We start from the raw sequence: 72,089 nt of genomic DNA, 5'->3' as shown, positions 1-72,089 counted from the left end.
ACGATGAAATTGTTATATGAATGATATGCTTCACAAAATTACCCTTTAATCAATATTTCCTAAAAAATGATTTCTTAAAAATAAGAAGTTTGGAGATCTTAAGGTTTATTTTCAAATAACCTTAAGCAAGATTCGACGACAAGATCCTTTGAAATAATGTTAAATAATGCTTGGATTTATATTCCTACTATCAAACAATTTGTTAATATCAAATCTTTAAATAAATATGACTTTGAATATTTTGCAAAGATTTAAACAATGCTTTAAAAATATTCCTCAAAAATATGTTTCAAGAAGCTCTTAGAATTTCCAATCAAATACTCAAATAACAAATCTTTGAACAAAAAATAGTTTTAAAATATCTCAAAGATTTAGTTATTTCAAAAATAACTTTCTCAACTATTTATTTAATCAATCAATATACAATATCGAAATATTGATTTATGCTCCCAAGAAATATATTAAAATAATGAATGTGAGGAACAAAAAATCGGATTTAAATGCTCAGAATACTCAAACCTCAATACCACCGTTGATTTTAGAATACGTTTGTGGATATCTTTATGATCAACATAGCAAACGCCCAAAACAGATGTGAATCAGTTGGAGTGTAGGCAATAGTTCAGCAGTATATTCAAATCTCTCAATCATGTGCCAAAAGGTGAGGCACTAGGGTTTAGAAGTTGTTTTTATAAGTAATCTCGGCCTTAGGTTAAGTCTTGATCATTGGATCAATTAGATTAAGAAACCAACTCGAGTGTTTTCTCGCTGAAGTTCAGAATTTTAGAATTTTCGTAGGTTCAGATGATTGAGCTCACGGGTTCAAACATCTGATGTTCCTTAAAGCACTAAAAATTATAGTCTGGACACAAGGTCAAACGACTAAACTGTAGGTTCAGTCTTCTGAAGTCCTAGCTCAGATGACTGAATTTGATGGTTCAGATGTCTGAAGGTGTTCTGCCTGTTCTGTGTTTCAAAAATTAATTCTTCAGATGTTTGAACTAATTCTTCAGTCTTATAAGAAAATTCTTCAGACGTTTGAAGTAAAAAATTCAATCGTCTAAGGTTGCATCTTCAGACTTCTGAGGGTGCACCTCAATCGTCTGGGTGGACCAACTTGAGAATTTTTATTTTGAGTTTCAAAATCAATTTTGCTCTCTTGCTTTGATCTCTTAAAAAACATTTTTTGGGGTTCAAAATAAGGTCTCTAAGTCCATGTTTAACCCTAGAAGATTTTCATAAGATGCATGTGTTGGGCATATTTTGAGCTTCTAGCTATATCATATAAAATATGCAAATACAATTAATTCTAAATACCCATTCCCATGACGATCTTGAACTTGACGCCTGCATCTTTAGTTTTCTACTCTTTTAGTTCCATGTATTGTGCCAATTTGTATATGCTTTAATCCTCGTGGCTTCCATGACTTCCTTTCCTTCCGTGCATGCTAAATAATGTTCCTGCTTACAATCTCAATGCACAAATCAAATATCAAGTGATTTGTCATTATCAAAATAGGATTAGACTCATAGCGTCAACAATCTCCCCCCTTTTTTATGATGACAAACACACGAGCAAAAATAGAAAATGAGTTACGCTTAACAAGGCTCCCCCTCAAATAATGCACATTCTAAAGTTCAATAATATGAAATATACTCATACACAATGTAAAAGAGGCAATAGTTTTGCACGTATAACTCATGTACTTATATACTTTTCTCCCCTTGTATTTAAAAAAAAAACATTTGCAAACTATTTTTGCTATAAACTTATATTCTCCCCCCCCCCTCCCCTCTTTTGACATCAGAAAAAAAATGTAGATATAACAATATAGTTTTAACATAACCTGATCGCATCTTTTAACATAAATATATATCTCCCGATGTCACTCACCTTACTACTCTCCTGTTATTTAAAAAAAAACAAGTAAACGCTCACCCTTTCAAAGATATATCTGTATTGTTTAATCAAATTTCAATGAAAACATACACAACATTTTACTTTTTCATAGATATGGATAAGAAAATCAGTCCATTAAAGTCCAAAATTGATGTGAGCATGTATCCATAAAAATTTAACATGCAATAACCATTCTTTAGTTTAATACCAAATGTGAACAAATGAGCTAAATTTGAAAATTCTAACCAATTGTGAATATTAAATGTGAATTATTAATTGATGTTGCTCCCCCTAAGTTATGTAAGCTAATATAATTCTAGGCAACTTCTTGACTATGCATCAGGCCTAATTCACATATAATTTGGATAAACCTATCCTCCGCAAGTGGTTTCGTAAATATTTGCCCATTGTTCATTTGTGCGTACAAAGTCAAGTGTCACATCTCCCTTTTGCACATGGTCACGAAGAAAATGATGTCTAATTTCTATTTGTTTAGTTTGTGAATGTAATATAGGATTCTTTTAGATATTTATTGCACTCATATTGTCGCATCTAATAGGAATTGTGTCATAACTTAATCCAAAATCCATAAGTTGTTGCTTCATGTATAGCATTTGAGCACAACAACTTCCAGCCGCTATGTATTTAGCCTCAGCTGTGGACAAAGCAACTGAATTTTGCTTCTTTAAAAACCAAGATACTAACGAATATCCCAGGAAATGACACGTGTCGCTAGTACTTTTTCTTTCTACTTTACTTCCAGCAAAAGCAACATCTAAATAACTAATAATCTCAAAGGATGTATACTTAGGATACCATAATCCAAGTTTGATTGTTCCAATCAGGTATCTAAGTATTCTTTTGACGGCTAATATATGGGACTCTTTAGGTGCAGCCTGCAATATTGCACATAAGCATACGCTAAACATTATGTCATGCCTGCCGATAGTCAGATGTAGTAAGCTTCCAATCATCCCACGATAAAACTTGACATCTACTGGTATACCTTGTTCGTCTTTGTCTAATTTCAAAGAAGAGCTCATAAGTGTCCTTAGTATTTTTCCATCTTCCATATTAAACCTTTTGAGTAAGTCTTAAATGTACTTCGATTGATTTATTAAAATTCCATGTTTGCTTGTTTGATTAGAAGTCTTAGGAAGAAATTGAGTTCACCCATCATGCCATCTCAAATTCATTTTGCATAGTACTTGCAAACTCATTGTACAATTCTTCATTTGTTGCTCCAAAAATATAACATCTATGTATACTTAAATTAGGAGCATGTTTTCATTCTTTGATTTTATGAATAGTGTTGTGTCTATCTTTCCTCTGATAAATCCATTATCCAGTAGAAAACTGCTTAACCTTTCATACCAAGCTCTAGGAGCTTGTTTTAAACCATACAAGATTTTAGTTAGTCTATAAACGTGTTTTGGATACTTATGATTTTCAAAACCTAGGGGTTGTTCTACATATATATCTTCACTTATGTAACCATTTAAAAATGCTCTTTTGACATCCATTTGATATAGCTTGAACTCTTCAAAAGCAGCATAAACTAACAACACACGAATGGCTTCCATTCTAGCTATGGGTGCAAAGGTTTTCGCAAAGTATATTCCTTCTTCCTGTTTATATCCCTTAAGCTACTAGTCTTGTCTTATTTCTAACAATTATTCCATGTTCATCTTTCTTGTTCTTATATATCTATTTTGTTCCAATAACTGTCTTATCCTCAGGTCTAGGAACTAATGTCCGTACTTTATTTCTCTCAAACTGGTTTGACTCTTTTTGCATAGACATCACCCAAGATTCATCCTCAATTGATTCACTCACATTCTTAGGTTCTTCTTAAGATAGGAATGCACAATGACTAATCATATTTCTAAGTGAGGATTGTGTGGCTACTCTATGTGATGGTTCACCTATTATTTGATCAATGGGATAATTCTTTATGTACTTCCATTCTCTAGGTAGTTCAATGACCTCATTTTCAATCTAATTATTTTCAGCAGATGGTTCCTTAATTTCATTTCTCTTATCTAAATCATTTTCAATAGAAAATTTTTCTAATTCCTTATTAATCTGAATTTCATCCTCATCAATCTTTTAATCAAATGGATTGGATTCATTAAATGCAACGTGAATGGATTCTACAATTGTTAATGTTCGTTTATTATATAACCTGTAGGCTTTACTATCTAAGGCATATCCTAGAAAAATATCTTCATTTGATTTCACATCAAACTTTCCTAAGTGTTCATTTTCTCTTAGCACAAAGCATTTACAGCCAAAGACATGGAAATATGAGATGTTTGGTTTATGACCATTCCACAATTCGTAAGGAGTCTTATTTAGACATGGCCTAATCAAAACTCTATTTAGAATATAGCAAGTGGTATTCACTGCCTCAACCCAGAAGTACTTAGGTAACTTATGTTTATTAAGCATAATTCTAACCATTTCTTGCATAGACCAATTCTTTCTTTCAACTACTCCATTCTGTTGAGGTGTTCTAGGAGCTGAAAAGTTATGAGATATTCCTAATAAATCACAATATTCTTCCATATCTTGATATTTAAATTATCTATCCCTATCACTTCAGATATTTTTGATTGTATATCCTTTTGCATTTTGAATTTTCTTACATAGTTTAATAAATTGTTCACACGCTTCATCTTTGTGACTTAAAAATAGCACCCATGTATATCTAGAATAATCATCAACTATAACGAATGCGTATGATTTTCCTCCTAAACTCTGATTTTCCTAGTTGACATGTATCACAAATTTTATCTTTTACTAATTTTGCCTTAGGCAGTCCCTTAACTAAGTCTCTCTTAACTAGTTTAGATATTAAGTCCATGTTTGCATGTCCTAGTCTCCTATGCCAAATCCAACTAATCTCATTCATAGTAGAAAAACAAGTTACGTGTTGAGAAACAATATTGTCAAAACTAGTGGTGTGGACATTTTCATGATGATCAATAGTAAAAAATATTTTGTTTTCAGATTTTTTCTCTACAGTGCATTTGTCATGTTCAAATAAGACTTTATAACCTTTATCACACAGTTGACTTATACTCAATAAATTGTGCTTTAATCCATCAACTAATAACACGTTATCAAAAACAAAAGAAGGTTCCTTACCAACCTTATCAACTCCAATGATTTTACCTTTTGAGTTATCCCCAAATGTAACAAATCCTCCATCTTTGGATATGATAGGTGCGAATTTAACTTTATCTCCTGTCATATGTCACGAGCATCCGCTATCCATATACCACTTGTCCTTTGAAGTGGACAATCTCAAACACATTTGCAAAGCATAATCAGATAACTACTTTTGGAACCCAGATTTTCTTAGGTCCATGGGGGTTACTGCTAGACTCTCCTTTGACTCTCCAAACCTTTTTAATTTTAACATCTTTGTTCTTAAAAGGACAGTCAAATTTTATGTGACCTGACCTCTTACATTTAAAACATGTAATATATCTATAAGAATCTTCTGTTGGAACGTAAGATTTTGACTCTTTTACAAAATATCTCATGTAAAGATGTCTCTATTTTAGGTTATCCTTTCCATTAAAACCAATACCTTCCTTTTCTAGGGAGTTTCCTTGAGCTCCAAGGAGTTTTTCAAAATTAGTTGACCTTCTGTAAATTTACAAATAATCTTAGAGTTATCTTTCAAATTCTTTTCTAACTCCTCAATTTTCAAATCTTTGTCTCTCATTAAGGATGCATGAGATTCATTTTGACTTTCTACTAACTTTGAAAGTTCCTTCAATTTTAACTTCAAATCAGAATTTTTCATATTCATTTTCTCGAGCATTTTAAATGTATACAAATATTCCTATTGCAGTTCATCATTAGAGAGCATGCTATTTTTATTTTCTGAATCATTGGAATAATAAGATGAAGTAGAACAAAAAGATTGTATCTCGTGGTCTTCATGAGCCATTAGACACAGATTTGCAATCTTGTCATCACTAGATTCAGATTCTAAACTACTGGTACTGTGAGTATCTCAACCAACCTTTAGTGTTTTCTTCTTCTTCTTAGATGCTTTCTTCAACTGGGGACAATTTGGCTTGATATGCCCAACCTTCTTTACAGTTATAGCAGGTAGGAAGATCATCATTTTGCTTCCTTCTGCTTGACTCTCCCTTTTCTGTTTTTGAGCTCTTGAATTTTCTGGTGTAATTCTTGTTCTTTCTCATGAACTTTCCAAATTTTTTAGTGAGAAGAGCCATGTTATCATCCGATTCTAAATCACTTCCTTCACTTGAGCTATTAGTTGATGCCTTAAGTGCTGTAACTTTCTTTGCTTTATTTTGCTTAGTCTTTCTTTCATTTATTGCTAGTTCATAAGTAATGAGTGATCCAATCAGTTCATAAATCGACATCTCTTTTAGATTCCTTCCTTCTGCTATTGCAGTAGCCTTAGCTTCCCAAACTGGTGGTAGACCACTAAGTATTTTCCTGATCAACTCATAAGTAGGGTAAGATTTACCAAAAGTATTTAAAGAATTCGTGATGTATGTGAATCTAGTGTACATGGATTGAATAGATTCATTAGCGGTCATTTTAAATGCCTCATATTCACCAGTAAGCATGTCTATCCTACTATATTTTACTTCCTTAGTACCTTCATATGTGACTTCTAATTTTTCCCAAATCTCTTTAGAAGTGTTACAGGCCATCACCCTATTAAACTCATTTACATCTAGTGCATAGAATAGTAAGTTCATTGCAATAACATTTATTTGCACAGATTTCTAGTCTTCCTCTGTATACTCATCATCAGTCTTAGGAACATTTACTCTGTCAACTACTTTCATAAAGACATGATTTCCTTTAGATGCAATTTTCCACACTTTCCAATCAACATTTAAAAGATATATACTCATTTTTATTTTCCAATAGGTGTAATTTACACCGCAGAAAATAGGTGGTCTAGTGGACGAGTGTCCCTCACCGAATGGGGTTACACCGACTTGTGCCATGTGATCTTTTTACAAAAATGATGGTTAAGTCTATGTAACCTCTCTTTGATACCAAATTTGAATTATGGTGTTATCCCAAGAGGGGGGGGGGGTGAATTGGGTATTTCAAAATTATTTAAGTTTATTTTACTACTTAATCCATATTTCAATGTTTAACAAAATAATCACAGAGGTCGGAAATTAATTCAAATAATTTTCTTAATAAACTCAATTATACCCAATTAATTATCAAGTGCATGTATTATTAATCAACATACAAACATGCAAAAACTGATAATGAAATGCAGATGAAAATTTAAAAGTTAAGGGAAGAGAGAAGGCAAACACAATTTTATGAGGTTCAGCGAACTCGGCCTACATTCTCGCCTTGAGCAACCCACTCAAGGATTCCACTAAATCTATGCTCCTTTAACCGGGATAGAGATTCCCTAACAATCTTCTATTTACAAAAGGTACAACTTCATCCTACTCTGCTGCTTACAAGAGATACAACTTTCTCCCCAAACTCGGTTCACAAAGCGAACCGCGATTACAATATAGAAGTTACAATTATGCAAAACTCAATACTGCTTGTAACCAAGCTAGTGAGTACAATAGAAAATCCTAACACATATTTATATGATAAAACTTGAAGCTCAGTATGAATGTAACAATGAAATCGTTATATGAATGATATGCTTCACAAAATTACCCTTTAATCAATATTTCCCAAAACTTGATTTCTTAAAAATAAGAACTTTGAAGATCTTAGGGTTTATTTTCAAATAACTTTAAGCAAGATTCGACAACAAGATCCTTTGAAATAATGTTAAATAATGCTCGTATTTATATTCTTGTTATCAAACAATTTGTTAATATCGAATCTTTAAATAAATATGACTTTGAATATTTTGCAAAGATTTAAACAATACTTAAAAAATATTCTTCAAAAATATGATTCAAGAAGCTCTTAGAATTTCCAATCAAATACCCAAATAACAAATCTTTGAACAAAAAATAGTTTTAAAATATCTCAAAGATTTAGTTATTTAAAAAATAACTTTCTCAACTATTTATTCAATCAATCAATATACAATGCCAAAATATTAATTTATGCTCCCAAGAAATATATTAAAATAATGAATGTGGGAAACAAAAAATTGGATTTAAATGCTCAAAATACTCAAACCTCAATACCACCGTTGATTTCAGAATACATGTGTGAATATTGTTATGATCAACGTAGCAAACGCCCAAAAATAGATGTGAATCAGTTAGAGTGCACGCAATAGTTCAGCAGTATGTTCAAATCTCTCAATCTTGTGCCAAAAAAGTGAGGCACTAGGGTTTAGAGGTTGTTTTAATAAGTAATCTCGGCCTTAGGTTAAGTCTTGACCGTTGGATCAATTAGATTAAGAAACCATCCCGCGTGTTTTCTCGCTAAAGTTTAGAATTTTAAAATTTCCGTAGGTTTAGATGACTGAACTCACAGGTTCAAACGTCTGATGTTCCTTAAAGCACTAAAAATTATAGGCTAGATACAGGGTCAAATAGCTAAACTATAGGTTCAGCCTTCTAAAGTCCCAGCTTAGACGGCTGAACGTGATGGTTCGGACGTCTGAAGGTGTTCTACCTGTTTTGTGTTTCAAAAATTAATTCTTCAGATGACTGAACTAATTCTTTAGTCTATTGAGGAAATTCTTCAGACGTTTGAAGTAAAAGCTTCAGTCATCTGAGGTTGCATCTTCAAACTTATGAGGATACACCTCAGTCGTCTGGGCATACCAACTTCAGAATTTTTATTTTCAGTTTCAAAATAAATTTTGCTCTCTTGCTTTGATCTCTTATAAAACATTTTTTGGGGTTCAAAATAAGGTCTCTAAGTCCATGTTTAACCCTAGAAGATTTTCATGAAATGCATATGTAGGGCATATTTTGAGCTTCTAGCTATATTATATAAAATATGCAAATACAGTCAATTCTAAATACCCATTCTCATGACGATCTTGAACTTTATGCTTACATCTTCATTCTTCTACTCTTTTAGTTCCATGTAGTGTGCTAGGTTATATATGCTTTAATTCTCGTAGCTTCCATGACTTCCTCATCTTCCGTGCATGCTAAATAATGTTCTTAGTTACAATCTCAATGCACAGATCAAATACCAAGTGATTTTTCAATATCAAAATAGGACTCATAGAGTCAACGAAGACTTCATCACCATTAGATCTAAATCCCCATATAGACATTAACTTTCCTGCCACCACGAACTTCACTTTTGGTGAAGTGATGAAGACACAAGTCTTGCCATATGTATCCATGGTCTTCCTGACAGGCAACTGTATGAAGGAGATATAGCCATAACCTGAAACGTAACGATGAAAATTGCGGGTACAATATGGATTGGTATCTCAATAATTCCCACTGACTCCCTACAAGTCCCATCAAAGGCTCTGACTATCAAATTACTCTACTGCATATGCGAAATCTCAATTGGCCATTTTTGTAGTGTAGACATTGGCATCACATTCAAAGATGAACCATTATCAATCAGAACCTTTGCAACTATATGATCTTCACATCTGGTAGAAATGTGAAGTGCTTTGATGTGCCCTCATCCCTCTGGTGGAATGTCCTCATTACTGAAGGTCAAAAAATTAGTTCTTGTGAGACCTCCAATTATATATTAGAATTTTTCCACATTAATATCATGTGGGACATACATCTGATTAATAACTTTCATGAGAGCCTCCCTTTGTGCTTCTTAAGAAAGCACAGAGATGTGAGTGGGAAGCTTATTAAGCTGCTCGATGATGCTGTACTCACTTTGTTTTATGATCTTCAAGAACTCAATGGCATCCTGATGGGAAACTAACTCCTTTATCTTTCTTCCTAACTCATCACTTGCCAATTCTATTGGTTGCTTCTCTTTCTGAACTTCTTCCCTCATTTCATTTTTTTTCCTTTTGGAAACCTTCCAAATATTCCGAAGTATAAACCCTTCCATTCCGGATAATCCTGCTAATGCTACCATTAATTCCTTTTGCATCCTTCTTGCTCTTTCCACTGACCTACCAATTATACCTCAATGACACTGATTTATTGCTCAAATACGGAAAAGGACCCGGAACTGATATTGTTAGCTTAGCAGGTGTCCTGACACCTATTCTATATTTGGAGTACTTCTTCAAGTGCTTGTAAGAACAAAAGGCTTTTTGGTGTACAACGAGTGTATCGCCTTGTAATCCTCATTTCCTAGAGTATACACTGCTGCACCTTCCTCCTCAGCATAAGAATCTACCAGACCAGAGTTTGTTAAGCTTTGAAGAAACTATCGGAATGTTTAACAATCTTGGATAGAAGGACCTGCCTCCTTCCAACAACTGCACGCTGCTCTTGTAGCACAAAGTGCTTTCTCCTTTAGTACTCCAACCTGGCATAATTCCATATGGATTTCATCCAATGGAATTTGAATATGCTCTATCCCTTTTTCTTTTTTTATTCTATCATCTTCCTCCCCAATGACACCTACTACTATCCCTCTATGACTGGCCAATGCGTTTCCATGCACGTTAGGCTCCTTCGTATCAAACACCAGCCATCCTGCATCTCTCAAGGCTTGAACCTTGTACTTAAAATACCAACATCTTTCTATTGATTGTCTAGGGGCATTAGCATGATATTCACACCGGGAATCTGGATCGTACCATCTTGGGAAAGGAGGATCTATTCCTTTCAACCAATTGTAGAAACAATTCCATATAAGTCATCGAAATTGGTTGGATTTCAACTCTCCTCATTCTTCTTTCTAGCATCTGTGGGTTTTGTTGTCCCTGGGCTGGTGAAGGACTAGAGGAAATCAAATGCGGCTGTGCACCCTATTGTGCTATATTACTGACCGTTGGCTCGAACATGCTATCCTTATTCACCCATAGCGCTTCCTTCCTGATATGGGTGACTTTGTATCATCAAGGCCTCTCCTTCTTTCTTTTTGTTGAATTTTTGAGTCTAATCCCTGTTGTGATAATGACAAACGACAGTGTCTCATCTGTGTACCAAGTGTATGAATAGGTTCATTTTTCTAAGCGCAAATGATAGATGAGAAATAGAAGCCGTAAATGTACCTAAAGCTCACAACAATCAGCGTATTCCATGGGAAATAAGGAGTAGAAGACTTGAAGATTTTATTCATTTTTCAAGTTGTAATAGTAATTAGGTTTCTATGTGCATGCATATCATATGATTAAATTGAAGCTCACAAAATGACCTTAAATTGACCATAAGAACCCCAACCTTTATAAAAACCTTTCATTTATAAATTTAAAATTATATTAAAAGGTTTAAATTTGTTTTTTAAGTTAAAAGAAGGTAAAAACCAATTTTTACGAAGGGGTCGATCGACTAGCCAGTCGACCGAACAGTAGAGATGAGAGTTTTTCTCAATCCATAATTTCTTATCTTAAGTAGTGTTCAACATAAAAGTTGTGGTATTTTCTCTTAGCTTTCTGATGATATCAAGAACGTCTAATTTGAAGTCGTATATAAAATGTTATGGCTGAAACACTGAAAGGTGTTAGTAGCAGAAAAACTCCCTTTATGTTTATTCCATCTCATTGATGGGCATTTTTCTCAATCCATAACTTCTTATCTTAAACAATGTTCAACATGAAAGTTGTGAGATTTTCCCTTATGTTTCTTCTGAGACCAAGAAAGTTCAAATTGAAGTTGTATAGAAAACGTTATGGCCAAAATACATAAGGGTGTCCATATAGAAAACCTTAGCCCAGCCGACCGAGCTTCACTACGATCGACAAAGCTCGCGGCTTTCAAGTCTTAGTCGACCAAAGCTTGGCCTCAATCGACCGACCCTCTCGGGAAAGCGTCCCAACAGCAAAAAAATGGCTAGTTTTAAAAATAAAAATATATTTTAAGGTCCCAACGGTTATATAACAGTCACAAGAGGTTTTTGCCTATAAATACAAGCCTTATACACCTTGAAAATGTTAAAGAATCAATTGGCAAGTTTAGTTAAATTTTTGTGTGATCCTCTCTCATCTTTCCACCCCATATTTATGCTTTAAATCTCTTCTTTCCCATACTCTTCTTGAAAATATTTTTGGAAAAATCTTTTTGGGGTTTTATTTGAAAATGCTTAAGCATGTATCATCTCTCATATATATATATATATATATATATATATTGCTTAATTGCCTTGTTTTTTCAAATGTGTTTGAAAGATCAAATTCCTCCCTTTCTTTTGTTTGAAAAATATTTTTGGAGGAAAATCTTTTGAGTTATATTTGAACGTCTTGGGCACATATTCATTCATATATATGGTTCCAAAGACTTCTTACCCTTGTGCTTATTCAAAGCTAAAATTTCTCCTTCATTCATCTTGACAATATTTCTTTGAAGAAAAATTGTTTTTAAGGGGTTTATTTTAAAGAGGCTTGAGTTGATATTTCATTCATAAATATTTTTCTTGAAGGCCTTTTACTATTGTGTTTTTCAAAGATTAATTTCTCCTACACTCACTTCTTGAAAATCTTTTTGGAGAAAAATATTTTGGGGTTTTGTTTTAAAAGGCTTGAGCATAAATATTCAAGTATATATATATATATATATATTACTTGATAGCCTTTGTATGTTTTTCAAAGACAATATTTCTCCCGTACACTTCTTTGTAAAAATTATTTTTGGGGAAATATTTTATTTATCCAAGTAAGACTTGAGCATATATTTAAATCTCATATATATATTTTGCTCTTAAGTCTTCTTATTTTTTAAGGTCAATCATTTAGAAAGAAAACCCAAGTTCTTTTATTTTTATTTGAAAATATTTTTGAAGAAGAACTTCTTGCGTTATTCATGAACTTTGAGCATATATTTAATTGATATATATTGTTTGAAAGGTTCTTGAGAAAAGCCTCAAGCATGTATTTAATCATATACATATTTACTCAAAAGGCTTGTTGATTATTTTTTAAGGTCATTTCAAAAGAGAAAATCATTCTCCATACTCTCATGTTTTTATTTGAAAAATATTTTTAAGAGAAAAATCTATACTCTATTGAACTTCATTTTAAATCATATGAGAGTGCATTTAGATTTCAATGTGTACAACTCAACTTCTTCAGAAGCATTTTTTTTTTGTGAAAAAATTATTTTATGTACCGGTATGGCTCAGCCTGGTAATTGAGCTGGGGAGACTCCGGTCCCGTAAGGAGGAACCAGTTTGACTCAGCCTGGTAATTCAGTTGAAGAAACTCTGCCCCGTAAGGAGGAACCAGTTTGGCTCAGTCTGGTAATTGAGTTAGGGAGACTCCGTCCCATAAGGAGAAGTGTAAAAGGCTTCTGCTCCACTTGTTTCAGTGAGTAGGTTAGTGGAATTCTTAAGGGTTTGCCCAAGATGGGGACGTAGCCAGGATTGGACGAACCTTGATAAGAAATTTTGTGTCTCTCTCTTTCTATCTCATTTAATTTCTACACTTTAAATTTCGTATGTGTATGCTTGTTCATTTAATGTCATAATTATTTTGCATACACACGTTTAATTTAAATGAGATATGCTTCACACGTGTATGTTTGTACTTATTACTTAAATTATTTTACATACACACTTATATTTTTGAACGGGATATGATTTGACTAATGGTAAATATAATTTAGGCAAAAAGTTTTAAAACCCAATTCACTCCCCCTCCTGGGATCACACTATAACTGTCAATTGGTATCAGAGTCCGGTTGTAATAAGCTTAACTATTTTTGTATAAAGATTGTAAGGGCTCATTTTCGGTGTATCCTTTTTTTGAGGGTCAAACCTTTACAAATCCTCTACTGCTTTTATTGTGTAAATTTTACTGCTTGGAAATTGAAAATGTGTTTGTAAAATCAAATTGATTGGAGGTTTTGAAAAGTGTTTTGCAAAAGTAATTATATCCCAATGAAAATGGTTTTAAAATGCATAGTTTCCCAAATTGAAAATGAATTGAATGAGCATGACATTGATTTTAATGCATATCATTTGAGTGTCATGGATTATTTATTGAGTCTTAGTTACTAATGCTTTTACAAAGTTTATAACTTGTTCATAACACTAAGGATTTTATTTGGGAACCATAAGATGAATAAAAAGACCAAGAGAGAGGAGGACACCACTCCAAGGACTTAGTTTAAACGATTAAAAAAAATTACAATGAAAAGGTTTATCTTTATCCTTCTACTTTATTAATTACTTCGTGCCATGATTCATGTAATACACAGTGTTAAATCTTTTATTGAATCATGTGTTAAGCATGCTTCTTATGAGGTGCTTATAAAGAAATTTTTATATACTCATAGGATTTTAGGATACAATATATAAGGGGTTATAATGCTTTAAATGTTTAAATAGTGTCTTGTGCTTAAAATTCCAAAAAGTTACATTGATATGCCCAATCTATATATATCATTTTAAGTGGGTACTATAAGATAATATTGGAATCCCCTTCAAATGGACAAATGAGTATTTATTTGTTAAAAGACTTTTAATGTTATATGTGCTTTAGTATAAATATCTTAATATAGCATATTGTTTTGTCCATCACATTGAATTCAGTTTTAGGAAATTAAATTTATAATGTATATCATATTTTCCTAAACTCAGCATAAAAAGCCAAATGTAAATGAGTCAAAAATATAAATTTTTTGGCTTAACGATTAATGCATACAAAAGACCAAAAATTATGCAAAATAGGCTTAATTCATCTAAAGAGATATTCGTTGTGACTTGTTGGTCCTCTAAGCCTAAGCATTCAAAGCCAAAGTTATGTCATTGAAAATTAAGTAATCTTGGCTAAAATTTTGAAGAATGAATAGATAAAAAAAATAAAATAATAAGAAGGCATAAGATGGTTAAGTGCATAAATGAGGGGGAGCATTTTTCTTTCATAGCTATATAAAGTAAATGCTCTCATGATCATACTCTATTTATGTCCATATGCTTTTATGAGAATAACATTGCTCTGAACTCATAACTATCCACTGTTGTTTATTGTTCATATTATCTTGATGGATGTGTTTTTTTGAACTATTATTTATGCTACTGAATTACATGCTTAAATTGGAATGCCAACTGCATGGCTGATGCAGTATAGTGAACTGCATGCTAGTAGTTGATTTTAGGAGTGCATGCTAATTGAATTGAACACCACCTGCATGGTCGATGTAGTGAATTGTGAATTGCATGCTGGTAGTCATTTTTAGGTTGTTGCATACTTAATATGAATTACTTGTTGAAAACAACCAGGTTTTGGTGCATGTTTATATGGTAAAATGTTCAATTTACAAACGGCATTCTGCCAAAATTTCATTAAAATGTTCCCAAAAATAATCAAAGTCCATAAACCTTATGCCAAAATAGTTATAATATGTTGCATGTTGGAACTCATTTTAATGGATGATTGTTTATTAAATGAATATCTAATCTTCATCCTTATCTAAAATTGCATGCATGAGAACATATATAAGAGAGATGAGCTTCATTCTCAGAGAAAGAGCATAAAGGACTCATATGCATCATATGTGTTTAGCTTTTTGAATATTGAGGCTCTTATGAAAAAACCTTGAACATCATATCCAGCTTTTAAAGCTTTATGATTAGATATGGAGTGTTCTAAGATTCATGAGCTTTATAGAATGCCTTAATATATACTTTCAAATGCATTTGTATTCTATAGAGAAGACTATATTGGTCAAATAATAAATTTGCCTTGATAGATATCCAATGTAATTGCTTTAAAAAGAGTGCTTATACTGTTTGGTATACCTAGTGGAATTAATCCTTAATTGGTATAAGAAACTTATTTCTCTTTCCAAGGATGCTAAATAATTGAATAGGTTAGTACATGTTAAATCCAAAATGCCATATAAATTGAAAAAATGTTCACATTTTATTGTCTTAAGAGAGACTAGTTCATGAGTACCATTTGGTCCAAATCTTTGGGTTATGTATTTTCACTTAGGACCCAAATGGTAAAGCATCATCTCTTTAAATAAACGTCCTATGTCTTGATGATGGTCCATAAACTAGGACAAGTGCATGACATTGGGGTAGTTTTCATATTGAACCCCGATTGCATAAATTTTGAGTATAGCCATGATTGGCTATCGTGTATTAAATTGAAATGCAATATGTCATGCTATGTGATGAATAACTAATATTTGCTACATGCTAAAATCTTTTAAGGATAAATATATAGTGCGTGCTAAATGAACACCATCCTTGGACTTAATACAAGTATGTATGTATGCAAATATACAGAGGGAGCTTAAGCCTCATCCTTAAGAAAAAGGATTAAATTCACCTACCCCATTGACTCATTTGCTTCATAATGGCTATTGTTTTTGTTTTTGAGTCCGAACGCTTTTCTAAATACCTTGAACATCATATCCTATCTCTACTGAATCAATATTTGATATGGATTGTTTATGGTATGGATGAACACCTTGCATGACTTAGTGTTAATTTTATAAAGCATGTGTGTTCTATAGAAAAGACCCCACTGGTTGGTTAAAATGCTTGATCTATAACCAATAGAATTATTTTAATGATCTAAAATGTTTGCTTATACTGTTATAATGAATTTTTCACAATTAGTCAGCATACGTAGTTAATTGCATCTAAGCTAGGTTTTGAATCGATAGGGGGTGTAAAGGCCCGGTGAATTATAAAAGAAAGTAAAGGAAAAGGAAATTTTAAAGGAGGTCATAGCAGGTCTTCATCGATGAACGCTATTTGAGGGTCTGAAATTCGTCGATGAAGGTTATGAGTTCGTCAATAAACCCTTTTCTTGGCCTCGTCGACAAAGTCAATGGTATAAATGACTCAAACTCGAGTTTTCAGCGAGAAAACCTGCATGCAAACCCTCATCTTTCCCTTTCTTCATCCTCCACCCCTTCTCTCTAAGTTTTTGGCCGATTTTTCACGGGTTCAACGATCCGAAGTTGCCATGCTACTCTTAGGAAGATTCTCTCCATATCTAGTGGAGTGGATCGTTGATTAGGCCTACTTGGGAACCACCCAAAATTTGGATAAATTAGTTAATTTCAATTTTATTAGGTTTTTGGTGTTTCTGGACTGAGAAGAAAATGTTAGGGAAGTTAATACTGAAATTGTGTTGGGAAAAATATCAATTTTAAGGTTTTGAGTTGGGGAACACAGTGATTTTGGGTATTTTGTGGGCTTCCTAGAAAGTCAGGTAAGGGGATAAACTAAGTCAGGTTTCTTATGAAAATGTATTTACTATTTTTACAACATTTAATTTTAGGTAAATATGTATATTGTACAATTATGTTGGGAATAATGTTGTTGATCAGAAATATGATTTTAAAACAGATTTTATGTTTTGAATAATACCCCTTTTGTGTGGCATGAGTAACGATTACTTTGAAAATTATGATGATGAAATATTATGTTTACAAAATAAGCATGTTATTACTGCTTTCAGGAAAATATTAAAATGATACAGGGATTTTCAAACTAAGGGTTTTATATGATATGCCGATGTAAGGGTCAAGGATTTTATATGATATGCTATGTTGGCGTAAGGCCCGTGAGTTTTATATGATATGTTATGCAAGGTTTCATGAGAATATTAGCATGACATATATTATTATGAAACAACCATGTATCATTATTTGGAAAAATACTATATGTTATCAGAACCTAGTTGGTTTGGTTTAATCTTTCACAAAACACGGTACTATAACTATATGATTACGATCATTTATATGTTAGTGCTACCACTAGCCGTAAGGGGCGGTAGAAGATCGGCAGTTGATGTGGTTTTATGGTAGTGCAGACGTCCTTCTGGTGTCCGGACCAAGAAGGGCAGACCCATCGTACTTATAGACTTATGTTGATCTAACGTGGTCGGCCAGTCATTGTTAGGTCCCCCCTTCGAGCCGCACAACCTAGTCATGTGGGGGTAAGACATGACACCAGTCAGCTATCCATCTAGGGTGTTTTTTATGTACTGTTATATGAGATGATTTATATGTATAGAAATTCAGTATGTTATACCATGTTATGATAAATTATGTGTTTCCCAAATATGTTACACACAATTTTATCAAAATGATTATTATACTGTTATATGTAAAACACTAAATTACTCATGTTGTCACACACTAATATTAGTTTATTTCCCATACTAAGAGGTGTCTCACCTTAACTATATATAAACATTTAAGAGAATCTAGGTAAAGGAGTAGATAGAGCTCCACAGCAGTAGAGTCCAACTGAGCTACCTTGTCTAAAGGGTGAGTTGTTGAGCTAGGGTCAGGTTATTTTTGGGTTATGACCCTAGGGTACATTTGGCCTTTTTGGTGGATGATTGTATATACAACAGGTTTAATAGAACTCTGGTATTGTGATTGATTGGATGATATGTATGTGATTACGTTTCCTGCTACTTAGGTATCGGAGTTGTATTTTTGGGTATATTCCTGTTACCCCTGGGTCCAGGTTGATTACATTATACAGTTATACAGGATTATTATATTGAATGTTATCATGAAAAAAAAAAAGTAAATTAGGCAGGTCATTACAATTCGATATTAGAGTCTAGGTTGCTAGGCTCTGTAGACTCTAGAGTGCAGCGGAAATAGTACCAGAGTATGGGAAGAGGATTTGAGATTTTGTTTTGCTGTTTAGAGGCAAGACTTCTGTGGTGGTTTCTGTGTTTTTCCTCGGGTGACGATTTTGGGAAAGTCATAGTAAACTATTGCAGGGTTGTGTTTATAGAGTGTAGGACTGGATCTTGAAATAAAATAAGGATGTTAAGATGGGGGATTTTGGTTAGATGCGTAAGTCATAAGGATAGGACCCCTAAGTCATGTTTATTGTCTTTTCAAGATGGACCCTGGAGGAGGTAGCGCTCATGTGAGCGGTAGTGACGATGCAGGGCCCTCGAGTGTAGGCGGGGTTGATTAAGATGCAGTACTACGCAGTGTAGCTCAGCGGGTTATGGCTGAGATCGCTAGGAGCTTCAAAGAGCAGGGAAGCCCGTCTGCAGGCCATGGATGCATGATAGAGAAGTTTACCAAGATGAATCCTCCAGCATTTTCAAGAGAAGTTGATCTTACAGCTGCCGATAACTGGATGCAGGAGATTGAGAAAGTCTTGGCAGTATTGCAGTATACAAAAAAGCAAAGGGTCCTTTTCGCCACCTATAAACTGACAGGGGAGGCTAAGAGGTGGTAGACTACTATGAAACTTTTAGAGCAGCAGAGGATGACACTGATAGTTATGACATGGGACCGATTTAAAGAATTATTCTTCGAAAGATATTTCCCAGCCCCTGTTAGGGAAGCCAAAGTGGAAGAGTTCCTGAATCTGAAGCAAGGACAGCAATCGGTCCAGCAGTACGCGGCGAGGTTTATAAAGCTTGTTGACCTGATAAGTCACACCCAGTTTTGATTATGACAAACACTTTTGGTACTGATAGTTGTACTAAGGTTTGCATGCAGGTTTACCTTGCGCACATACTCGAACATAAAGACATATCATGATGGCGTGTTCGTGCTAATGAATGAAGAAGTTTTGTGTTGTATTTGTATTTTCTATTCATCTTCTTCATTCTGGGATGTAATATTATTATGGACTTTACACTCCTATGGCTTGTAATAATTTGCATCATGCATGATAGGTAGGTATGCTCAAATCGACCCTATTTGGACTTTAGGTACCTATACAGACCTTAAAAAGACTTTAGGGTCGACCAATGCCGGATTTTTTTGGTAGGATAGAAAGTCTTTACGTCCCTAAACAAATGCACAAAAAGTCCTCAACATCACTTATTATATCAGGGGAATCAATTCAGGAAAAAATGGACTTAAATTGAAAATCTTAAAAGAGTTCGGTGCCATGTAAAACGATTCGGGTGACCAAACAAGTCAATATGTTGACTTTGTGTTCATACACCTGAACTTGATTTAAGCGTATCTTTCTCAGGCACCTGAACCTGTGTCAGGTTCCTTTTTAACTACTCGAGCGCCCGAACGATCACGTTCAAGATGGGCTCAAGCGACCTAATTGGTCAGTTCGATTAACTGAACTTGGAACCGGGCACCCGAACCTACGAACAAATGCTACTGATTTTTGTTCAGCCAACCGTCCCTTACTTCGGGCACCCGAACCATTAAAAACAGATTTTCTGAGTGAGTCTGTTTGGGCACCCGAACCTCAAGCCTGGCACCCAAACCTCTCGGTTTAAAATACTTTTTACTGATTTTTAAATGGAGTAAACTGGATTAATTTTCTCAATGGCTTTTAAAACAAATTTAATTATCCCCATTGAGTCCCCAATGGTAAAAAATTTCTCCTTGCCTATAAATACCTGTTCATTTTTCATAATTAGAGGATTAGCATTTTGATTAAAGGCAAAATTCTCTCAATTTTAAAAATCTTCTTTTAGCCTATACTACTCCCAAACACTCATACACTCCATTATTCTTGATCCTTCAAGTGTTTTGAGTATTTCTAAAGTGCTTGTGTCTAATCTAGCCTACTCATACTCTCATTAGATTATATTGATTGTTTGATTTTATTGAGAGAAGAAGCATCAAGTTCTTCCACTAATTTAACTTGATAAATCTTGTGTAGAAAGACTTGAAAGGTTGTGGTTCTTGCATTGTCATTGCAAGACACCTAAACCTGTATATTTGTGTGCAAAATCATTTTCAAAAACTTGTATTCAAACACTCCTTATGCGTAGTTCATTGAGAATATCTTGCTGAGTTTGTTTGAATCAACTAGTTAGCATATTTGAAACTTTGATATGATATTGTGATATTCAAATATAGTGTTTCAAATCTTGCTTAGATACACACTTTAGATCTTGATTGATTATCATACTTGATTGAGTGTTTCACACATTAGAGCATTGAGCATATTTACATATCATAGGTGCTTGCATTATTGCTTGAGCTATACTGGTGTACATATTTGCTTGTGTTAGAAGCGTATTTTTGTGTACAAATTTTATACACATTGGTTGTATTCTAGGCGCAGGCTTGAAGAAGGAGACTAACCTTATTGAATAGTCCCGAATTGGCTTAGACTTGGTTAGGAAAGTTAGGTGCGCCATCCTGGTAAGGCGTATTGGTTGAGGTCAACCTCTTGAATTGACATGGTTGTAATCGGTGCCACTCCACCCATTAAGTGAGCAGTAGTGGAATCCTTGTGCTGGTATAGCCAAGGCAGGGACGTAGGCAATTTGCCCGAACCCCGATAACATATTGCATGTATTGTTTACTTTTACGCACCTTACTTTTCTGCACGTGTATGCTTTATTTCTAAATTGCATATATTGACCCTAGGCTGTGTTATATTGTTGTTAAAACCAGTAGACCTAGGCAATAAATTTTAAATACCCAATTCACCCCCCCTCTTGGGGTTACACCAAAACTAACAGCTTTTCTGATTCGCTCCGTGTATTGTTCCTGATGAAGTAAAGAAGACAAGATAATTTAAAAGAGGGTTAAGGTGTAGAATATACAAGCTGGTGGTAGTGTTGAAGATACAGGATTTTTTTGAGTTAGTTGACAGAGTAGCTTTGGACGAGGTTAGTAAGCGCATGAATGTAGAAAAGTATGGACAGAAGAAGAGATCTATGCCTTCAGGTTTCTAGCAAGGAGCTAGGTAGAACTAGTGAAGGAGAGGAAACTATGACAGAGGACAGAGGCAGGAGGCTAGAGGTCGTGAGTTGCAGGCGGTGCAGAATTTTTCTATTTGTCAGACTTGTGGGAAGAGGCACTTGGGAGAGTGTTGTGTGGGGATAGCCGTCTTCTATCGCTGCGGTAGGCAGGGACATCTGGTGTGAGATTGCCCCGCACCACCTGATATCGCTCCTGCTCCAAAATCGTACTAAGGAGGCTATCAGGCACCCCGTGGAGGCCAGTAGAGGAATGTAGCTCCGGCAAGGGTCTATGCTTTGATGCCTGGAAATGCTGAGACAGACGGTGATGTGGTGACAGGTATGATTAACATGCTTTCATTTAAAGTTATTGTATTTTTTGATTCAGGGGCCATATACTCATTCATGTTTATGGGGTATATTAGATTATGTATGGCAGAAATATAGTTGTTAGATATCGAACTATTAGTAACTACACGGACAGGGTCAATAGTGGAGTGTAGTATAGTGCTCCGAGGCTGTCCAGCTAATATTCAAGGTAAAGTCTTGCCAGCTGATTTGATAGTATTGGATATGCATGTGTTCGATGTAATTTTTGGTATGGACTGGTTGGCAGCTAATTACGCCAGTATAGACTGTCGTTTGAAAGAAGTAATATTTAAACCTCTGAGAAGACTAGAATTCAGGTTTATAAGATCGTGTGTGCAATCCCCGCCACAGTTAGTATCAGTCATAAAGGCGAGGAGATTACTCTTGGATGATTGTCGGGGGTTTATGGTTTTTGTGAAGGAGATGTCAGAAAATGAATTGAAGCTATGCAATAAACCAGTGGTTAAGGAATTTTCAGACATTTTTCCATAACATCTACTTGGGTTACCTCCTGACCGTAAGGTAGATTTCCCTATTGATCTACTTCCTGGGACGGTATCGATCTCTAAAGCTCCTCATAGAATGGCTCCAACAGAATTGGGAGAGCTAAAGGATCAGTTGCAAGATTTGCTGGATAAGGGTTTTATTCGGCCTAGTGTATCACCGTGGGGAGCTCCAGTATTATTTGTAAAGAAAAAAGACGGATCTATGAGAATGTGTATAGATTACAGGAAAATTAATAAGATGACAATCAAGAACAGGTATCCTCTACCCCATATAGACGATTTATTTGATCAGTTTCAGGATACGCGGGTCTATTCCAAGATTGACCTCATATCAGATTATCATCAGGTGAAAGTAAAGGCAGAAGACGTCTCGAAAACAACTTTCAAGACCAGGAATGGGCATTATGAATTTCTAGTTATGTCATTTGGACTGACAAATGCTCCTACTGTGTTCATAGACTTGATGAATATAATCTTTCACCAGTATTTGGACCAGTTCGTTATAGTTTTCATTGATGATATATTGGTTTACTTAAAGAGTTTTGAGGAGCATGAGATGCACCTACGATTGGTACTTCAGAAGCTCAGGGAAAAAAAGTCGTATGCCAAGTTTAGTACACGTGAATTTTGGCTAGAAAAAGTGTCGTTTTTGGGGCATGTTATTTCAGGAGATGGTATTTCAGTGGATCCCAATAAGATTGAGATAGTATTGAATTTGGAAAGGTCGAAGAACGTTCAGGAAATTAGGAGTTCTTAGGACTGGCGGATTATTATCGTAGGTTTGTAGAGGGATTTTCAGCTTTATCAGGACCTCTCAAGCGTCTAAACAGGAAGAATGTCAGGTTTGAATGGGATAAAGATCGCGAGTGGAGCTTCCAGGAACTAAAACAAAGGATTGTCACTGCGCCAGTATTGATCATTCTGTTAGAGGGTGATGGTTACGTAATTTATAGTGTCGCGTCTTTAAAAGAACTCGGCTGTGTATTGATGCAGTATGGTAGGATTGTAACTTATGCCTCCCGACAGTTGAAAAAGTATTAAAAGAAATACCCTATCCACGATCTGGAATTTGTTGCAGTGGTGCACGCATTAAAGATTTGGCAGCATTATTTATACAGTGAGAGATGAGAGATATTCTCCAATCACAAAAGTTTGAAACACTTCTTCACTCAAAAGGAGCTAAACATAAGATAGATGAGGTGGTTGAAACTTATTAAAGATTATAACTGCACTATTGATAGTGGAGATTTCAATTGGATTAGGTCCAGTAATTTTTCTTCCTCGCATTGGGGAAATTTTCCACGTAAAAAAATTGCTTGTATTCTTGTAACTTGGCATGATTGATTATTTTTCTTATTATTTTCAGCACGTATGAAAGCAGAGATACACTATATTTGCTTAAGGAAAAGATTTATTCCGCTACTCCCAACAACTCTTTATTATTATAATAGTTTAAATTCCAAGTCCCGACAATCTATTTATTATTTTAATTCTTATTTTGAGTGATGTTCAATGTCCTGTACCGTCCTCATCATGTTCTTTCAAGCCAGCCTTGCTGCTCTCTCTCTCTCTCTCTCTCTCTCTCTCTCATTTTATAGTGAATCGTAAAGCTAGTTGCTGCGAGCCAATATTGGTAGCTGAGCACAATGACCCAAGGATTGGGACTCAACTAGTTAAATCTTTTGTATCAACAGTGTAATTAAATCTAACAAATTAATCAACAATAATGGAAATTCTTTTCCTATTTTTTTTTTTTCATATTTCATGCCTATTTATCATTCATCATCATTAATATGTTCATCGTTATTATAGCAAAAGACATTAACCTCCGCTAAAGTTTGGTAAAAAGATGTAAAATTCTCTTTCACTATATTTGGAGAGGTCTTGGATTTGAAGTTGGATTGAATTTAAACAAGATGTTACATAAATTTGTATTAAAACTTGTCCAAATTTACCAAAAGTCAAATTCAAGGTCTGAAATTTATGCGTCCTAACACTACTTTACTATTTTAAAAATTCCACGAACTTCTCTTGTGCTTTGGCAAAAAGAAGTACACCTCTACTGGGATTTCAAAAATTCAACAAATCTCCCATAATATTTGATTTTTGAGAAACTTGTGCCCCTCTCTAGGCTGGATTTTTACAAAAGACCAAAAAAGATCTTTGCCAAACTTTTATGAAGGTTTATGCAATTTTTGAAAATCTCTGGGGAGATTTGTAAAATTTGTGAACCCTTGAAAGAGATCATGTGTCAATTCATCAAACCAATGGAGGGGTCAATGCTTTTCCTGCTTTTTTTACTTTTTTAAAAAAAAAAATTTGAATGAAGTCCCAAAGAGAAGGTCTCCATCTCCAAGGAGGTTGCCATTGTCAATGGCTAATATGGTATTTTATACTCTTTTTAACAAATGTGATTGCCATGATCTATTGGAAACTAATCATTTTTTCCTATAGATGATGACAATATTGATGCTAAAAATTGGTATCCCAATTCTTAGATTATCAAATGCTCAAAACAACCATTATATTTTACCTGCAAATATAGAAAAAATGGTTATTTTAACGGTGAAGACCTCTTTGATGTCTAATATGTACAAAATCGGAGGTAGTGCATGAACTTTATCCTAAGATGAGCATACCTTGGGTTTATCTAGGTTTGTGACCTTGTGCACTGCGAAAATGACCATATAAATTAAATTGTATTCAATTGTGCTTAGGTGTCTATTACTACTGATTTATGTATGATAATGCTTCTTTGCTCCCTAATTGGGTAATTTAACCATATTAAATTCTGGAAGGGTTTTATTTTATTTTTTCTGTAATCACCCTTTTTCTTATCTTATAACCACGGTATTCCTCCGCCAAAAGTGAGGGTTTATTAATAAATAAATGGAGTTGCCGCCCTCTTTTAGTAAAAAAAATTGTCTTATCATGTGCCAAAACATACATCTATAGAAATTTTCTAGACCTCATTAAATACTTTACGGATTTCATAATAAATTATTGAAAATGAACAAGAAGAAATTATAACAACCATGTACTTAAACATTCACATTGTGCAGTAAATACTCTTACCAAATAATATAGGTTTATAGTATTTCCTTGACAACCATGACCATTATTTAAATTGCATATATTTAGCGCATTTAAGTAATTCAACTAAACTAAATAAACACTATTTTATACATCAAATTACTGCATCTCTACACATTGTTTGGCACTAGCTTAGCTACAAACAAACAAAAAAAACTTTGCAAGCACTAAAATGATGGATTCAAACAGTGACAGGAAAATTCAGAATCTTTTTTCGAAGATCAAATAAGGAAAAAAGAAAAAATGCTTTGGATATCTCATTACTATAACCAGTGCACCGAAGATGACTGTCCCAAGCAGGAAAAAGGGAAATACAGAGCTGTGTAATAGTAGAAAAATGATGTGTGATTCCTCATAGAAGACCGACTATTGGTTACAATAATTTATACTTCTACCAGTGAAACTAATGATAAATGTAAACCATGGAAGATAATACTATCATAGGCAAAATGTAGTTAGATTATCCTAAGTAAACCATGGAAGATCATATTATCATCAACAAAATGTTGTTAAAAGTTGAGGATGTCAAAATCTTATTGTCACAACATCTTTGTATCATCAAAAGACGAGTTCTTTTGAACTCTAAATCGTGAAAAATGGTCTTTAATTATAACCAAAGGACACTGTGTGCACAGTTTAAAAGCCAAGTGAGGCATGCCTAAACCAAAGAACAAATCTTATTGGCCACAATGAATGCACCTATTTTATTATTTTTCTCATGCGTGCATTTATCTTCTAATGATTGATGAGACATAATTAGAACCTTTATTGAACATTATAAACCAAATTTGATTGATTACACTCCTTAATCCTATGTTTGGGAGCATAGAATTGAGATTTTAAATTTGTGTGAAGTTAAATAAAAGAGTACAAAATTATATTTAATTTCTTTCAAATTCATAAAAATTTAAATCCCTAGTGCCAAATCCTACCTAAAAATAATTTTAAAATAAGAGGAATGTTAGAAAATAAATAGTGAAGTTTAAGATGGGTTTCAAAAGTGAAGCATATTGGCAAATACATCAGTGGATCATCACGACAGTTTGCATGCGCAGTACTTTTGTTAGGTTTATGTGGTCATTCTCAACCCAACCCACGCATTCTTCACATGAAAACACAGAACCACACTTCGAATTTTTGTGCATAACTAATCCATTCAATAAGGCAACTGTCATATCTTGAAGGCAATGTATGCTTTGCCGTGCCAGAGGACTCAAATTTGAATAAAGAAGGCAAGGAACCTAACTAACTCCACTAGCTTTTAGGAGACATTCCCTCAAATTGAAGGAGAATCTCATGCTTATAGCAAAAATTTTACCCGCACCTAAACCGCAAACATGGTTGGGATGTCTCCTAAGGGGGAAATTATACAGGGGATTTAAAAGTGTTCTCAAAACACAGGAATCTCAACAAGAATTTGGAAATATTGAAGGCAACAAGTTTAACATATATGGATGAGCATTAAGGAGTCTCGGACAAATTTGAGCCACCAGTACAACTTCTTCAAAAACTTCACCTTAAACTCAGTTATTAGAACTAACAAGGATTTCTTTTTTTTATTTTTTTCTTTTTTTCTTTTGGGTTAGTAGCTCTTCCTTATTGGTGAACTCCGCTCCACAAAATCCATTCAAAATAACAAGCTGTCAAGGAAAAAGATTGAATGGCTAGGAGAAGAAATTGCAAAGTTGCAAAGACAACTAGGTATCACATATTTAAAAAGACTTCATAATTCATTTTTCATGCGAGTCCAGAAAATTGTAAAAGGTAAATGACTGAGATACAGAAATTTTGGTTTATCCAGACAATTTTCTAACACAGCACATCGGATAAACTAAACAGCTAGCATCATACATATTTATTGAGGCCCCGTCAGACCTACTTCCATAACAACCTGAGCAAATAGTATTTATATGATACGGTTCTACAGAAAACACTATGCATGAGGACCAATTAAAGCTTTTATTAGATCCAGTTGATCAATACCTGTCACTGTAGGGGGTTCCATACACAATCAAGTAAGGTACTGTCCGCACAACTGTGTCTATTGGTATTGCAAAGTTGACACCAGAGGATGCTCCAGTACCTGCATTACAGAGGAAAATCAAAAGCATTTAGAATTTTCAACTGAAACTGCAAGAATTGTCTTTCTATATCCATTCTCTGTGGACATTTAATTAGTTAAAAGTAGGAATTTTCATTTTATTATTGATGTTCTCAAGTTTGAATAAATAAATATGTAAATGCAGTCTATAAGATTGGCTCCGAACACCTATAGTAGCGCCAATGCATCTTATTTTCTTGGACAAACTTAGGACAAATATTCAACCTTGTTCTCAACAAATATATAATTTAACCAAGTGAAGGAAATTTGAATGCATCATGTATAAAGTTGATGAAACTACTGTTTCATTGCTGCTAAATGGTTTGAAATTTTCTTCTTTTGATATAGCTTTGGAAAGAAAAGGGCAAATTTTCTAGGAATGCAAATTTATAACTTCATTTTTTCTTTTTCTTTTTTTTTCTTTTTTTTCCTTTTTTTTTAAAAAAAAAAAGAAAGAGAAATGCATAATGCACTATCAAGTCAGTAAAACAAGTGACACCTATTAATTTTAACTGCACAGTCCTCAGGATACATAACCTCATACCCCATGCAATGAAAAATTAATGGATTTTGCAGTTTTTTCTCCTGCTGCAGCGTCTCGATATGACAAATGAAAGGGGTTCAAGAATCAGTGTAAGGGCCAAAACCACTTATTCTGGCATTTTGACCACAATTGTTGCATGGATTGCAAAATTTCTAATGAGCAAGAAAATGGGTGTGATGAAACACAATGGTGTGCACATGCAGCTCAATATGTTGCTCTTTGCAATGGTGGTTGGTCATAGATAAGAGCTCAAAAGCCGCCTTTCACCAAGGATGATACTGTTAGGACCGGAGGAACCCATGGGTGGGCTTGATACACATGGGTGAACACCAATTTGACCCAAAAGCTCAAGCTAATTGGGTCTTGGGTCCATCCATGTATATAAGCACCCATTATCCACTTTAATTTTCCAATGTGGGACAAGCTCACAAGTAGAATTCTCAACAATCTCCCCCTCACTTGTGAGTTCCTACTCCCCCTTGAACGGAAACCATCTCCCTTTTGGGACAATTCTCCAACAGTTGCTCAAGTGAGCCTTACCACTGGCGTCTTACGTGCCTCAGATTGCATTCCACGTGCCTCCAAACCAATCCTACCTCCCACGTCTAGACCCTATTCGGATCCATCCGCAGCCTAATGATCCTTATTGGCCTTAGCCACACACTTGGTCCTCCAACTGTTAGCACGTCAGGAGAATTAACTTCCCGTCTCGACTTTTACGATGTCGCTCACCCAGAGTTACGAACTGTCGGCTTTAATACCACTTGTTAGGACCGGAGGAGCCCATGGGTGGGCTTGATACACATGGGTGAACACCAATTTGACCAAAAAGCTCAAGTTAATTGGGTCTTGGGTCCATCCATGTATATAAACACCCATTATCCACTTTAATTTTTCAATGTGGGACAAGCTCACAAGTGGAATTCTCAACAGATACTTGTCGTATTTCTAGGGAATAAATTAGGAAATTCTATTTTTTAAAATCTGAAATTACTATTTCAGTTTCTAGTAGTTTCAGTTCCCTATTTTATAGCCTAGAGATCTGCTAATTTGATTTGCTGATTTTGTGGTGATTTGATTTGCTGATTTTGTGGCCTTCCTAATTTGGTGGTCTTCCTCTACTATTTATCTTGTAATCGTGTCTCATGAAATTCAATAACAATGGTTATTCTTCTTCTAAAAAATCCTTCATGGTATCAAAGCCTCATGCTCTTTTCTTCTGATGATGTTGTATAAGTCGGCAATGACCGGTGCCCAAAAAATTCCTACCAGCTCTTCCAGTACTTCCAAAACTATTCCTCCCAAGTCTGTATCAGCTGATTACTATTTCCAGAATTCAGCCCTTTATCTCATGGTTACAAAACTCAATGAGCGTAAGAAACCATGGTTTGAGCATTGCAAAAAACTGTGGCATACAAAGGAGACGTGTTGGAAGCTTCATGGTAAACCAGCAAATTAGAAGCCAAAATCCAAACGTGACAGTCATGCCTACCAAGCCACTGCTGAAGAGACTCGGGAGCTTTCTACCAACTCGGATGCAGTCCCTTTTACCAAGGATCAATTAGAGCACCTGTACAAATTATTTCAATCTCCAAAACTGTCTTTAACTTGGTCTTATTCTTTGGTACAGAAGGGTAACTCTCTTGCTACTGCGTTTTTAGGTGTTATTTATAATTTTGTTCATTCTTGGATAATTGATTCTGGCACAACTGATCATATGACTGGTTGCTCCAAATTGTTCTCATCCTATAGTCCGTGTGCAGGCAATAAAGAAGTTAAAATTGCAGATGGTTTACTCTCGGTAATTTCCGGGATAGGAGCTATCAAACTCACTTCGTTGTTAACTCTCCATGATGTGCTACACATTCCAAATTTGACTTGCAATTTGTTGTCCATTAGTAAAATTACCTCTGATCATCAATGTCAAGTTAATTTCTACTCTTCTTGTTGTGAGTTTCAAGAATTAACCACGGGGAGGATGATTGGCAGTGCTAAAGAAAAACTCAATTATTTTTACGATGGACCTAACTCGAGTAGACAATGTCAAAGTACTTGCTTAAATTCTATTTCTGTTTTCAAAGATAATGATATCATGTTATGGCATTATAGGTTAGGCCATCCTAGTTTTCAATATTTAAAATACTTGTTCCCCAATTTATTTTGGAATAAAAGTCCATCTTCTTTTCAAAGTGAAGTTTGTCAGTTTGCTAAACATCATTGTGCATCCTTTTCCACCCAACCCTACAAACCAACTACACCATTTATTGTGATTCATAGTGATGTCTAGGGCCCATGTAGAACATCTACGCATTCCGGAAAAAATAGTTTGTGACCTTTATTGATGATCACACGAGATTAAGTTGGGTTTATCTAAAGGGTGAAGCTGTTCTTACTGCTACATATCTCATAAATAGAATACCTAATAAGGTTCTAAGCTTTGAAACACCTTTTGATGTTTTTCATAAGTTTTATCCAACAAATCGATTGTCTTCTTCTTTACCATTATAGATATTTGGTTGCACCGCTTTTGTTCATATTCATAATCATAATCGAGGAAAACTTGAACCCTGAGCCACAAAATGTGCGTTTGTTGGTTATGCTCCCACTCAAAAGGGGTATAAATGTTTTGAACCCATTTCCAAAAAAAATTTGTTACCATGGATGTTACATTCTTTGAATTACATCCCTATTTTACGCCTCATCTTCAGGGGGGGCGGGGACCAAAACAAAGATTCGGCTATGTTTCATGATTTTTTCCAAAATGAAGGCTCACAAAATGATCCTTCGCCAACTTTGATTATTCAACCTGAAAACCCAAGCTTTATTATACCAAGAGAAAGTGAGTTGAGTTTTTTAGATACTGAAAAGGCAGGTCTTCCTACAGTGCCATCTCATAATGTTCATGATCCTAACAAAGGAGAAACAAAAAAAAAAACACCACAGCGTTGGTACCATTTGACATTGTCTACTTGCGACAGAGGACAACTCAAAAGAAAGAGTCTTCTAATCCTTTACACTGTCCAAAATCTGTAAACCCTCCAGGTAATGTCCTCATCGAGCCTTTACCTCATGTTCCGTCCATTTCATCTTCAAGTTCTGAGTCCTCTAGTCCTGAATCTGAGTTTGGTTTCAATAATGATTTCGATGATTATGAACTTCCCATTGCTGTCCGAAAGGGTGTGAGGTCTTGCACCCAACATCCATTGTCTAGTTATGTGTCATATGAATATCTCTCACATGTTTTTCGTGCTTTTACCTCACAATTGTCTTGTATGGAGATTCCTAATACTGTGCAGGATGCTCTAAAAGTTCTTGAGTGGAAGGAGGGTGTCTTCAAGGAAATGAAAGCTCTTGAAAAAAATGGCATGTGGGAGTTAGTTGATCTACCAAAAGGAAAGACAACTGTAGGGTGCAAATGGGTGTTTACAGTCAAGTATAAATCTAATGGTTTTCTAGAATGGTATAAAGCTCGATTGGTCACCAAGGGATTCACTCAGACCTATGGCATTGATTACTTGGAGACATTCACAGAATGGGAAGATAGCGATACTGATTGTGTACGTAGACAATATAATTCTCACTGAAGATGATGTACTTGAGATGAACTGATTGAACGCTTCCCTCTCATCAACATTTGAGATCAAGGACTTAGGATCTCTAAAGTATTTCCTTGGAATGGAGGTTGCTCGATCAAAGAAAGGGATTGTTGTCTCCCAACGGAAGTATGTCCTTGACCTCCTTAAGGAGACTAGGATGAGCGGTTGTAGGCTAGCAGACACTCCAATAGATCCCAATCAGAAACTTGGAGATGACAAGGAAGGTGATCTAGTGAATACAACTCGGTATCAAAAGTTGGAGGGAAAGTTAATTTACTTATCACATACACGGCCCAATATTGCTTTTGCTGCGAGGTTGGTAAGGTAGTTTATGCATTCACCCTACAAGAAACATCTTGAAACAGTTTATTGGATTCTTAGATACCAGGCAAGGATTTACTCTTCTAGAAGACCACACAGCAGAACAAAGAGGCATACACAGATGCAGATTGGGCAGGCTTAGTTATTGACAAGAGATCCACATCAGGATCCTTTACTTATGTCTGGAGAAATATGGTCACATGGCAAAGCAAGAAAGAGAATGTGGTTGCAAGGGGCAGTGCTGAGGCAAAATATAGGGCTATGACTAACGGAGTTTGTGAGATGCTATGGCTTAAGAGAATTCTTGAAGAGCTGCAGATGCCGGTGAACATGCCAATGAAGTTGTATTGTGACAACAAAGCTGCCATAAGTATTAGTCAAAATCCAGTACAACATGATCGCGCGAAGCATGTAGAGATTGACACACTTCATAAAAGAGAAGATTGTTAGTGGAGCTGTTTGCATGCCTTTTGTTCCTACTACTCAACAAATAGCTAATATCTTCACCAAAGGACTTTTCAGACCTAGTTTTGAGCTCTTTGTAAGCAAGTTGGGCATGATAGGTATCTACGCTCCAACTTGAGGGGGCGTGTCAGATTTCTAGGGAATAAATTAGGAAATTCTATTTTTTTAAATCTGAAATTACTACTTCAGTTTCTAGTAGTTCCAGTTCCTTATTTTTTAGCCTAGAGATATGTTAATTTGATTTGCTGATTTTGTGGCCTTCCTCTACTATTTATCTTGTAATCGTGTCTCTTGAAATTCAATAAGAATGGTTATTCTTCTTCTAAAAAATCCTTCAATACTCTTAACTATAAAAAACATATTTTGATATAGAGCTTTGGAAGGAAAAGAGAAAATTTTCTAGTAATCCAAATTTACAACTTCATTTTTTTTTTTTTAAAAAAAAAAATAGAGATAGAAGTGCATAATGCACTATCAAGTCAGTAAAACAAGCTACACCTATTAATTTTAACTGTGTAGTCTTCAGAATACATAACCCCATACCCCGTGCAATGAAAAATTAATGGATTTTGCAGTTTTTTCTCCTGCTGCATGTCTTGATATGACATGAAAGGGGTTCGAGAATCAGTCTATAAGGGCCAAAACCACTTAATCTGGAATTTTGACCACAATTGTTGCATGGATTGCAAAAGTTCTAATGAGCAAGAAAATGGATGTGATGAAACACAATGGTGTCCACATGCATCTCAATATGTTGCTCTTTGCAATGGTGGTCATAGATTAGAGCTCAAAAGCCGTCTTTCACCAAGGATGATACTCAACCATTAAAAACATATTTATACTATGCAAACATTTATTCCTTAAACTGGTCGCTCTGAAGCTGCAAATAGGAAAACAAATGAATGAATAAACATCTCTTCACCTTTGCGAGTAAAGGTGGCTGTATTAACTCCAATAACATGACCATATGAATCAATCAATGGGCCACCTGAATTTCCTGTCAAGATTTCTGTACATCAAGTCCTGAACAGAACATAGCATCTACAGGTATATTTTAGATGGTGATATAACTAAACTGAAGATCACAAGAAAATAATCAAATTTAAACAGATAATTATCTTTTCTTTTTCCTACAATAATAAAAATCCATTACTACTAAATACTGAGGCCTAAATTGTTAGTAAGCTGACTCATGTACTCTGTATTCCTAGACATCAGCCAACTAAAAACAAAGGGTCATGTTTCTCCAACTGTTATGAGAAATCAAAGTTTTAAAAGGCTCAATTGAGGCTCACCTCAAGTTGAAGCATGCTTAAAACACCTTGAGGCTCAGTCAAAATACCAAATCCCAGAAAGACCAGAGCATTAGACACTGAGGCTTATGCATTTGTTTTAAAAGACACACCTTTTGCAACATTTCAGCTAAGGCTTATGCATTTTGGCTGTGTGAATTTCAATTTGGTAGAAAATTTTAACTATATGTATATACAAAAGGAATGTCATAATGAGTTGTTTTCTAAAACTGTTAAACCTCAACCTTTCCAAAATGAATGAGACTTGCGCCTTAGATCTTTAAAATAATTTGACACTTGTAATGTTTTGGCATGATTTAATTAATTTAAGCTAGTATTTCTTGAATGACCAACAAGTAGTTTACAAATTTTATATATATATATATATATATATATATATATACATTTTATTGTATTTTTATTAATTTTTTCCTTTATTGAAAATATATGTAATTTCTTTACATATTTTTGTCTAAAAATTTTTTTAAAAAAATCTCAAAAGGCTTACACCCCTCGCCTTATGCCCTTGCCTTTTTAAATGTTGTGAAGAAGAGTTGATGGCATAACTGGTTTTGAGATCATTTTTATTGTGTTAGAATTTCAATGAATGATATGGAATGATGTCAGGAGCATTGGTTCTCCACCCTGATTGCAGCAGGGATAATTTGCCAGATCTATGATGCCAAGATTTATTTCTTGGAATGTTAGGGGACTCAATGATAAATCTAAAAGGCCTGTATAGAGTTCTTTCAGAAAGAGTGGAATGGGGATGTGATCTTCCTGCAGGGAAACAAAGATGAAAACTTTCAATAAGAACCTCCTTACCATCTTTGGGTATACAATAACAGCAAATGGATTTACCTTGGTGCTGTGGGGGTACTGGACAGCTGTTGTTCATCTTGAAGGAAAATGTAGTAAAATTAGTAGAGCACATAACTCTTTCTCTATGTCCTGCCTCTTCATAAATATGGATGAAAACTTGACCTTTAACTGATGTTTTAAGGACAGGTGAAAGACTTACCAGACATTGTGGATTAAACTTTTTGAAACTGGAACAAAATGGGATGCTCCCTGGGTCATTGGAGGGGATTTCAATATGGTGCACTTTCCTGGGGAAATATGGAGTATGCAAACATGAAAGAATTTCTGGATTTCCTTAATGTGAATGCTCTTATTGACCTCCCCTCAATGGGGGACCTTTGACTTGGTCCAACTCAAGGGCAATCCATTCTTTCTCAAGAGTTGACAAGTTTTGATTTCATAGGATGGGAGGAACAAGTTCTCCAAGTCACACAAAAGCTACTCTCTAGACCTATCTCCAACCATCTCCCATTTTGCTGGACTTATGGCTCAACCAAGAAGACTTGAGGAGCTTATCAAAGAGTGATGTTTTTCTTTTTTTTTTTTCTTTTTTTGATAGAAAAAGAAATTTATTAGATAAAGAAAGAATGTACAATCAGGTGAGAAGACATCTCCTTAACAAAATCTGGGAATCCCTATAAAAACAAAACGTAAAAAAGAAAACACAAAATAAAATACAGCAAACTCAAATCAGCACACCCTTAGAAGAGACTTCCAATCCCACTGAACATCTGTCAAAAAAATACCCTTCAAATTTCCATTGCCCACACACCACAAAGAAGCCACAAAAAGCACTTTCTTTCACACCAACCAATATGGAATCTTCTTCCCTGAAAAAATACGTAAGTTACATTCCTTCCACAAGCCCCATAACACTGCAAATAAAGCACAATTCCATAAAGCAATAGCATTAACGAGTGATATTATACTCTCAATTTTGAAATCTTTGCAAGTTTTCTGCTTGCTTCCAAGCTGAATGGGATTAAATAAAAGCATAAATAATGGTATGAAAGCAACTTCAAAAATATCCATGTGAAGGATGCCATCTTAAGGAAAATTCAGGAGTTTGACATTAAAGAAATTTCTCAAGGCCTCAATGATAAAGACAAAGCAAGAAGGATCTTTTCGAGAAAAGACATATCGAGATCACAAATATGAAAGAAATTGGTTGGAGAAAAAACAAAAGCCTTATAGCTTAAGGATGGGGACCGCAACACCAAATTCTTCCGCCAAAGTGCCAATGCTCATACGAGATTCAACACTTAGAACAACATAGAGACTAATGAGGAAACTTTAAAAAAAGGAGACATAAAGGAAGACATTTGCATATTCCATGAAACCCTTTGCTCAAAGCAATCTACATGATGACCACAGGTTGAGGGATCAATTTCAGCAGGATCAGATCTCTACAGCATTGTGGCTTGAAAATCCTTTTAGTGAATGAAATCCTTCATTTTCTGAAATAGGAATAAAGCTCCAGGGTGCCAGACGGCTTTACCACAACTTTTTTCCCAAGCAAATTGGGATGTTCTTACTTCTTAGAGCTGATATTATCAAGGTAATTGATGAGTTTCATGTTTTAGATAGATATGTGGACAGCACGAATAGTTGAAGGGAGGCAAGTCATGAATGCTTTCCTCAGTGCTTCGGAATAGTCACCCTCATGCTGGAAAGGGAAGTACCATTTTCAAACTCAACATGGAAAAATCTTTTCAACTGCATTTGCTTGGACTTTCTTTTGTACAGCCTCAAAAAAAATGGACTCAATGGATTGGGAAATGTATCATCATACTATCCTTCTCACTTCTTGTCATGGATGCCTTTAGGACTTCTTCCACTCCAGCAGAGATTTGGGACAAGACTATTCCCTATCTCCCTCACTTTTCATGGAAGTGTTCAGCACTCAGCTGCAAAATGTTACAAGAACGAGACTTCTCTTGAAATGTTATATGATGATACATATAATGAAAATACTAATTTGTTTGTTCATCAATGTGACAAGTTTGAAATGGAGACAAAGGACAAGGAAGGAGCTGAAACGTAAACTCATTGCCTCATAGTCATTGAAGATAAAGAAGAAGGAAATGAGAATATAGAGGTAAATTCCTTACAAGATGAGCAATTCTCCTGTGATGATTTATACAATAATTGAAATGCATAATGATTTTGAAAGCATATTTTTTAAAAAATACAAAGAGCTCAAGAAGAAATTAAATTTTTTGGCAAACGAAAATGAACTCTTGAAAAAAAGAGAATGAAAATTTTGAAAGTCAAGATTATGTCTAATTCTCCTTAAAATGTATTGACATTGGAAAATGAATTTTTGAAAAAGAATCTCAACCATGTTCTTTTAAAAATTGTTCGATTTAAGAAGAAATTTGATAAAGTGTTAGCTAATCAAAATGTCATTTTTAACAAGCCTAGAAAGAGGCATTACCCATACGAAAAAAAATTCTTATGTTAAGAAAATATGGGTAACAAAAGGGTTTAGGTTAATTTCACATGATAATACCATTAAATTTGGGACATAATTGAAAATGGTTTTCTTTGAAAAAGGAAACCATTTGGGCTTTTACGAACCATAACATTTTTCAAAACAAATTGTTTTTACCCAAGGTTATCTAAAATAAGGGATTAAATTTGTTTTTAAACTTGAGTTTCCCTCAAAATGTTTGACTACGTGCAAATATTTTTCTATTTTTGAGACACAATGAAAAAATTGTGAAATGATGATTTGCTTTTATTTTTGTGGATAAATGAAGAGTTTAATGATGAGTATGTTGATTGAAAATCTTCTATGCTGCAAAAATCTTCTATGTTGACTGAAATGTTGATTGAAATATTTTTTGTTAAACCTTGCTAGATTTTTTGAATGCAATATTTTAGGGAGAGCATGCTTAAATGAATATTGTGATACGAATACTTTAATCTAAAACGGAATATCTTCTTATTAAAATTGAGCATATGATTGATCTTATTGAATATTTTGTTGGTGATATTGAAATGATGATCATTTTGGAATTTGAGCTTGAGTGAATATCATATATTGATTGAGCATATTGGATTGGTGTATATTGAGCTTATTGGAATATGTCTCATTATAGAAATTGAATTTGTTATGATTATTGAGCTTGAATGAGCATCTTGTGGTTAAAAAAAATTTGAGCACATTAAATATTTTGTTCAGATTATTGAACTTATGGAATATTGAATACCTTTGTGCACATTGTTGATCATACTGCGTATATTGATAATGTGAAAAATGAGCTTGAATGAATATTTTGTTGTGGTTAATAAGCTTATTGGTAATTAAGCATCTTATTGTCGAACTTGAGTTGGATTGAATATCATGATGAATTTGACCATATTGAGAGAGTGATACAAATTTCTCTTTATGCTATAAACTGCTTATTTTTTAGAGAATCTCTAGAAAGCTCTTGAGCCTACAATTGATTATTCTTTGAGAATTTCTTTTGTAAGCTTGAATTGTAGATCTTCCTTGTGAGGAATCTTCTTTTGTAAGGTTTGTTGTATTGGTTCCTTGGTCTCTGAAAAACAAAAATAGTGTTTTGGTTGCCTTTTCTCCGTTAAACAAGGGGTTGTAATTGATTTCTTGGTCTCGTTCAGTTTGCATAATAGATCCAAGTATAAAAAACCTACTAATTCTCATCATTTTAAAAAAAAAGTCAAAATAAAAATTGACATCAACTTTGAAATTTCCATCAAAATTTCTGTACTTTAGAAGATTTTAAATTTTAGTGGTGAAAACTTAAAACCTTGTAGATATATTTGTTATGTTTTTAGGGTTTGGATAGTTTTCTTTTCTGTGTGACCTTATCTGTATCTAGGTAAGTTTGAGTGCTTTTGATCTTTACTGCACCTATGTCTCTTTTATAGTGGAAATTCTCTCCTCACTTGAGGACACATGCTTTCAAAGCCGAACCACGTAAATCTTGATATTTTCTATGCAGCATTTTTCATCCTGCTCATTTATCTGCTTACTATTTCATTGATTTGAGGTTTAATCATAACATAAGGCATAAATTAATCAAGATAGATCATTCTTCAATAGCAATATACCTGAAAATATAATAACAAAAAAGGTAAAGAATTCCAGAGACAGGTTCAAAACGTATAAATGTACCATTCAGGAATATCAATTTGGGGCTGAATTTAAATTTGTGTGACCTCAAAGAATTTTTAATACAAAATTGTATAGGTTTTTATGCAAATTCACACGATTTCAAATTCATGGCCCCAAATACAAGTTCCCAAAAGCAACAAACGAGAATTTAAAATTTACCAGCATTAATTGCAGCATCTGTTTGTATAGCTCCTCGAATGGCTCTTCCATTTGGTGAGGGTATTTCCCTACCTAATCCACTGACCACCTGCACTGTTCAGATTATCCATTAACCAATTACTACCTGTTAAACTGCTTCCTTTTACTCGTTAAGGAACCTGTCTTCCTGTAACTCCATAACAGCAATCAACCTTAAAAGCAGTGAAGTTTAGAGGAAAAAAATATAAGAGGGAAAAATGATGTCAACATATTGTCAATATACTCTAAACCATTTGAACAAACAAAAATGATAGAAAAAATATTCCAAAGGCGTTCGTAGAAAGCCTAGTAGTGGCCACAGGCACTTGCAAACAATGTTCTACGAATGGCCAAAGTAACTTGTAATTGGATTAAGGGCTTTCTCCTAAATAAAACTTAAAAGTGATGATATGAAAGGTTACCCCAGTTGTTAAAGTGTTTTCAAAACCGTAAGGGTTTCCAATGGCAAAGCAGCTCTGACCTACACGTATATCATGAGAAGTGCCAAGAATAACTGGCTTTAATTCATCCCCTTCAACATCAATCTGCAGAAAACATTAGATTAGGCATTTCCAATGCATTTATAAATTGCAAATTACAATATGTTGCAAATGATGTCATATGGAAATTAATTTCCAGATCACTTCTAAGTGGCAAAATAATTATATGGATGCAAAATTTTACAAAGAAATTAACAGAGTGTAACATATCGACATGTATATTAGTATATTATTATTAATTTATTATCATCGTCGTTATTATCACCATCTAACTTACACTGTTTATTTATTTATTAACTTTCTTTTACCTTATTCCATTAACAAATTTTTTCAAAAATTTTAAATGAATATTTTAAGAATAACTAAAAACAGAAAATTTTAAAAAAAAAAAATTTTTTTAAATCATATTAAAAAACATAGAACTCTTTTATTTCTTTCTTGTACGTGGAACAACACACATAAACAACATTAACTGTTCTTTAAAAAATCTAATTTCCTTCATAATGCCAATTACCTTCCTCTACGCACAAATGAATTCGCAAACCCACTATTTTCAGGGACTTTAGGATTTTTCTTTATTTTTCCCCTTTTCTTCACAAAAAAATAGTGGTGACTCCATTTTTACTTAGCTTTACCAATTTTTGAACTTTCTCTAGTTTTTTCCTTGTTTAGAATTACCAAGACACCCTCACTGGCACCCTAGAGAAAATTCAGCATCAACAACTTTCTCAATCTTTCTAGCCGCACCACTGGAACTCTGAAAATAGACAAGAAATAGATATACTAGCAAAACAACATGAATAAGGGTAATATGCCCACCTAGAGAAAATAAACCACCCTTCCACCCATCCAACCTCTTGCATACCTTCTTTGCCACAGGGTACCAAAACCCAATTGCCCTAGGATTACCACCAAAAAACACACCTAAATAAATCCAAGGTCAATCTAGAATAGCACACCAAACCAAAGAGGATGACTCCGAAGATCTAGAAACACTTGAATAAATACAAGCTAACCCACTCTTCCCCAAATCAAATTTTAAACTAGAGACCCTTTCAAACAATTGCATAATAGTAAGAACATTTAAAGACTCCATATGATCCCTCTATTAAGAAAATAGTATATGTAAAGTAACTAAAGAAGAAAGACCACAATCCCCTCACTCCCCACCCCAACCCCACTTGCAAAACCCCTATCTAAGCTTTGAAATGTGACCACAGATAACAAACAAAAAAGGAGAAAGTGGATCCCTTTGCCTGATTCCCTTCCAAACCCTAAACCAAGATATAGGCACTCCATTGAGAATGACAAAGGAAGAGTCGAACACCCCTCATCCCAAGCCCGCCACGCATCACCAAAACCCTTCCTCAAATTTACATTAAAAGTAACCCCCTTTTCTCTCCTTCTACGAACATGAACAACCACTTATTTGCTTATTTGTAAAGATATGGTAATGCAGTTGAAAATGGCGTCCACAATCTGCCTATTTTCCCCACAAACGCACTTTTAGCCTCTATAATAGTGTCTCCTGTCAAATAACTCATCCTATGAGTTAAAACCCTTGCAATAATCTTATACACACTAGTCAATAAGCCAATTATCTGCAACTTTAATTCCTCTTAGGCATCAAAGTGATGAAAGTTAACATATTTCCCAAAATCCTATTAAAATAGAACTTCATTGAAACCTTAACTAAGTCCCCCTTAACCACATCCCAATAATATTAAAAGAAACCCATACTAAACTAATGTAGGACAGAAAAGGGTGACCTAGTCCTACTGATTCAACCCTCACAAGCAAGCATACACACTCAAAACACTTTAAATTAAGAATTCAGTCATCCAAACATAAAACACAATAAATAATGCTATAGTTCACATGTTTAAGGATTTTGAAAAGGTGTATGATGTTGTTCAGAGATAAGTCCCAAGAGTTCTTTCACAAAAGAATCAAGTTAAATGCGGAAAAGATGCTATTTCAATACTTCAAGAATAAAGTTCTATGTTAGCACAATAATATTCTACAATTGATTTACACTAGCAAGTAGTAATATTGAAAGTCTAAGGATTCAGATATGCTATTCAAGTTTAGGAATTCAGAATTTCAAGCAAAGGGTTTATCAAATACGAAAGTGCAGAATTTGAATCTAAGGTTTAGTAATAGCGGGGGCTGTAAGATATAATAGGGGTTCAAACAGAAACTGAAGTTACCACGAGAATCTATGGATGCTTGACGTTGTTCAACACAAGTCTTAGATCACGCCAAAAAATTCCTAGGAAGAAGCTTTGAAACACCGAGCCGAACGCAGCAATGTAATGGAGGGGAAGTGGCTGTGTTGGGGGGGGGGGGGTATTTTGGTGTGCCCGTGTGGATGCGTTGGAGAACAATTAGAACTCATCTGAAGTTCTTCGTGCACACTTTGAAATATGGATATGTATGCAGCAAATGAAATGATGGATTGGTGGCCTTGGAATGTAACTTGGTGATGGCCGTGTGGGTGATGGAGGGAAGTCGTGAAGGTGGGATAGGGATGGAGTCACTGGATAGAAATAGTGGTCTCTCACCACCTAATCTCTGAGGAGAACGACGTAGCCTCTCACTACACAATTACAAGGATTGGACAAAGCTTAACAAGCTTCAACAAAGGAATTTCCTTTCAATATCAATACTTTTCTCTCTACATAGTTCTTACAATGAAGGGGTATATATATAGCTAGCATGGGGGGACAAAGCATTAACAAGCTTAGCTAGCATGGGGGGACAAAGACATTAAACAACTAACAATTCCATACAAGCATGGGAGACACAAATAATAACGGCACCAACTTACTAGACACATTAATTACTCTTACAAGTTACTAACAAAAAAAATGCTCCAACTTTCTAGACATAATAAATACTAACACAACTTACAACACACACAACTTGCTAAGACATGCACATGCAAGCAAGCAAGTTGTCTTGCAAGATTACAAATTAAATATAAAACAAAAGTCAAAGGGAGGCCCAATTCATGTAGGGCCCAATGGAGCCATGTGTGGGACCCACAAGACCGTGTGGGGCCCACATGGATCGTGATTTAGAACTTGCTTCGGCATCTCTACTTGGGTCTTTCTTACACTGAAAAGTCTTCAAGCATCTACAAAGTAATTATGAGCTGATGTGGACATTTGGGGGTCGTCTATGTGTCAGCATATCATCAAAGGAAATGTGGACATCTGAACGTCGTCCACATGTCACAATGTCTGAAAATGACATAGGTAGGGCATGCTGATCCCCATCATCTTTCCCGAGCCCAAAAGAATTCTTCTCCGAAGAATTAAAAGTGGTGTAGTGGGAGTAAAATTACAGGTTAAGATGAAGGAGGTCTTCCTTAAGATTTTAGCTCCTCTCGGGAAGTGGCTTATCTCTCCAATTGACCAAGAACTTCCGGTATGATCCTGCTTGTGTGAACTTTGTCTTGTCATCCAAGATTACATCAAGGTTCTTGGGCATAGGTAACGGTAGAGACAAAGGCAATTTCGGGTTCTCAAGTTCAAGAGGAGTGGGAAATGGATTGGGGTCACTTGCAGGGTTAGAATTTGAAGGCTCCACAAAAGAAAATGCTACAAGAAATGGGGTTAGATTTTCAACATTGAAAACATTGCTTATGCTAAAATCAATAGGAATATTAAGCATGTAAGCATTAGAACTAATTTGCTTTAAAATTTTGAAATGATCCATCTTGTTAGCATGTAACTTCCTCACCTTTCCTACAGAAATTTTCTCAAGACAAATACGAACTATAACCATATCACCTTTTGAAAATTCTCTCAACATGCAATGTATATCAACACAAGATTTATAATGTTCAAAATTCAAATTAACCTTCATTCTTATTTCAAAGTGTAGATTGTGTATATGCTTTGCAAAAGCATTAGTCGGCTCACTCACTCTAGACAAAAGTAAAACCAAAAAAAAAAAAAAAAAACAAAAGGAAAAGGAAAAGGAAAAAAATAATAACAATAAAATAAGAAAAAAAAAAAACTTCTACGATCAGCCAGGAAAATTCTCTTTCATCCCTTCCCATCATAGTTCGCCAAACATTTCAAATTAGCTAATTTTTTCTTACCCTTCTTCACCTTCGATTTGCCACCGTTAAGCCTAACTTCATTTCCTCCTTGATCAAACAACATGAGGCCACTAAGTCATCCAACAAACTCTGAGTTTCAAGGTTCTTCTCAGAAATATATAGAACTAAAGTTGGCAGAATTCCATCCTTTAACTTCTTTTCATCTATATGAACATCATCTTCAAACATATTAATTCCATCTAAAGCTTCTAAAGGAGGAGGCAGCACATAAAGAGCCTCCCACTCCTTACACCTACCTTCCCAAAATTCTTGAATCACCCCCATCTACCTTCTCAAGTTTAGTTTCTTGAATAAAACCAATATCGAGATAACCTCTATTTAAAATTTCCTCAATAAGCCCCCCCTTCCTCACATCCTCTAGACCCCTAACATTTCAACTAGTGATCTTAATAATTCAACCGCTTTAAACACCACACACCCCCCCCCCCCCCAACCACCTCTAGCCTTACCCCTATATATAATTCACAAAAGTGGCTTACATATTCAATTCAATTTGTGCCCTTCTTATTTTCCTCTCATATGTCTTAGAGGAAACTGCCATTTTCAAATCTTTACCTAAAGGACTCACCAACTTAATTCCCATCCCCTCAAGGAGTTTTTGCAGCTCCTAGTCATCTCTTTCATCCCCCAACAAATTAATGGCAATAACCCCTCCCTAAAACAAAGTTTCCTTTTGGCACAAGGAATTAAAAATAGAATTTGACAGCATACGAATGGAAAATATACCTTTTCGGGATGCAGAACCTATGCTGAAGCAGACTAATAATTTCAATGGGAAGACACTCACTTGAAGGAACAATAGTCAAAGCCTCCTCTTCCATCACATATCTATTTCATTACCATGCATAATTTTAAAAATCGGTGTGAAACAGCCATAAAGGCCCTTCCTAACAGTACTGACCATTGCAGGATGATATCTCAAAGGTCCTCTTAACTCACAACCATGTGGTTACACTATGTAATGACCATTACGAATCGTACAATATGAGACTTGCTATGAATGTCTAAAATAAGGTTCAGTGACTCCTTTGCATTTTTCCCCCTCTTCCATTTATTGAACCTTAGAAACTCAATTCAAGTTGACTTATTTTAGTTAGTAATTTTTTTATAAAAAAATAATTTTTGGGACTATTTTCTTTGAAATTTAGTATGTATTTTTTAACAACTAGCATTCAAATAGACCTAACTTTTTCTCTCATTAAAATTACATATTTCCATAGTTGTCGCCACATGACCTGGAGGTCACGAGTTCGAGGCGTGGGAACAGCCTTTTGCAAAAATGCAAGGTAAGGCTATGTACTATAGACCCATTATGGTCCACCCCTTCCCTAGACCCTGCATAAGCAAAAGCTTTGTGCACCAAGTTGCCCGTTTTTAAGTTCAGTTTTTTTTTTTTTTCCATGTTTTTCTTATAGCCAATCTAGAGTCAAAAATATGTTCTATTGCTATCCATTTTCATTCTTTTTATTTATAAGAACATTCTATATTTTATTTTTCAAATAACAAAAATTCCATTGAATACAAACAGTACAATAGTTGGCATTCCATATTTCTATATTTTATATTTATTTATTTATATATGAGATTTCTTCTTTTAAACTTCACTTATTTCAATGAAGTAGTGAAAAGAAGCATGCATGCTTACTCTCCCAATAGCAGCTAAAGCAACCAAGATGGCATCCAATAATTGTAGTATATGCTATATTTAAATTGATTAAAATTTACTAAAAATCATTTTAAGCATTAGTATGTAGGATTCTAGGTTCTAAGCTCAAAACATGTGAATTTATATGTTTTTAACAAGTTTGCCAATGCAAAAGATGAACTCACCGACTGGTGTCTTACCCATTACTTAACGTCAGCAATGGCCGCAATAATTACACCACGGCTGTCATAGTTACGTGGACCATTACCATTTTCTAAAACCATGATTCATTTTCTTCGAGTGAACACTAACTTGTGCTTCTTCATAGGACCTTATGGAAACTTCATGCCCTGCCACAAGCTGCCCATATAAGAAAAATTCACTTAGATCCCTTATTCCCTTGGCATATCAAATAAGGCCTCACGCCATGGCCTAGGGGTATTCTCCAGAAAACCTTCCACTATCCTTCATCTAACCTGTTAGATTACCACTTAACCTAAAAGCTTAAGCTGTTAGGTTGTGGGCCAACAATGTAGATCAAGCCTTAACACTCCCCCGCACATGCAGCCTGATTGCACGTGGAGAGATAACACCCAATGAATGACAAACATATTGGGAACAAGATAATTTTTTCAAACAAAATTACATAAAACAAGGGCAACAAGTCTAGAACCCAAGACCTCCTGGTAACCAGGCTCTGATACCATGTTAGATTGCCACTTCACCTAAAGTAAAAGTTGTTAGGTTGTGGGCCAACAATGTACATCAAGCCTTAACATAACCCTTGTCCCGCCATCAATTGATACAGAAATACGCCCATTCGCCCAGATTCAACTTAGAACAATAACTCAGCCCCTTATATAAAATTTACTAGGACCATAAGCATTAGGCTCGTAACAATAAGGCCCAACTCTTCAATCGCCCACGCATTTAAACTAGAATCCCCAACTAAATCCCAATACTCCCTCCCCTTCCCACCATTTCACCATACAGTTGAAGATCTTCCACAATTCTTTGCAGGAGGGTTTGACCAGCCCCTTACCTGTGACTATAGCGTCCCCCAAAGCAAATTAAAAAACATCAGCATAATAATTAAATGACCTTCCCATACAACTTCCCTCAAAGATTTGTCGCCACAGCAAAATCAACCCCCCAGCCCTCAAAGAGCTCTCTTCTCTGCCAACAAACTCCTTCAAAATAATGAGGAGCTTCCACTACCCACCAGCTTCAAACCCTTCTGGGCAACACACACAGCTGATTCAACCTCCCTCTTTGTACCTATCCAAGCTCAGAAATCTTCCCCACAAGTTTGCAAGTAATTTCAAATGCAGATAACCTCTATCCTCTCTGAAAAGCAAATCCCCACCACAACTATCTAATCCACAAATCCCTACCCAAAATGCCATAACATGAATCAAGACCCACTGAACTTCTTCATTTCTCAGCACCATAGAGGGCATTCAGCTAAGTACATACTTAGTAATGCAAATCGAGTAATTCTCCAATCTATCAAAGTATAAGACCCTTCTTCTGCCTTGAAAAAATAGTGATATCCTGAGACCATCAGCTTATGGAAATAGGTTATCAGGTTAAGAAAATGGGAAGTTGGAAATTGGTTGAAAAGGTTAAAATGAGAAGAGAATTGGGTAAAAGACAAGGAAAAAGCAAGAGTTACAGCCAGAAGTTTCAGAAAATTTTGGGTGCATAAAAAATCGATGGCACTCATTTGTTTGCATGGCAATGAACTTCATCATGGTAACTCAGAGATGAGTAGAAGTAATCAGAATCCATTAGAGTCCATCAGAAGAGACAATCAGAGACATTTTGTCATGCCATGGAGCTTATGTTAGACCAGAGGAACTTTCCAAATGTTCTTCACAAAGCATTTAATTGTTTCGCTATCAGCTTTTGCAGAAAATTTTATATGGTGCAGTTCATTACCTAAATATGATCATCTTTTACCCATGTAACCTCCTCTCCTAAGCAATAATATTTTTGCAAATCGCCAACTTTCTACAGCTTTCATGTATTTCCATGATCATGATAATTGGGTAATAAATTTTTTATTTCATAAAACCTAATGAGGCAAGTTGCTTGGACTGTAAGACCATATTCCAGCTAAGGACAACTCCTTAAAATTGAGAGTTTTCACAACTAAAAAGCAGTTATGGGAAGCAGGAGTCCATTTGAAATTCTATTCCCTTACCGATAACTGGATAGAAGGCCGTGAATCATATTTTGTTCAGGTTTTGACAAGACTTCTCGGCTTTAAAAGTGGCCAAATGAAAATGATACAGAAAATGTGTTTGGCAAAGCATATTTTCCTGCTAATGAATTCTACAAATAGGGGGATTTGCAGCTACCTCTATTAAAATTCAAATACTGAGATCTAAGACAATCCCTACCATATTGCTCATAGCCCTCAACCTAAGATCCTAGGATCAATCCATCATTTGCTAATTAGTTGGTATCCTTTTGCATGCAAGTACATCCAGCATGGACTAAAATAGAGCTAAAACAAGGGTAAGTAATTTCAATGGAAGAAACAATTTGAGTACCTTCAGAACAGCCAGATCATACGCTGGATCAAAACCGATAAGCTTGCCTTCCCTGGAAAAACTGTTTCTGCTTGCATCTACTACAAATACCTGAGAAAGATGAACACCAATTGTACATTGCTACTCCCCAATAAATTGCAACTCTGAACAAAGAGTGACCATTTGCACTCCAGTTCATTAACCTAAAACAAATATAAGACAAAAGGTAATGAAATATGTAATACTAATAAAAATGGAACAAAACCTTACAACGTTGTAATCCACTTCTATCTGTCGCCAATTTTGCGATGACATGATAATTAGTAACCTGTTAAATGAAAATTTTAGTTTCAATGATAGTGAAATGCACAGCTATACTTAAATAAAAGACTAAAAAATTTTCTTCAAGTGATATTGAAATTCATAGTCATTACTTAAATAGAAAAGACATTTATTTTGAAGTGACACCAAATCACCACCTTACATGTAAAACTTGAACCTACTGCAACACACAAATAAAGTACTCAAAAATGGACATGTATTCCATCTTTTGGAGATTTAGACACAAGCAGTGTGGGTATCATACCTAAGTAAAGGTCACTAAAATATTTTTTGAAAGGAGTTTGGCGAGACATTAACTACAGTCTGGGAGAAAAATTATGAACAATACTGAAGTGGAGAAAAAATAATGATCTGCATTTTCTATAAGTGTATGAAAATGTTAAGGGTGCAAAACATTATGTTCAACAAAAATATCTCTTCAATGTTTTTACAAAAATAACCTTACACGGGCCTTGGATAAATGGTATGGTTTCTCCTTTGTGACTAATTGGTCATGGGTTTGAGTCCAAGGAAACAGTCTCTCTGCATAAAAGCAGGGGCAAGGCTGTATACACTGGGATGACCTTGCCCATCCTCTCCCAAAGCAAGGAGCCTTGTGATCCGAGGACACCTTTTAACCTTACACAGGCCTTTCTATTTGATCAAAATGTCCTTATTTTATGAATTTTTTTATACTAAAATTTCTTTATATTATCTATCCTAAATATAATATTTTATTCGACAAAAATTTTTTGATAAGCAAATAACTGCATTAAGGAAGAAAGGAGTACAATCAAGAAAACAGAAAAAGAAAAAAGAAGAAACCACGGAGAACAAGATATCCTCCCATTACAATAGGAAAGCAACTAAACAAAAATGTAAATAACAGACAGATCAAGAAAGTGACACCCACCAATCCCCCCGCTTGATTTCCAAAGAAACATGCCAGAAGAATCCATTTTCCGAACACTTTGATTCGACAAATATCCTTAGTTTTTGTTTTTTATTTTTACTTAAACTGAGATTATCTCATTTACCATTTAATTTTCTCATGTCCAATGCATGTGGATGTATTACATATTTTCTCTCTTCAATAGGTTATGTTACACATCAATGCAAGAGGATTCAGTGGAGTATGAAGGGAAAAAATATAGTAAAATTTGAAGATAAAATGATAAAGAGGGTGATTGGACAATAGTAGATAAAGTAGATGCGAAAACTCTGTGGAATAGAATGGCTAACTCTATTAAAAAGATAGCGAAAGAGATTTTAGGCGAATCCAAAAAAAGAGTCTCGGACAACAAAGAAAGCTGGTGGTGGGATCAACATGTCCAAAGAGCAATAAAGACAAAAGGAATTTGGTCTAAAACATGGAGAAAGTGTAGAAACACAGAAACCTTTGAAAAGTATAAAGGCATAAGAAAATAGGCAAAAAAAAAAAAAAAGGCTATTTATCTTGGCATAAAGCTTATGATAATTTATATGCTAAACTAGATACAAAAGAAGGGGAAAGAGACATATATAAATTAGAAAGGGCTAGAGAAAGAAAGTGCAAAGATTTAGGGAATGTAAAATGCATAAAAGATGATTATGATGATGTCTTGGTGAAGAAGAAGACGTAAAGAGAGATGCGAAGATACTTTAATAAATTGTTTAATGAAAACCAAATTGAAAGCTTAAACCTAGAAGTATCAAATAAGGAAAAGACAAAAAAAAATTTGAGATTTATTTGTAAAATTAGAGTCACTGAAGTTAAGCTGACTTTAAAAAAGATGAAAAGAGGGAAATATATAAGACCAGATAACATCCCAATTGGAGTTTGGAAATGCCTAGGGAATAAAGGAAGTATATGGTTAACTAATCTATTCAACACTATTTTAAAAACCAAGAAAATGCCAGAGGAATGGAGGAGAAGTATGTTAATACCTATTTACAAAAAAAAATGTGATATTCAAAATTGTAATAACTATCACGGAATTAAACTTAAGAGTCATACGATGAAATTGTGGGAAATGGTATTGAACAAAAAATAAGAATAGAAATGGGGATCTCAGAGAATCAATTTGGCTTTATGCCTAGGAGATCAACAACAAAAGTTAATTACCAACTAAGAAGATTAATGGAAAATTTCAAAGGAAAAAAAGGGACTTGCATATTGTTTTTACCTAGAGAAGTTTTGTGGTGGGTTTTAGAAAAGGGAGTATGGAGCAGATATACTAATGTCATTAAGGATATGTATTACAGAGTAATGACAAGTGATAGCGCTAGAGAAGAAGAGTAAATAATTCCCAATCACAATAGTGTACATCAAAGTTCTACATTAAGCCCTTATCTGTTTGCTTTAGTGATTAATGACCTTACTAGGAATATCCAAAACAAGATCCCATGGGGTTATGCTATTTGCAAATGATTTTGTTCTTATTGATAAAAGTAAGTGGGTAGAATCTAAGCTAAAACTTTGGAGAGTAATGTTAGAGTCTAGAGGTTTTAGGATGAGTGGAAATAAGATTGAATATATGAAATGTAGTTTCAGTAATGTGAGGAGGAATATTGAAGAAAAGATTAAACTTGAAAATCAAGAAATCAACAACACTAATAGATTTCGATTTCTGGATCTATAATGCAAGTTGAGGGAGAACTTGAAGAGAATGTGGTACATAAGTCAAAGAAAATTAGGTAAAAGAAAAAACGGAGGGATGCGTCGGGTGTGTTATGAGATCTTAGAATGCCATTTAAAATAAAAAGAAAATTCTATAAGATGACTGTAAGAGCAGCCATGCTTACTGGATTAGAATGTTGGGCAACTAAGAAACAACACATTCAAAAAGTAAAAGTGGCCAACGTGCGCATATTAAGGCGGATGAGTGATATAACATTAAAGGATAAAATGAGGAATGAAATATTCACAATAAGTTAGACATAGCACCGATAGAAGATAAGGTAAGGGAGGGACAGCTTAAATGGTTTGGGCATTTGAAATGTAGGCCAATTAGTGCACCAATGAGGAGCAAGCTAGTTATTGTAAATGGTACTAGAAGAGGAAGGGGTAGACCTAAAATAACTTGAAATGAGGTAGTGAGGAAGGATTTAATAGATCTTAAGTTAGTCGGAAAAAAACGCCCTCGATTGAGGGAATTGGCAGGTGAGGATTCATATAGCTGACCCCATAGTGGAACTTAAGGCTAGTTATTGTTGTTGTTGTAATAAGTTATGTTACACATTAATACCACTGACATTTTAAAAACACTATATCATAGCACATCACATAACATATTATTCTATGCATGTCTATCAAAACATTGCATCTATAAATCTATTAGCATAGCTCACTATTATTTATACATGTATCTCACACAATAGTCTAATCACAACTTACATTTTTTATATTTGCAATTAATTTAATCATAATTTAACATTTTTCATACCAATAAGACCCGTCTCCATGGCCTCAATTTTCCATACATAGAAAAAGAAAGATAATATTATATAAAGAAAGAATGCAAAATCAGAAGGATAAGAAATCCTCCAGCAATACACGAAAAAATAAAAGAAAAGGAAGTACAATCAAGCTAATAAGGCCCTCCAATCCAATTTACCTCCAAGAAACACATCCCCTTAAAACACCCAATTACAAAAACCCATTGTACTATATCATGTCCCAAGCAAAGAAATATTCAACCCCTTCCATATAAATATGTGCATTCCAATCCAACCAAATCCCCCACAAAATAGCAAACTCCTCACAACCCCAAATCGGATCCACATCTTACTTCTACCAAAACCTCTAAAAGAAATAGACAAAAGATCTTACACAATCTTTGAACAAGCCTAAACCGACCAACAACCTGCTCCATATGCCCCAAAGTAAAAGAACAGTGCAAGAAGATATGACAATTGTCTCGGATCTATTAAAGCACAATACATCTTGTAACAGATTGTTGGTGTTAACTATATTAAGAGTCACCAACAAAATGAAAGCTTTAAGGTCCTAAGAGGAACTTTGGCCTTCCAAATTTGATGATGGAGAGAAAATAACAATTTAGATTTAATAAGATGATGAGGGAAAGATTTTCAAGAGAAAAAACTAGAAAAATCCAAACCTCAAACTCAAACATCCTGCCTATTAGAAGGGAAACAATCGTCCAACAATGAAAGCAAAGAAGAGAGCTCCTCTACCTCCCCATCAATTAGATTTCTTCAACAATGAAAATCCAAGTACATGCATTACCCCTAGAGATGTAAAAAGAAAAATGACAGCAGCATGAAGCATGAAACAGAGTATAAAGACGAGGAAAAATAATAGATGAAGCATAATTCCCACCAAACTAGATATATCCCTGAAAAGAAAAAATGAGACCCCTCATCCAATTTATATTTAGTGTATAGAATGAATAAATCGTAAACTTGTGAAATAAGCCTTCAAGGGCTATCAAAAGAACATCTAATACAAAAGTTAGCATCCTAATCCATTCACCTGCATGCCACAACTTTCCAAGACCACAAGACCCCCTCCTCCTTAGACCAACAAACCACATTCCAACAAAACCAAATGAGCCAAGACCCAACCAAGAAAATCCCTCATAATTTTTTCCATCTTGTTAACCATTCTAGCAGGAATTTTACATGGATAAATAGAACAAAGGGATACTAGATAGACACGCATGAATGAAGGGGATACAACCCCCTAAATAAAAAGAATAAAGCACTTTTACACCCATCCAAGCGCATTGCCACTTTAGTCAACACAAGATCCCAAAAGCCTCAAGACCAAGGATGAACATTCACAGAAACTCCTAAATAAGTTAAAGGTCACTCTAAGACTTAGCATCCAACTAAGAAAGATAAATCTAAAACCCTATCAGAACTAAAACCTTGTTTGGTTTGCAAAATTATGGCTGGAATGGATCCAAATTTTGACCTTGATTCCCATTCCAATGTTTGGTTTGCATAAATGAGGGCAGAGTCACATTCTGGCCAAAATGCTAATCACCTTATTTAATGGAATGGTGATTCCTTGTAGGAATTACAATTTCATTCCTGACTCTTTTTTTGAAAGATAAATCTAACCCTCGCTAAATAATAAATTCCCCATCTCTGAGTTGTGCCACCACAGATAATGTAAGCAGAAAAAGCGCCTCTCTACGGCCTCCAAAACCCCAATCCTGAATTCTTGTAATTTTAAATATAAAATAAAACTAGAAGAACGAATCAAGACAGTTTTTAACAATTAAATAAATAAAGTAACATGTTTATTACAATGCCCCACACAATTCAAAAAATGCATTTTTTGCACTCATTTCTCATACATCTTGGAGTCATTTTTTATTATAATAGCACACAGTATTTAAGATACATATCTATTAAGCTCTCAGGAGGAAGATGAAGAAAAACAGGAGCAAGAAAACTGGAGCAGAAATGAGCATCTGGTGCAGGTGGAGTTAGAGACTCGGGGCTGTTGGCCTAATAAGGCTTACAATTCTTATTTTGATGATAACAAATCAAATGATATGTTTAATATATTTCAAGCAAAAGTTTTCAGGAAAATAGTAAAGCTCAAGTGCAAAAAGAAGTTTATGAATTACAAAGAATCCTTGAAGAATACAAAGTAAAGCTTATGGGTTATAAAGAGCATGAAGAACAAAGGTATACTGTGAAAAGCTCAAAGGAAAGATTGTAACCACAAAGCTGATGGAAGAACAAGTTTGAAGATTAAAAAAATTATATTCTTAAGGGTATTCTAAATGTAAGTACTTCAAAGTTAATCTCAAGTATAAAGTGATTTGAAGCTCATAGAAATTCAAAAATATGTTTTTATGTATATACTCTAAAGAACATTTTTTAAATAAATGAAAAGAAAGGGTTTAAGAAAAGAAAACTTTTTGAAATGATGAAGGGCCAAGCGACTGCCATGTAGAGGCAGGCGACTACCACATTAAGAAAATGTTTTTTCAAAAGGTCAGTAGCTAGACAGGCGACTGCCTAACCAGCCAGGCAACTGCCTTGGTTCTGGCAGGCGACTGCCAGCATACTGTGTTGAGAGTTGCTCTGTGACAGGCGACTGCCACTGGAACGTTAGCAATAAATCTCTCAACGGGAAGATTTTTTAAACCACGTTTTTAGACATATTTATTTCAAAATACCTGGAAATGATTTTTAGGAATCTTTGGGAGTAATGGATGGCTTCTAAAGCCTCTATAAATAGTTCTTATCTCCAAAGTTTTTTTTAAGAGAGGACATTGGTGAAATATTCAAAGGGTTTTGAAATTGAACAATCTTCTAAAGTTTTTCAGATCTAGCAATCTTCAAAAGTTTTCAGATCCAACAACACTCAAAGGTTTTTAGATCAACCGATCTTCAAGTATTCAAAATTCTCAAAGGATCTAAAACTCTTTCGAGCTTAAATTTCTGATCTGATATTGATTTATATTTTTGAAGCAAAGCTTTCAAAAATCAGAACTTCTCATTTTTCTTTGAAAAATTATTTGGTAATTCATACTAAGTATTGAGCTTCAAAGTTTTTATATTTGAATTACCTTGGAGTATAAGTGAGCTGATCATTGTACTAATTTACTCTGTTGTGAGAGTTCTCTTTTGTACACAAATTTCTTTCATCATTCTTAAACGATTCAAAGCTGCTAAATCATTGGACCAAACAAGGGGTTATTGTTTGGAGAGGCGGGCTCTAGCCTAACAGAAGAAGTGTGTTGTAAGTAGGTGTTGTTTCACTAGGTAAAAGAACTGATATAGTGGAATCCTTTGGTGATTTGCCAAAGGCGAGGACGTAGGCCGTGTTGAAACCGAACCTCGTAAAAATTCTTGTCTCTTTCTCTCTGCTTTACTTTACATTCTTTACTTGCTATTGTTATATGATTTATAAGTGCAGGTTGCAGGTTCTAAATTGAGAAAGATATAAAGGTACTTGATATTTAGAAAGTACGTTTTGATTAATTGTTTGCAGAAACCCAAAAAGGGAGTACTTTAGTTAATTTGCGGAAATCTTGATCAAGTAAAGTATACACTAAGAATTTACAAGGAAATCAACAAAATCTTTTATATTTTGATTAAGTGATTGAATTATCATGAGTTCATTGATTGACTTGTAAATTTAAATTTCAGTATTCTTAAGTGTGGTTATCGTTCATATATATCTTGTTTTCTGGGTTATTAAAAGCAAAAGTCTAAAAATCAAAGAATCCAATTCACCCCCCCTCTTGGGAAGCTATTCCTCATTTCAGGGGCAGTGATGACAATGTTCAGAATCTAGGGAGTTCTAACTCGAGAAACGAGCAAGATCATAGTATCACTCTACACAGACCCCAAACGCACTATCAGACCACCGCCTAGGTATGGATTTGATGATCTGATGTCTTATACTCATTACCACTAGCAAGGATCCTACTACTATTCAGGAGGCGGTGCACATCCAGGAGAAAATTAGATGGATGGGTGCAAAGGTGGAGGAAATGGAGTCACTGCATAAGAACCAAACGTGGGAGTTGGTGGAGCTTCCAAAAGGGAAGAGGGCGATAGGATGCAAGTGGATGTATAGGAAGAAAGAAGCGGTATTAGAAAAGGAACGTAAAAAGTTCAAGGCTCGGTTAGTAGTAAAGGGATATTCACAAAAGAAAGGGGTTGATTATGATGAGATCTTCTCCCCTGTGGTCAGACACACTTCCATTAGGGTAGTGTTGGGATTAGTGGCGCATTATGATATGCATTTGGAGAAAATGGATGTAAAGACAACATTTCTCCATGGTGATTTGGAGGAGCTGATTTACATGGCACAACCAGAAGGTTTTAATCAACCTGGACAAGGGCATTTGGTTTGTAAACTGAGGAAGTCACTTTGCGAATTGAAGCACTCTCCGAGACAGTGGTACAAATGTTTTGACTCTTACATTATCTGGATAGGCTATAGGAGGTATGAGTATGATTGCTGCGTGTATGTGAACTGTGAAGAGTCTTGATGATGGTTCTCTCATTTTTCTATTATTTTATGTTGATGACATGCTAATTGTTGCAAAGGATATGACCAAGGTAAATTAGTTGAAGACTCCATTGAGTAAAGAGTTTGACATGAAAGATTTGGGTGCAGCCAAGAAGATTCTTGGGATGGAGATTCGCAGGACAAAGGTGCAGGGACATTGTGGTTATCTTCGGGCAACTATGTGGAGAAGGTGTTGGAGAGGTTTAGCATGGTTAATGCAAAACCGATAAGTACGCCATTAGCGAATCATTTTACAATTTCTACCACTCAGTGCCCAAGGACGGATGATATCTGTGACATGTCAAAGGTTCCCTATGCTAGCGCAGTGGGGTGTTTAATGTATGCTATGGTATGTACAAGACCGGACTTGGCACAAGCTGTCAGTGTGGTAAGTTTCCTTCAAATCCAGGTAGACAGCATTGGGATGCAATCAAATGGATTTTTAGATACTTATGGGGTACTTCTCACTAGAGCATCATGTTCAGAAGGCAACAAAGTGATCCGTCAATTGTGGAATATGTTGATGCAGAATATACAGGGAATCTGGATGACAGGAGGTTTACAATAGGTTGTTCACCCTTGTGGGAGGGCCTATTTGTTGGAGGTCCATGATACAATCTCTGGTTGAATTATTAACAACTGAGTTGGAGTATATGGCAGTTGTCGAAGCTGCCGCATTGTGGCTTACAGGTTTATTCAAGGAGCTGGGTATAAAGCAAAGTGGAGTTCAGCTGCGTTATGACAGTCAGAGTGTCATCTATTTGGCGAAGAACCAAGTGTAACATGCGAGAACCAAGCATATAGATGTGAGGGTCCACAGGATACGGGAGTTGGTCTCTTCTGGTGAACTTGTGCTTGAGAAAGTTCACACTTCTTAAAATGCAGCAGATGTATTGACGAAGTATGTTACCATGGAGAAGTTCAAGCATTGCTTGGACTTTCTTAACGTCTCCAGTTGCTAGACGGGAGGCGGTCCCAACCTATTATCCCAAGTGGAGCAACGGGTTATGTTTTCGGTTTTCTCTTAAGGGGTGTATATTCGCCAAGGTGGAGATTGTTGTAATATGTGGCTCATATGTTAAGTGGAATGCATGTACAAAAAGAAAACATGGTTGAAAACAGAGTTGCTGGCTTGCAGGAGGAAATCGTCGACGGTTTTGTCAGGTTCAGAAGAAACAGTCAATTATTATGCAGTATTATATCGACTGTTTGGTCTCGACTTCAAACCGTCGATAGTATGTCTGAAACCGTCGATGGTTTTGCTCGGTTACTCAGCGCTAGTTTTCGAATTTTGAATTGGGAAGTTGTATAGGTTAGGTTTCGAGGGGAAAACCTCTAGGAGGGTTATATATACATGTTATATGTTGTAATTCATGTCTTTTGACACAAGATAGTGAAAAATCGCTGCCGTTTGCTCTCGTGGTTGTAGGCATTGCCGAACCACGTAACTATTCATGTCATTGTTTTATTGTTTTCATATAAGTTGTGTGATTGTGTTTTCTGTATATTTCATTGTTGATTACTGCATTGTAAGATCGTTTGTTTCCGCTGCGCATTAATTTGCACAACAATATGATACAAAGACACTCCTCTATAACTATCCATCATTACCTATTTATATAGAAATAGCTTTCATGGTCAACTCTTTTAGTATCAAACCATATTAGTAGTTTTTCATTCTGATTTCATGTCATATTCTTTGCTCAATCACTCTCTCCTAACGTCTCATAGCATGAAGATAAGTTTGATAACTCAATGTTGACAAAAGAGGTCCTGGTAATTAAATTGAGGTCAATGTTTAAGCGATTATTTGAATGGACGAGTTTTTCAGAAATGTGCAAACTAAATGATTTCTCTATTTTTATGCAGTTGATCAAGACTGATGTCAAATCTGTTAATTTTGGTTTGATTTTTTTTTTTTCCAGTGTTGTTTGCCAGGGGAAGATATGTTTGTTCATGGTAAGATTTTCTTTTTTTCCCATTTTTATGTACTTTTGCTTATTGCTTGTAATATTTCCACATAACAATGTGTTTTCTAATTAAGTTAAGCCATCCGTAGAAAATGTTGGCACTCTTTTGGCCATCACTTGCACTGTTATCCATATGCACTAGAGTCCTTTTCAACTACAAGTACGTGAGAAAAAGTGTGCACCATATGCATTATGCAGCACAACTAGAAAATAATAAAAAATGTCAACCGCAAAATTATTCCTCTACTTTAGAAACCACAGCAGATAATTTTATTTTTTGCAGAAAAAATAAAGGAAATGAATGCAGCAATTGCATACAACAGTATATTACGAGTTCAAAGATTAAAAAGGAAGAGTACATACAATGTGACCAAACTTATCCCAAATGAAGCCTGAACCTGTCCCTTCAACTTTTGCATTTTCTTCATCATTAAGTACAAATTCACTAGAGCTCTTGGGACTTTTGGCTATTTCGATGTCTTCAATGAAAACAACTGATGGTGAAGATTCCTACACTCATCATAAAGGAAGCTTTGTGACATTGAACTAAAGAATTCATGATCATGAAAAAGACAAATTGAAATAAATAATCAAGGCATTCACCCAATACCATCATAAATCATTCAGACAGCAAAACTTAGCAGAATAGCTACTCACATAGACAATGGAATAATATTAAAAATTTAAAGAAGCATTTTATAGAATAACCCCCAAAGTCTTTCTGAAATTTTTTTTTGGTAAACGTTACTTTCTGAAATTAGATACAACTTTTTAACAAATTCACTTATGAACATATCAAATTTGTAAGGATCATTAAATGTGAGTGTTTCAAGGAATTTTAAACAAAATAATAAAAATTGAATCCTAATGGTATCAAGTTCAGCAACCATTTATCATCCAAAAATTAATAGGTTAGTACATGAACAAATAAATAAAATCAGGGGGTAAATATGAACGGAGTAGCTTGAGCTTAGCTTTGTTTCAGCCCAGGACCTTGTTTGAGCTTATCCCCCACTGTAAGCAACCTCTGATAACCCAAGTTTGATAACTTAATCCGCTTAGCTGCTGTCTATGCTTGGCTCACTTTAGCTCTGTCCATCTGTTTTGTTGGACAGCTATATTAATTACTATTATTTCTGTCTTGAAAATTATCCTCAAGCAGTTTATTAGAAAAGAATTTTTTTAATTACAATAAGCTTATGCCCTCAAAAGCTAGAGGAAATTCAATCCTCCATGGTTTTAAATGGCAGTGGTGGGTAGTGTAGCATAACGATAATTGTGCAGCAGAAAGCAGGAGTAGCAGATATTACATAACGGGAAGCGGGTGTAACGGCCGTGAATTTTTCAAGCATGCACAATCTTATGTATATTGGTTTATTTGCATGCTTTTCCAAGCTCTTAGGCCTTCTTAAAGAGAGTTCTAATACATTGAAATGCCTTGGGTTCAAATTAGTTGTTTAGTAAGAGCAATAAATTTTACATTTGTTTTGAACCACTATTGATAGAAAAAATATATAGATTTTTCAATTTTTCATTTTTCATGTGTGATAAATTAATTAATAAAACAAAATAATTATACACTGCATTAATCTATTACACACATAAGACAAACATATAATACAATAAATGTGAGCGGAATTCAATTTCAATATTTCTTGAATTCTTAAAATATGTACATCCCAATCTTACAATATATAATACAAACAAAGACTCTAAACAAGGAAACAATCTCCCTACAAAATAATACACAATTTTCTACATTTACTCACTTTCCTAATTTTCTCAATATTATCAAGGATACTAGGGATTTCAACATTCCCTCTCAAGTTGGATCATAGATATTAATCATATCCAACTTGCCAATGAAATCGTCAAAATTCTATCGTGCTAACCCTTTAGTAAAGATATCTACAGTTTATTCCTTGGTAGGTACATAAGTCATACAGATGATTCCTTCTTCAACCTTCTCCTTGATAAAATGTCGGTCCACTTCCACATGTTTAGTCCTATCATGTTGAACTGGATTGAGAGAGATACTGATGACTGCCTTGTTGTCACAATAGAGTTTGATAGGAAATTTCATTGGAACCTATAGCTCTTCCAAGAGTTTCCATAACCATAGTCCTTCACATATCCCCTGTGCAACTGCTCTGAATTCAGCTTTGGCACTACTTCAAGCCACCACATTCTATTTTTTACTCCTCCAAGTTACCAAATTTCCTCATACAAAGGTGCAATATCCAATGGTTGACCTTCTATCTTCTACCGATCCTGCCCAATCCGCATCTGTGAAGATTTCCACTTCTTTGCTTTCACATTTTTTAAAGAAGAGTCCCTTGCCTAGAGAACCCTTGAGGTACCTGAGGATCTTATACACAACATCTAGATAAGTCTTTTTCGGTGAATGCATGTGTTGACTTACAACACTTATTGCAAATGCAATGTCAGGTCTGGTGTGCGATAAGTAAATTAGTTTACCAACCAATCTCTGATACCTTTCTCTTTCAACTGGTATTCCACATTCTTCGACCCTCTTTACTGCTTCAATCGGGGTTTCAATAAGTTTGCGTCCAAGCATGCCAGTTTCGGTTAGAAGATCAAGGAGATACTTTCGCTGAGAGACACTGATACCTTTCTTTGATCTAGCAATTTCCATTCCCAAGAAGTATTGCATTTTTTCCAAGTCTTTAATTTCAAATTCAGCAGTTAGAACTTTCTTTAATCTTTCCATCTCCATTGTATTATCTCTAGTTAGAATTATATCATCAACATATACTATCATAATTGTTTTCTTACCATTTTCAGACTGTTTGAAGAACATAGTGTGATCAGATTGCCCTTGTCAATATCCCTGATTTTTAATTACCTTTGCAAATTTGTCAAACCATGCTTTGGGGGATTGCTTGAGTCCATACAAGGACTTCTTGAGTTTGCATACTCTGTTTTCTTCACCTTTCTTACTAAATCCTAGTGGTATAGTCATGTAGACTTCTTCTTCTAGCTCTCCATTTAGAAATGCATTCTTAATGCCTAGTTGCTATAGTGGCCAATCTAAGTTAGCTGCTAATGATAGGAGTACCCGAACTGTGTTTAGTTTTGCCACAGGTGCAAATGTCTCTGTGTAGTCAATGTCGTAAGTCTGTGTAAATCCTTTTGCAATGAGTTTGGCTTTATATCGTTCAACTGCTCCATCAGCTCTATATTTCACTATGAAAACCCATTTGCAGCCAACTGGTTTCTTTCCACTCGGTAGGTTCATAACATTCCAAGTTTCATTTTTTTCGAGAGCCCACATTTCTTCCATAACGGCTTCCTTTCATTCAGGACTTTTTAAAGCATCCTGAATATCTTTTGGAATTTTTATCCTATCAAGGTTAGAGGTAAAAGTACGATACCCTATAGACAGAGTTTTATAGGACATGTATTTTGACCAGGGTTATAGAGTACATGACCTAGTGTTAAAATCGCAAGTATCATTGTAAATAATAAACAAACTAGGAAAGTGGGTAAATGTGAGGGATTTGATATTATTAGGTATAGGGATTGTTTCCTTGTTTAGAATAGGTGATTGTATTATATAAGATTGGGATGTACATATGAAAAAATTAATTCAATGTAATTCAAGACTTCCGCTTACATGGTATCAAAGCTAGGGTTTCTTAACCTTAGCTAACAATGGCCAACAGCACCAGCAAAGGGGCAACCTCATCTAGAAAATCCGACAGGGATTCCAAGGTTACGTCCGCTGGGGCTTTGAATGGGCTGGACAATACAACCTTTCCACTCTCAGTGGAGAAATTGAACAGGAAAAACTTTCGAGAATGGGCTCAATCCATAAAGTTGGTGATTAAAGGAAAAGGGAAACTAGGTTACCTTACTGGAGAAAGGAGGAAACCCGACCCCACTGATGCTGTCGCCTTGCAAACATGGAGATCCGAAAACTCTATGGTCACGACTTGGCTCGTTAACTCAATGAAGCAAGCGATTGGTAAAATATAATTGTTCTTACCCACGGCGAAGGATGTCTGGGACGCCGTTCGCGAAACCTACTTCGATGTTGAGAGCTATTCACAAATCTTTGACATCAAGTCTCGGTTGTGGCAGATGAGGCAAGGTGATAGGGAAGTCACGGAGTATTTCATGGAGATGACCCATCTCTGGCAAGAGCTCGATTTGATCATTGACAAGGAGTGGGAGTGCTCCGGCGATAGCACACGATACCGAAGGAGGCTCGAAAACGAAAGGGTCTTCGAGTTTCTTGCCGGCCTAAACCGAGATCTGGACGACGTAAGAGGACGCATCCTTGTCCGGCGACCTCTTCCTTCAACCCGAGAGGTCTTCGCAGAAGTTAGGAGGGAGGAGAGTAGGAGGCGTGTAATGCTGAGGCCCCAAGGTGACTGGGTCAGGCTGGACCTATCCGTATCTGCCTCAAATTCAAATGGGAACACTAATGGGCCTAATGTCTCAGCCCTTGTATTAAAAGGCCAAGGGGGATCCAATCAACGACCACAAAAAGGTAAATTATGGTGTGAACATTGCCGCAAAATAGGTCATTCAAAAGATACCTACTGGGAGATTCATGGAAAACCAGCAGATTGGAAGCCAAGACAATACCAAAAAAATCGTGGGTAACAGGTGAGCATTGACGGCTCAACTGAAAAATTAAAAGGATAAAAAACCAATAATACCTCCCCAAGTAGTGCATTCAGTCCTGAGCAATTAGATCTACTATATAAAATGATTTCGTCAATTCAAACATCGGGTCAGTCTTCCTCTAGTTCCTTGGCTCACCGAGGTAATTATTTGTTAGCCTTGAATACTACATCCTATTACAAATTTCCATGGATAATTGACTCGGGTGCATCTGATCATATGACTGGTTCTTATCAATTGTTTTCATCCTACTCACCATATGTTGGGAATTTGAAAGTAAAAATTACAGATGGCTCCCTCTCACCAGTTGCCGGTAAAGGAAGTATTCGCATATCTGACTCTGTAACTTTAAAATTTGTCCTACATGTTCCCAAGTTATCTTGCAACCTGTTATCCATCAGCCAGTTAACAAAAGACTCAAATTGTTCTGCTAAATTTGTTTCATCTCATTGTGTTTTTTAGGACCTATCATCAGGGAAGATGATTGGCACTGCTAAGGCATATGAGGGACTCTACTACTTTGAGGAGGCAAGCTTGAGTGAACTATGTAATACTGCAATTTGTGATTCTACATCTATTTCTAGAGATAGTGAACTTTTGTTATGGCATTCAAGGATGGGTCATCCTAATTTCCAATATTTAAAACGTTTGTTTCCTTCCATTTGTTCAAATAAAATGTCTTCTGAGTTTCAATGTGAAGTGTGTGAGCTTGCAAAACACCACCGTACTTCCTTCCCATCATCCATATACAAACCATCCCGCCCATTTACTATGATTCACAGTGATTTGTGGGGTCCCTCACGTTCCCTCAATTGCACCAATACAAAATGATTCGTTACTTTTATTGATGACCATACTCGTCTTTATTGGGTTTACTTACTGAAAGACAAAACTGAAGTCCGCTCCATTTTCATCAGTTTTCATTCCATGATTCATCCACAGTTCCAAACTCATATTCAAATTTTATGTACTGATAATGGTACGGAATATTTTAATACTATTCAGGGAACTTATCTTCAAGAAAATGGGATTGTTCATCAGAGTTCTTGTGTGGATACCCCTCAACAAAATGGGGTTGCTGAACAAAAAAATAGACATATACTTGAAGTAGCCCAGGCATTAATGTTCACTACCAACATGAAAAACTATTTTTAGGGAGATGTCATCTTAACAGCTACACATCTCATTAATCGAATGCCGAGTCGAGTACTTTCCTTTGCCACCCCTCTTCAAAAATTCCAGGAATACTTTCTTACCTCTCAACTCCCCTCTAGTCTCCCGCTAAAAATCTTTGGTTGTACTGCTTTTGTTCTTGTTCATGCACACCACCGGGATAAATTGGATCCCCGTGCCGTTAAATGTGTCTTCCTTGGTTATTCCCCTACCCAGAAAGGCTACAAATGCTATGATTCTGTCTCAAAAAGGTTGTTTGTTAGTCTTGATGTTACTTTCTTTAAAACCACTCCTTATTTCCCAAAGCTCTCTCTTCGGGGGGAGAAATGGAGTAAAGATCGGTTCTTTGACTTCCTGAATCCGCGTCATCTGAACCTGTACCACCTATTAAGCCTCCCATTGCTTCATTCCCTGATCCATCTATCGAGCCTTCCATTGCATCACTTCCTGACCTACCAAATACAATAGAACACTTAACCTCAGGGGGAGATACAGGAAAGCAAAACAACGCAGACATACTTGTTTACTCAAGAAAGCCGAACACAAAGAATAGGGAGAATCTCATACCTAAGGCACCAAGAACGTTGGAACCGGTGATGGCTCCGAATAATCATGAGTCCACGCCCAATCCTGATCTAGTAATTGAGCTTTCTTCTGATAATCATATACCTGATGATATCAATTTACCTATTGCAATCAAAAACAAACTAGGTAATGTCCTCAATACCCGTGATCTAAATACATGTCTTATAAAAGCTTGTCTACAGTATATCGTGCTTTTGTCTCTAACCTTGACAGAATGAGAATTCCAAAGAACATTCAGGAAGCTCTAGAAATACCTAAATGGAGAGAGGCAGTCATGGAGGAAATGCGGGCCCTAGAAAAAAATGGAACTTGAGAGTTGATAAATTTGCCGAGAGGGAAGAAGTCAGTGGGTTGTAAATGGGTCTTCATAGTGAAATATAAATCTAATGGGACAGTTGAAAGATATAAAACCAGACTTGTTGCAAAAGGATTTACACAGACTTACAGCATTGACTATACGAAGACATTTGCACCAGTGGCAAATTTAAATACAGTTCGGTTCCTCTTGTCCTTGGCAGCCAACCTAGATTGGCCACTACAACAACTTGATATTAAGAATGCATTTTTAAATGGCGAGTTAGAAGAAGAAGTATACATGACTATACCACCAGGATTCAATGGGAAAGGTGAAGAAAACATAGTGTGTAAACTCAAGAAGTCCTTGTATGGACTCAAACAATCTCCCAGAGCATGGTTCGACAGATTTGCAAAAGTAATAAAGAATCAAGGTTATCGACAAGGGCAATTAGATCACACCCTGTTCTTCCAATAGTTCGAAAGAGGTAAGAGAACAATTCTAATAGTATATGTTGATGATATAATCCTTATTGGTGATAATACAGTAGAGATGGAGAGATTGAAGAAAGTTCTGGCTGCTGAATTTGAAGTTAAAGACTTGGGAAAAATGCGTATTTTTGGGCAGGGAAGTTGTGAAAACGAGAAAGGGAATTAGTGTTTCTCAACGAAAGTATGTTACTGAGCTCCTAATAGAAACTGGCATGCTTGGATGCAAACCCAGCAAAACCCCGATTGAAGCAGTAAAAAGGGTTGAAGACTGTGGAATACCAGTTGAAAAGAAAAGGTATCAGAGATTGGTTGGCAAGCTAATCTACCTATCACATACTAGACTAGATATTGCATTTGCAGTCAGTGTAGTAAGCCAATACATGCATTCACCAAAAGAAGCCCACTTAGATGATGTGTACAAGATCCTTCGATATCTCAAGGGATCCCCGGGAAGAGGACTCTTCTTCAAGAAATGTGAAAGCAAGGAAGTAGAGATCTTTACAAATGCAGATTCGGCAAGATCAGTGGAAGATAGAAGGTACACCACGGGTTATTGCACATTTGTCTGGGGAAATCTAGTAACTTGGAGAAGTAAAAAATAGAATGTAGTGGCTCGTAGTAGTGCTGAAGTTGAATTCAAGGCAGTTGCTCAAGGGATATGTGAAGGACTGTGGTTACGGAAACTCTTGAAAGAATTACAGGTCCTAGTGAAATTTCCTATCAAACTCTATTGTGACAATAAAGCAGCTATCAGCATCTCTCTCAATCCAGTTCAACATGATAGGACTAAGCATGTGGAAGTGGACAGACACTTTATCAAAGAGAAATTAAAGAAGGAATTATCTGTATGACTTATGTACCTACCAAGGAACAAACTGCAAATATCTTCACTAAATGGTTGGGACGGCAGAACTTTGATGATCTCATTAGCAAGTTGGAGATGATTAATATTTATGATCCAACTTGAGGGGGAGTGTTAAAATCCCAAGTATCATTGTAAATAATAAACAAATTAGGAAAGTGGGTAAATGTGGGGGCTTTGATATTATTCGGTAAGGGGATTGTTTCCTTATTTAGAATAGGTGATTGCATTATATAAGATTGGGATGTACATATGAAAAAATTAATTCAATGTAATTCAAGACTTCCGCTTACACCTAGTTTGTTTTCTAACTGCAATGGGTAAATTTATGTCATTAGGTGTAGACTTATCAGAAGAAAGCTCATGATCATTGATTGCTTGATCAGGACTGGGCATCAACTCATGGTTGCTCAGAGCTATCACCAATTCCAACTCTTTTGGTGCCTCGGGTATAAGATTCTCCCTGTGCTTTGTTTTTGGCTTCTGGAGTAAACAAGTATTTCCTTTTGTTTTTCTGCATCTCTCCCTGAGTTTAAGTGATCATTTGTATATAGTAGGTCAGGACATGCAATGGGAGACACAATAGATGGGTCAGGGAGACTCATTAGATGGCACAAATTCAGTAGTAAAGAAATCAAAGAACAAATCTTCACTCCACTTCTCCCCCTTAAGAGAGGGCTTCTGGAAATAAGGAGTGGTTTTAAAAAAAGTGACATCAAAGCTAACAAACATTTTTTTGGAGACTGGATCATAACATTTGTAGCCTTTCTGGGTAGGAGAGTAACCAATAAAGACGCATTTAATGGCATGAGGTTCCAATTTATCTCCGTTGTGAGCATGAACATGAACAAATGCAGTACATCCAAAGATTTTCAAAGGAAGACTGGAGTGGAGTCAAGAAGTAGGAAAATATTCCTGGAATTTCTGGAGAGGAGTTGTAAAGGAAAGAACTCAACTCGGCATTCGATTAATGAGATGTACAGCTGTTAAGATAGCATCACCCCAAAAATAGTTCTTCATATTTGTAGTGAACATCAATGCCCAAGCTAGTTCAAGTATATGTCTGTTTTTTCGTTCAGCGACCCCATTTTGTTGAGGGGTATCCACACAAGAACGTTGATGTACAATTCCACTTTCTTGAAGATAATTTTCCAGAATATCATTAAAATATTTTGTACCATTATCAACACGTAGACTATGAATGCGAGTTTGAAATTGTGTTTGAATCATGGAGTGAAAACTGACAAAAATAGACCGGACTTCAGTTTTATCTTTCAACAAGTAGACCCAACAAATACGAGTATGATCATCAATAAAGGTAACAAACCATTTTGTATGAGTGTGATTGGGGGAGCGTGAGGGTCCCCACAAATCACTATGAATCATAGCGAATGGGCGGGATGGTTTGTATGTAGATTTTGGGAAAGAATTGCGCTGGTGTTTTGCAAGTTCACAAACTTCACATTGAAAATCAAAAGACATTTTATTTAAACAAATAGAAGGAAATAAACGTCTTAAATATTGAAAATTTGGGTGACTCATCCTAGAATGCCATAACAAAAGTTCCCTATCTCTAGAAATAGATGCAGAATCATAAATTGCAATATTACCTTGTTCACTTATATTTGCCTCCTCAAAGTAGTAGAGTCCCTCACACGCCTTAGCACTGCCAATCATCTTCCCCGATGATAGGTCCTGGAAAACACAATGAGATGAAACAAATTTAGCAGAGCAGTTGGAATCTTTTGTCAACTCGCTAATGGATAACAAGTTGCAAGATAGCTTAGGAACATGTAGGACAGATTTTAAAGTTAGAATTAGATATTCGAATACTTCCTTTGCCAGCAACAGGTGATAGAGATCCATTTGCAATTTTTACTTTCAGATTTCCAATATATGGTGAATAGATGAGAACAATTGATAAGAGTCAGTCATATGATCAAATGCACCCGAGTTAATTATCCATGGTGATTTGTAATGGGATATAGTATTTAGGACTGACAAAAAATTACCTCGGTGAGCTAGAGAACCATTGGAAGACTAACCCGATATTTGAATTGAGGAAAACATTTTATATAGCTAATCCAATTGCTCAGCACTGAATACACCACTTGGAGTGGTATTATTGGTTCTTTCACCTTGTGATTTTTTAGTTGAACTGTCAGTAGTAGCCCGATACCCATGATTTTTTTGATATTGTCTCGGCTTCCAATCTACAGGTTTTCCATGAATCTCCCAGCAGGTATCTTTTGAATGACCTAACTTTCGACAGTGCTCGCACCATAATTTACTTTTTTGTGATCTTTGCTCGAATCCCGCAGGGCCTTTTGATATAAAGGCTGAGACGTCAGGCCCATTGGAATTCGGCCCATTCCCATTTATACTCAGATTTTGGACGGACAGGTCCGGCCTGATACAATCTCCTTGGGGCCTCAGCATCACTCGTCTCCTGCTCTCCTCCCTCTTTACCTCGGCGAATACTTCTTGGGTTGAAGGCAGAGGTCGCCGGCCGAGGATTTGTCCCCGCATGTCGTCCAGATCTCGGTTGAGGCTGACCAAGAACTAGAAGACCCGTTCATTTTTTAGCCTCCTCCTGTATCGCGTGCTATCGCCGGAGCACTCCCATTCCTCTTCAATGCACAAATCGAGCTCTTGCCAGAGATGGGTCATCTCCACAAAATACTCCATGACATCTCTATCGCCTTGCCTCATCTACCACAACCAGGTTTTGATTTCGAAGATTTGCGAATAACTCTCAACATCAAAGTAGGTTTCACAAACGGCGTCCCAAACATCCTTCGTTGTAGGCAAGAACAGGTAGATTTTTCCGATCGCCGGCTTCATCGAGTTGACGAGCCAAGCCGTGACCATGGAGTTTTCGGACCTCCATTTTTGCAAGGTGACAGCATTGGTAGGGTCTGGTCTCCTCCGTTCGCTGGTAAGGTAACCCAGTTTCCCTTGTCCTTCAATCACCAATTTTATAGATTAAGCCCATTCACGGAAGTTTTTTCCATTCAATTTCTCCACTGAGAGTGGAAAGTCTATATTGTCCAACCCATTCAAACCCCCGGCGGATGTAGCCTTCGAATCCCCATCGGGTTTTCCAGAAGAGGTCGACCATCTGCTGGTGCTGCTAGCCATTGTTAGCTAAGGTTGAGAAACCCTAGCTCCGATACCATGTGAGTGGAATTCAATTTCAATATTTCTTGAATTCTTAAAATATGTACATCCCAATCTTACAATATATAATACAAACAAAGACTCTAAACAAGGAAACAATCTCCCTACAGAATAATACACAATTTTCTACATTTACTCACTTTCCTAATTTATTCAATATTGTCAAGGATACTTGGGATTTCAAGAATAAATTAAACAAGTTCTATTATCTATTTTTTATAGGGGTGAAATTGCTCCCTCAAAAGCTCTCTTGTTTCTTTATCATTGAATAAATAAAGTAACAACTTAAACAAGACAAAAACTAGAAAGAAAAGAAGGTTGAAGTTAAAATTTATAAAAAAGAAATATTAAATTACAAATATTGTTAAGTAAAGGTCACGAGCGCTATTCAAAACCATGTATCCATATAATTAGGATGCAATTGAAGCTACAAATCAATGTTTGGCGAAGCCATTTTCGGGTTAAAGTTAAAGTTCAGTAGAATTCAAACAAGACTCAAAGCTTAGGTGATTTAACCTACCAAAGCTTGAGCTAAATGCAAACTATCAACCTCCGTGTCTGTTGAGCTGCATTGAAATAGAGCAACACTTAACCCAGATAATAAATGGCTCCTTTACATTATAGTTTTCTTGCCCAGCTTGAAATGTATAATTGATCAGAGTAATTAAGATTTGACACTGGCCTTGAAACTTTAGACAAAATATAAATTATAGTGAAAGTTTAGCTAGAGAGCAATGATTTGTTGAAGCTGCTTCTAGACACATTTTATTCACTTGGGGGAAAAAAATTAAGTATAAGGGAGTTCAAAAAGGCTACACATCTCTCATGGCTCGAATGTTGCAGTTGGAATTGCATAACAAAACTCAAAACAATTTTACATCTTTGCAGCTTGTTCCAATTCTCACAACTCCAAATCGTTAATTCTATGCTTCCAAAAACTGGATAAGCGATTTTGGTAGAACACACTGATTAAGGGGTTGTTTGGCTGTTGGTTCCATGTTCAGGTACATGTCAAAAATCTTGGATTTCCTAAAAATGCAAGATGCCTCCAAAACATGGATATTCAACACCAACATCTTTTTAATAATCTTAAATACCCATGGTATCCAATTGGACAAAAATCTTTGTTCCAAGGACGAAATTGCCCATTTATTTTCACTAATATTATTAGTGTTGTTATTTGTTTCATTTTCATAATAATAATAATAATAATAATAATTATTATTATTATTATTATTATTATTATTATGCACGTATCATTATAATGTTGTCGAAATGATATTAAAATAGCTATATTAAGCCAAATACTGCAATCTTATATCTCCAAAAATCTGATGAGCCAATCAACCAAAAATATTCCACGTGGTAATCCTTATTTCTGGATTTCAAATTAGTTAGACACCCAAGAAAGAGATTTTAAGACTGCGTTTACGATAACATTAACCAAAGACACCCTAAGAACTGATGGAGGAAAAATCCTATTTTAGAGCAAAATTTTGTAACCAATCACGTCAGCAAATAAATTCGTAACAATGAGCTAGCGGGAAAATGTTGAGAAAAGGACCTCGAAGAGGCGAACAGCACGATCTTCTTCTTGCTGAAATTCATCAAATAGTTGCTGGGCAACTGCAGAATGAACTGAAGGTGGTGTTGAATTGGGGAAGAAAGAAAGAAACGTACCCACAATCGATGGACCAATGAATGAGGCTGCAAAACGCCTTGTAAGGAAGCTCCTACTCAGTAACTTGGAAGATGATATTGATGATGATGATGTCTTATGAGGGCATGCAGTGGGCATTGACTGCAGAGAAGCCAAGACCACCATTGTCACTCCTTCCCAAACCCAAAGAAGGGAACTGTTTCGATGTCTTTTGTGGATAACAAAAGCTTAGCAGCTGCCTGGTTGGGAATGCTCACGATGTTCTACGAACCATCTGCGACCAACATCTTCCGGAATGACACCGAGGCCAAGCTTTCGGACTCCGGAATGAAACCAACGATGGAGAGATGAGATGAAATCAGTATCTGCTGGCCAGGAGCTGAGCGCGGCTTCGGATTTTTAATTGATGTTGATGATGAATTAATAATTTAATAATGATTGAATTAATAATTTGTATAATTGTTACTAATAAATGAATTAATTTAAAAGATAATAAATAAAACAATTAATATTTGTAAAACTCTCTAAAAAAAAAATATTTAGTATTCCAGAACCTTTCCATAAGTTTATAATATAACTTTTTTTACCACAAACTAATATTTTATTAACATTAGTTGCATAATTCAAAAGTAGTATGAATATTCAAAAAATGCAAAATTAAACAATGAAATCAGTTAAATATAAATTACAAAATATTGATATAATCTTTTTTTATACTTCAAACATTCAATAAATTTGACTATGATATTAGAGTATTATAAAGTTTCATGAAATTCATTTAACAATTCAACACCAAAACCATCTTATATGTTGCAATCAAATAATTTTTATGAGTTACATTTAATTTAAATAATTTTCCTCTCCGTTGTTGTGATGAAATCATTACACAACATATATATAATTTTGTAATTGATTTTTAAATCAGTAATATAATAATTGAATTAATTATTTACATAGTCTCTAACGAGGTTCTTTCATTATTAGCTTGAAGTAAAAGAGATTCTCCTTTTGGACTTTCTTTGATTGCTTTTGGAAATATTGTTGATGTTGTTACTTTGTAATA

General features: G+C 35.4%; 1 protein-coding gene across 3 annotated transcripts; it reads right to left on the bottom strand.

Moving 5' to 3' along the window:
• Nucleotides 1-25,562: 25,562 nt before the first annotated feature.
• Nucleotides 25,563-71,443, bottom strand: LOC131144358 (protease Do-like 5, chloroplastic). Of its 3 annotated transcripts, none has more exons than XM_058092951.1 (9): nucleotides 70,931-71,443; nucleotides 58,491-58,637; nucleotides 48,115-48,177; nucleotides 47,871-47,960; nucleotides 39,458-39,580; nucleotides 39,018-39,105; nucleotides 33,484-33,558; nucleotides 27,518-27,617; nucleotides 25,563-25,853 (listed from the first exon to the last, which is right to left on the bottom strand). In XM_058092951.1, the coding sequence occupies exons 1-9, from the start codon at nucleotides 71,189-71,191 to the stop codon at nucleotides 25,736-25,738; spliced, it is 1,065 nt and encodes a 354-aa protein (XP_057948934.1). In that variant the 5' UTR covers nucleotides 71,192-71,443; the 3' UTR covers nucleotides 25,563-25,735. The 3 variants fall into 3 exon arrangements, with proteins under 3 accessions (XP_057948934.1, XP_057948935.1, XP_057948936.1); XM_058092952.1 differs by lacking the exon at nucleotides 25,563-25,853 and adding an exon at nucleotides 27,244-27,425; XM_058092953.1 differs by lacking the exons at nucleotides 25,563-25,853; nucleotides 33,484-33,558 and adding an exon at nucleotides 27,244-27,425 and having other exon boundaries at nucleotides 70,931-71,404.
• Between the last annotated feature and the right edge of the window lie 646 nt (nucleotides 71,444-72,089).

Source organism: Malania oleifera, chromosome 12, assembly GCF_029873635.1.
Source record: "Malania oleifera isolate guangnan ecotype guangnan chromosome 12, ASM2987363v1, whole genome shotgun sequence".
Lineage (NCBI taxonomy): Eukaryota > Viridiplantae > Streptophyta > Magnoliopsida > Santalales > Ximeniaceae > Malania > Malania oleifera.
Note: the sequence above shows the minus strand (reverse complement) of the source record. Positions and strands in the feature narration are given on the sequence as shown.

What these genes read in the sequence shown, in the direction of transcription:
- LOC131144358 (XM_058092951.1), bottom strand. Translation starts at nt 71,191, where the DNA reads ATGGTGGTCTTGGCTTCTCTGCAGTCAATGCCCACTGCATGCCCTCAT. An exon ending in AGCCACCTTTACTCGCAAAG is followed by an intron (nt 27,618 to 33,483) that starts GTGAAGAGATGT and finishes TCTGTAATGCAG; the next exon opens with GTACTGGAGCATCCTCTGGT. An exon ending in GGAACCCCCTACAGTGACAG is followed by an intron (nt 25,854 to 27,517) that starts GTATTGATCAAC and finishes ACTATTACACAG; the next exon opens with CTCTGTATTTCCCTTTTTCC.